At 34.8% G+C, this 72,089-nt stretch overlaps 2 protein-coding genes and 2 pseudogenes across 2 annotated transcripts; 2 read left to right on the top strand and 2 right to left on the bottom strand.

Annotated features, from left to right (window-relative positions):
• Positions 1 to 31,153: 31,153 nt before the first annotated feature.
• Positions 31,154 to 32,521, bottom strand: LOC120188952 (zinc finger protein ZAT9-like). The gene has a single exon (XM_039192319.1). The coding sequence runs from the start codon at positions 32,519 to 32,521 to the stop codon at positions 31,154 to 31,156; it is 1,368 nt and encodes a 455-aa protein (XP_039048250.1).
• Positions 32,522 to 36,195: 3,674 nt separating this feature from the next.
• Positions 36,196 to 43,717, bottom strand: LOC120188951 (annotated as a pseudogene).
• A 4,705-nt stretch (positions 43,718 to 48,422) lies between these two features.
• LOC120188515 (RGS1-HXK1-interacting protein 1-like) lies at positions 48,423 to 51,464 on the top strand. Its single transcript, XM_039191916.1, has 9 exons — positions 48,423 to 48,725; positions 48,798 to 48,864; positions 48,956 to 49,033; positions 49,239 to 49,291; positions 49,851 to 49,934; positions 50,697 to 50,749; positions 50,842 to 50,906; positions 50,996 to 51,054; positions 51,231 to 51,464. The coding sequence occupies exons 1-9, from the start codon at positions 48,477 to 48,479 to the stop codon at positions 51,318 to 51,320; spliced, it is 798 nt and encodes a 265-aa protein (XP_039047847.1). The 5' UTR covers positions 48,423 to 48,476; the 3' UTR covers positions 51,321 to 51,464.
• Positions 51,465 to 51,934: 470 nt separating this feature from the next.
• LOC120188516 lies at positions 51,935 to 55,356 on the top strand (annotated as a pseudogene).
• The last annotated feature ends 16,733 nt before the right edge of the window (positions 55,357 to 72,089 follow it).

The following is a 72,089-nucleotide window of genomic DNA, read 5'->3' as shown; positions in this document are numbered from 1 at the left end:
TAGCAATATATTATAAAAATTTTAAAAATATTAAATTTTCATTTTATTGATTGATTATTCATTTCAATAAATTATAAAAAACATGCTAATAAACATCATAAGTTAAAATCATCGCAATTAGGGATGGTCATGGGTCGGGTCGGGTTGAGTCGGGTTTTTGGTCCACCCGACCCGACCCGAAAACAAGAGAACCTCCACCCGAGACCCGACCCGACCCAACCAAAATAAAGTTTCACCCGACTCATCCCGAATATAAGAATTAGAAACCCGACCAGACACGAAATAATAAAAAAAATATTTTTATTCAATAAAAAATAGTGACTTAAAAAACCCTAAACCCTAAACATGGGCCAAACCCTAAACCCGACCCAAATATCACACTTAAAAAAAATGAACCGAATATCAAACTTAAAAAAACTCGACCCGAACCCGAATTTTTTTTATAAAAAATCCGACCCGATCCTAAAATTTTTATAAAAAACCCGACCTGAATATCACACTTAAACAAACCTGACCTGACCTGAATATCAAACTTAAAAAAACCCGACCTGAACCCGAATTTTTTTTTAAAAAAAAATATCCGACTCGATCCCGAATTTTTTAAAAAAATCCGACCCGAATGCCAAAAGATCGATGATGGTAGTATGGTCAAATTTCACATTCCCTCCTCCAAATAATTTCAATTTCATCATGTTATGGATGAAATTTACTTTCTCTCATTTGATGGAATTGAATTCCAATTCCCCCTTTGAAAACTTGAACCAAACATGGGAAATTGGTGGAATTGGATTCCAATTCCCCATAATTCCAAGGGATTTCAACGAACCAAACGTCACCTTAGGTGACGTTTGGTTCGCTAGAATGTTTATGAGAAAATTGAAATTTGTGAAGGAATTTGAATATGTAGGAATTGGAATCCAATTCCATATTCTATTTGGTTGGCAGGAAATGGAATTGGAATCCAATTCCATATTCTGTTTGGTTCGTAGATATGTCAGATGAATTTGATTTCAGTAATGTAAAATGACAGAATTGCCCTTCTTGTTTTTTTACTTTATTTTAGTTTATTTTACAACTTACATTTAATATATTATAAAAAATTAAAAAATATTAAATTTTCATTTTATTGATTGATTATTCATTTCAATACATTATAAAAATCATGCTAATAAACATTATAAGTTAAAATCATTGCAATCAAAATATGTTAATAAGTTACCAAAAGATAGAACAATATTTCGATACATTCCAATCGGAGTATATTAATTAGTTACCAAAAAATATACCAAAAATTATTTTTATTCAATACATGAATTAGAAACTCAACCCGACACTACTCAAAATAATAATAAAATTATTTTTATTTAATAAAAACATTAACTTAATTGAAAAAAATTATATATAGAGGGGTATTATTGTAATTATTCCTAAATATATAAGGTAAAATTATATATTTTTTTCGGGTCGGTCCGGTTTTTTTCACCCTAAACCCGAACCCGACCCGACCTGAGCCGAATATCACACTTAAAAAAATCCGACCCGACTCGACCCGAATATCACACTTAAAAAACCCGACCCGAACAAAATAAAGTTTCATCCGACCCGACCCGAATATATGAATTAGAAATCCGACCCAACCTGAAATAATAAAAAAATATTTTTATTTAATAAAAACAGTGACTTAATCTTACCCGACCCGAATTATATATATTTTCGGGTCGGTCCAGTTTTTTCACCCTAAACCCGAAACCGACCCGACCCGAACAAAATAAAGTTTCATCTGACCCAACCCGAATATATGAATTAGAAATTCGACCCGACCCGACCCGAAATAATAAAAAATTATTTTTATTTAATAAAAACAGTGATTTAATCCGACCCGACCCAACCCGAATTATATATATTTTCGGGTCGGTCCGGTTTTTTTCACCCTAAACCCGAACTTGACCTGACCCAAATATCACACTTAAAAAAACCTAACCCGACTCAACCCGAATATCACACTTAAAAAACCCGACCCAACCCGAACAAAATAAAGTTTCATCCGACCTGACCCGAATATATGAATTAGAAATCCAACCCAATCCGACCCGAAATAATAAAAAAATATTTTTATTTAATAAAAATAGTGACTTAATCCGACCTGACCTGAATTATATATATTTTCGGGCCGGTCCGGTTTTTTTCACTCTAAACCCGACCCGACCCGAATAGCACACTTAAAAAAACCCGATCCAACCCGACCAAATAAAGTTTCACCTGACCCGACTAGAAACCCGATCCGAAATAATAAATAAAATATTTTTATTCAATATATGAATAAGTTACCAAAGGATTGATGAGGGTAGTATGATCAAATTTTAATTCCCTCCAACAAGTGAATTGAATTCCATCCATTTTTGTATGGAATTCACGTTCCCTCATTTGATGGAATTGAATTCAATCAGGGATTCCAATTCCCTTGAAAAGCTTGAATCAAACATGGGAAAGTGGTGGAATTAGATTCCAATTTCCACCAATTCTAAAGGATTTCATCTAACCAAACGCCACCTTAGTGTTTTTCAACAGTCTTTGCTCTATTATTTTTTCTTAGCAATGGGTAAAGAGAGTCGACTATCATCACCCAAATTTGTCCAAGCCTAATCTTAGGGCTCAAATCTTGACCCAAGGCCCAAAGTAATCAAAATGAACCAAATTTAAATCGCCTAGATCAGAACTGAACTCCAACCTTTATAGAGTCCTCCTTATCTTGCCACTCTATCGATCACTAAACCTCTTCCCTCAAACTTTTCCATTCAACCATATATCACCAACCCTTATCCTTTAATATAACAAACTTATACCAATCGTAACCCCATCTCAATATACCTCAAAACCTGACAACTATTCACTTATTTAAACCTCAACAAATGAGACTTCAAAGAAAGCTCTAGGAAGAGAAAATTTCGATGGAAAACCAAACAAGGGATTAGATCAAATAAAAGAAACAAGGCACAAAACCTAAAAAGTCATATATAAAAAAGAGAGATAAAAAATCTCAACAAAAGAAATGACAAAATAAAATTTTTACTAGTGGATTTTGTCACTTCATAACGGAGATTGATCGGTTGATCTAAATCATTAATCAATGGAAGAGGTCGAAGGGATCAATATACCTCAAATTGAGTCTGATTCAATGGCTGTAATATGATATCAATGAGGGAAAAACCGAGACAATTAGACATATATCTACATCGTTTGGATCATTTTCCGATGACACAAGTGTCATATTTGAGCTTAGGACATTGAGACAAATTGATTGAGCCATTTTTGTATTTTCTTTTTCCACCAACGATGGTGACTAGCGATAAGAGACAACCACAGTTGATTGAGCATTTAGAGAGAGTAAAGAGAAATCGGTAAAAAAGAGGGAAAAGGAAAATAAAATAAAATATATTTATAGTATCATCATATTATTTATAGTGTATGAAAAATGTATTATCAATGTATCAAATATAAATATACTTTAATTACAAATAATATATATACTATATAAATATATTAATAGTGTATAGAGATTCCTTCTTTGCTCACTACATCAAAAGTGTTTTGTAGCGGCGTTTAGATAACAAACACCATAAATTTTGGGTAATATAGCGGCGTTTACAATCCAAACGCCACAAATTGAGACTTTAACGGCATTTTTCCAACAAATGCCGCAATAGAGTGGTAATTTAGCGGCGTTTATAGAAAAAATGCCGTAATAGAGTTATTTATAGTGGTGTTTTCTCAACAAACACCGCAAAATAGTAGTACTTTAGCGGCGTTTTTGTAAAAACGTCGCAACAGTGTTGTCTATAGTGGCGTTTATCAAACAAACGCCGTAGAAGGATTATTTATAGTGGCGTTTGTGCATTAAACGCCGCTATAGAGTAGTAATATAGCGGCGTTTGTAGGACAAAAGTCGTAATATGGTTGTTTATAGTGGCGTTTTGGAAAAATGCTATAGCAGACTTAATCAATAGTGGCGTTTGTTTTAAAAACGCCGTAAAAACATGTACTATAATGGTTTTTTTTGTAAAAATGCCGCTAAAGGGTAAATATATGCTCCACCCTTTTCTCCTTCCCAATCCCTAAAATCATTTCAATGTTGCTATCTTCAAAAGGGATTTCTTTGGTACAACAACGTCGCTCACACGATTCAAAGCGAAGTCGTATTTTGTCTGTCCCGTGACCAAATCGGCCCTCTCACCGGTGAATAGTTATCTGACGACTGCATGGTTTGATCCATTCTCTCACTACTGAACTTTTTCATTTACTTTTTGTTCGTATTCTGAAAATGGGTAAAACCCAGAAAGCTAACGTAATTGAGAACAATAATAGCGTTCAAATAGGAAAACAATATCTATACATATTGTTTTACTGGTTTACTACTTGGGAGCAGTGTTTTTCTGCTTTCGAATAGAAAAGTAATAGTTTTCGAATAGGAAAATAATAGCTTTTGAAAACTTGAAAAAATGGTGCTGGTACAAACAACAGGTGTTGCCTTGAGTAAGGGAAATTATCGTCGGAATGTCCACCTGGCGTATTTGCTCTGACGATTGATCAAATTATCGTTGGGAGGCTATGGGTCCAAACTTGCCATCGAAACTCGATGATGACCCGAAAGGAACTCATATTGCTCCAAATCCTTCAATGGTCGATCTCCTAATTGAAGGTAATAATCGGTGAAAGTTTCTGCCGCTATATTTTAATTTTGTACTCTAAAATTTCATAGCTCGCACGCATGTAGGATGTTCAAAGCGTATTAAGATCGATGATAGAGGAGTGGATAAATACTCGATGCTTAGAACCGAATTTGGTAACTCTGTGGCATTGAAAGAATCTTCAACTGCAAAAGCAATATATATCCTCAATGAAGATGACGTTGCCTCAACTGTTACTCCAAGTAAACATTTCTATCATCTATTTAAAAATTTTTTAATGTTTGATTATGTTCGCAAGCCACTTTCAATAAAGTTTGATACTGTAGGTGAAAGGTCGTTATCTGTTTCAAGTGAAGCACTGAAGCGCACAATGAGTCTTCTTGGTGAACCGGAGGTAGGGGATTTATTTGATGAAATGGATGAAGAGTATCTCCACATAGACTTTACACGGAGGAAAAACTTAACGATGCGTCATGAAACAAGGAAAATAGCTTTCCTACGTCCTTTCCCCACAAAGGAGCACAACTAAATTCTAGTGAACAATATGGTGCATCTGTTTATGCATAACTTTTAGTAGAGATAAATTTTAATGTATTTTGTTGTTAAGTATTTTGATGCATAACTTATGTCTAAATTAAAATGTCTGGTTGTTGTTAATTAGATAAAGCTACATATACCAGTCATGGTTACTTGATGTAGAGCATAAATGAAATATGTAAAATCAACTAATGTTATCTAAATAAAGGTAATTAGCGACATTTTTGGATATAAACGCCGCTATAAATATAACTTTTTGCGGCGTTTGTGTCCAAAAATGTCGCAATATGGTTCATCTCTTGTGGCGTTTACAACAAACGCCGATAAAGATTTGTACTTTAGTGGCATTTTCATACAAACACCGCAATAGATATAATATATAGTGGCATTTTTCTCAACAAATGTCGCTATAGATTTGTATATTAGTGGCGTTTATATATAAACGCCGTAAAAGCTACATAATTTAGTGGCGTTTTTTACAAAAATGCCACAAAATCTGAACCTCTATAGCGGTGTTTACAACAAACGTCGCTATATAGTTGTCCAGTAGTGGCGTTTTATACAAACGCCGCAATAAATATAATATTTTGTGGCGTGTTTTGCAACAAACGCCACAATATGTTACTATTTTACGACGTTTTTATATAAATGCCGCTATAGAGTAGGTCAGTATTAGCGGTTGCTCGGTAAATGCCTCAATAGACTTGTCAATTAGCGTATTTGGTTTACAAACACCGTAAAGTATTATAAAATCCCCAAAATCAAATTTCTTGTATGAGCCCTAATTTGTTTCTCACCATCGTTCAACCAAGCGTTCTGGTTCCCCTTTCAGTATCCATTTCAGCAACTCCGCCTTGCAGTGGCCACCATTGACGCCGTCGGTCCAAACTCTGTTTTTGGTCTCAGGTAATATTCTCTTCTCCGTATGAAAAGAGGGTAATGGAGATAAAAAAAAATCTTTGCATTCGTATCTTTTTATAGTTTCTTATCTTTCAGTTCATCTGTTTCAGGCAGTAAGGCAGTGGATAGGCATCACATCATTCTCCATCCTTTAAATGATTGCATTTTCCTTTCACAACAAGTTTAAACAAACACCATTGCTTTATGTGGTAAACCATGTTTCATTTCCCCCCCTTTTTCATTTTGACTATAATTTGGTGGGAAATTTGTATGGTTTTTATTTAAAAGTTTAAACTATTTGGAGTTCCTTCTATTGTATTCTTACTTGCAAGGAAACACTTAGAGGGGCAATAAAAGGAAGTTTCTGCAATTATAGAAGCTATGCAAAGCGATGACATTGTTAGCCTCTTCACATTACAATATATATGTTTTTTGTCAATTGTCTTCCTAAATTAATATGGCTTAGCGTTTTTAATATATTCTTCGAATATTTTGCCTGAGATTGTTGTTTTGTGTCGCTAGTGCATCGGCAACCCCAGTCCATTGGTGCGGGAGTGCCGCACAGAACCGAGCGCTGGGTGCGGCAGCCTCGCACAGCGTCGGGGGGAAGGAAGTGTCCGCATTTCAGACATTTCAATGTCTACTGGTAGCATTCTGCCTAAGTTTTTTTAGCTCTTTAGGGGGGATGGTTCTTGAGGCCCCGACAGGGTCCCCTGGGGTTGTGATCGCAACATGACCCGACGCTAATTAACAGTAACCTTTGAGCCCTTTCTCTTTTAGCGCTTTACTTTAGGTCAATTGAAAAGCTTTGAAGAAGGGAGATGCCATTTAATGATTCTTAACTTCAGGTTGTGAATTGAAGAATCGATTACTCTGTATTAGGTGATCTATATTCAAAATGAATTTTAAAAATTAAAAATATGCTGAGTTTTATTCTTCTGTCGATTTATGTTCCAAACATATAGTATTTATTGATCATCTATGTGGTATTTATTGATCATCTTTTGATGAATTCGGATGAATGGTAATTAGATGTAAATGATTTTCCAGGTTTTTGTGAATGATCAATTCTTGAACTGGGATCCACAGAACAAAATTAAAGTCCTGATTGTCTCTGCTATAGCTTATCATTCACTGTTTATGCACAACATGTAAGTAAAAGCTAATCAATCTAAAAATGTCCTTTATCTGTCGGTCTTGTTTGTGTTTTCACAGGTACCTGTTCATATATAGCTTGCATTAAGGTATTTAGCTTAATGAATGTTATCGTCTTTAGCAACACCTGATATAAAGAATTTGTACTGCTTTCACATATATTATTATGTTTGTTTTGGAACCAATAAATCTTGGTTTGTAATGTAATGTATAGCTGCCTTGGCTTGGAATAAAAGTGATGACCTACCCCTACCCTTCAAAACGACCTAAACGAGTAACGTCAAGTACTCAAACCCAAATATCTGAAATATTCTAAGGACTAGAAATTAAATTCATGTATGTAATTGATATTGTTGTTCAGCTTTCTGCATGAAAATGATTGAACCATTATTCTTTGCAAAACCTTCTGCAACATAATTTACTACCTAATCTAATCTCATCAGGGAAACAGTACGTCTGAAATGCATCAGGGCCCTTCATTTCATATGACCCCACACACTCAAGCCATCTTATTATCTCCAAATTACAAGCTAATACTGAAAAGGATAGGCAACAAGTTTCAACGTATGACAAAGCTTCCATATCAGATTCTGATGGACAATGGGGTCTGTCAGATAGTTTAGAACACCACACCTAACACTTCTAACTCCCAATCTTAGTTTAGACTAAGACCGACCTTAACAACCTTCGAAATCACTCTTAAGTTTTCTTTCTGGAGAAATATATTTTTAGATAGAAAGCTTTAGAAAAATTAACGTCAAATTATGTTTTTCATTCCTCCATGATGTTCAAAATAGAGATTTAGTCCCTATATTTTAATTTAGCATATTTATTCCAACTGTTTAATTTCATCTACGTACTTCTATACATATAATTAGGGATTGATTTCAACCAAAGACTTTATATCAACGCAAGTCCTTTAACACTTCAATAATGGTTTAGTTGATTGTTTCCTTTTAAAGTTATTAATTAATCCAAATAATTAACACAATAATGGTTTAGTTGATTGTTTCCCTTTTAAAGATATTTAGCTTTCTGAATAGACATTGTATAGTTGGCTCTTCTGATTTAAAATTAACTACTAGTGTTTCTTTCAGCTATTTGAGATAAGAAAAATAAACGCAAACTTTCTTTCTTCTAATCATGTCAACCAATTATTGTTGAACTCTGAAACGGAAAAATGTAATTTGATTGCTAATAGATATACTAAATTCAGCTTAGCTTTGACATTGAAAGTATGAAATAATACATAATCAAGTTTTTTAAGGGAAATTTAAAGTTTGATAGTCCTATTATAAATCTATTAGTTTAGATTCTAGTGATGTTTAGTAGGTTCAAAATCAAAGCAACTTGATGATATATATTAATTATCGGAATCTAGGAAAACATATATTATGACATGTTCAATATATGATATCCATTCAATGTCTTGATCACATATACAATATTAATTACTTACTTTTCTCTATAGTATTAGCAATAAAATGTGAAATTAAATGTAATGCTTTTGTTTAAGTTCTAAATTTATCTATAATATTAGCAATTAACATTTGAATTTGAAACTCCAGTGACAACTGTCGTTTTGATGTCAAAATAAATTTCTTCTTCTCGGATAATAATTAAAGGAAAATTCGTAGCGTAGAGAAGTAGGGTCGAATCCACAGGGACTTAGAAAATTATAAATTTCTGTCTGAATTATTTATGCCAGGCGTGAAACAGTAAAAATGGGGGGATTTTAGTAAAAGATAATAAAGTGATTAAATAAAAGTAATTAAAGTAAAAATAAGAAGATGAAGATTGTGAATAAATACGGTAAAAGTAGCCTCAAGCTTCGCTTTGATTCAATTTCCTTTAGATCATCGAATAAGATTTTCTCTTCGGGATTCACGTCGGTTACTTTGTCTACAAGGGCTATCCTTGTGACTCTATCTTGTATACCGAATACCCAAGGCAATATTTGATTCCGGCTTCGGTAGTTGATTCTAACAACATCTATTGTCGTAGATCAAATACCGTTTAAGTTCGTGGCGACCGACTCGGATTGTTGTTTCTATAACCGTCAATTCCGATCTCAATTCCCTCTTGGCGAAGCTATCTCACCAAGTGTGTTCCCAGGAAGTCGAATTGCTTTCTATAAGCCGAATCTTCATCCCACACGTTTAATCGCAACAACTTCTTGACCAAAGTCAATCTTCGATTTTGAAAACTGTTTTGATTTTGAAAAATAAGCGCAGAGATTGAGAGAGAGATTCTGAAGATATTAAGGGACCGTTTCAATTCTCCCGTTGGAATTGAATCATCGCGATAACTCTCGGCTTATGAAAAGTTTAGCTAAGCATGACAAAAGTCATACTTAGCATAAAAATAAAACTTGAAAATAAAGAAAAATTAAAAAGAACTTGAAAAGGAAAAGAGAAAACTTTTATAAAAACTAGAGAGAAAAGAAGAATGTATTCTGAATGATGAGTTTAGGCTTACCCCAAGTGGGTATTTATAGCCTCTCAAAGCCTAAAGGATAAACAAAGAAAATAATAAAATAATACAAAAGATAATTGTTTTTAAATTTAAATTCAAACTTAAACTAGTCTCCTAATACAACTCTGCTCGTCAATCTTCCAGAAGGCGTGCAGACGAAGTCTCCTAGAAACCGCCGCTGACTGGACCTTCTAGAAACTGCCATGTCAGACCGCGTCGTGCCCAGAGTCGTGCCCATGTCTCCAGCCGTGAACAACTAATAAAAAAATACAGAATTCGCCCGTTTTATCACCAATTCTGGAAAGTAAGGACCTGCACGAAAATAGACATAACACAACCAAATCAGCAGCAATAACTTCACAAAATCGAAGAAATAACGAACATATATTAACGATTCTGAACACTCATCAAATTCCCCCTCACTTATCTCATGCTTGTCCTCAAGTATGATTAACCAAATCAGTCAAAAACTTCATTAAACGTTCTTTGTCAAGTTTCATATTCAATGAAGCAAGGTAGAGACCACAATAACTATTGAAGTCAAGAAATCAATCAACTGAACATCACCAATTGAAACAAGTCAAGTGCAATTGTAATATCCATTCATTCATAAATCTCAATGCTCATAACTCAATACCTTACCGGGATTCACTCAAATCACTCAATGTGTTTGGGGTAAAGAAACGCTCAATGTCAGAATCGACACGATATTACCATAAGCCTGCAAGTAAATCAAATCTCCACTACTAATAAGAACAAGATGCATAAATCAAAGGGTCTTTTATTGGTTGTAACGTGGCTTAGGTAAAGGTGGGGAAAAAGGCTAAATATATGGCTAAAATTCAAGGCAAGGAACTAACAAATAATAATCTCAACTCCATCAAAACATTAAGCACAACAAGATAAAAAGATGACATATCAAACAACAATTTTCTCGTCGAAATGCATTTTTTCTTTTTCACACTTTTGTTGTTTTGTTTTCCATTTTTTCTTTCATGTCTTTTTTTTTCGAACAGTTTTTTTTTCTTTTTCGAACTGCTATTTTTTTTCAACATTTTTTTTGTGATGGAGAATACAATGATAAAATTATTCACTTGCCCTGAAAAAGGTAGAAAAGAGGGATAAAATAAAAAGGCTCGGGTTTATGAATATGGTGGAAACAAAGAAATGGAAATAGGCTCAAAAGTGGTTAACTAAGGGAAAATATGCATGGGTAGGCTATTTAGTGGGGAAACGGAATGGTTAATCCTAAGGTGCCCAAATCATTTTTAAGCATCATGTTCATGTGTAATCTCGACAGTATTTAACATGCAGGTTCTAGAATGTCAAATTTGACACACTCAATCAAACAAAATGAGAGCGAAAATGATATGCTCGTAAAGGCTCAAATCTCACCAAATTGTTTTCATGCATTGAGCTAATCACATTTCAACCAAACAAATCATGGAATATCACAAAAATACCAACTTATCACAATCCATGCTATCCATTATCAAGAATATCATAACCTAAATAATCATGTGTTCCCAAACAAGCATAGCATTCCAAAATTTTTCACCAAGACAAAGACAATCAATGAAATTTCTGACCAATTCAACTAACACATACTAGATTCAAAGCATAAAAATAAACAAAGGGAAATACAACCGACACTCTACTCCCCCTCACTTAAAGCGTTTTGCCTCAAAACGAAAAAAAATTAAAGTGCAAGAGAAAGAACAGAGAACTCCCCGGATTTAATGTCGACCGCGGCCATGGTGGGAGGTACTGGAAACATCATGTTGTCGGTGGAAAACCAGCATCTACATCCCCCGATTGTGCATACCATTGTGAGTGGAGAGGTTGAAAACACGTTAGCAAGGGCGACGGTGAGGAGAGGAAGAAAGGATGATGGTCTCGTGCTTTTTGGGGAATGAGCGATCGGGTTTGAGAAGATGAAGATGGTTGGAATTTTGGTTGAATTTGGTTTAAAATTGGTTCTTGCCGTGGGTTGTAGAGTTGGGAGTAAATGAGGACTTTTGGTTTTTCTGTAATTTAAAAAAAGGTATACTTAAAAATTGAAAAGGTGATTGAAAACGATAAGGTGGGGTCCATGGTCAAAGTAAGATAAAAGAGGGAAGGGGATAAGGTGGGCGGCAGAAGATAACAAAAAGGGGGAAAGAAAAAAAATGGGGTTTGCTAACGTGCGCCGACCCCTCTATGGGTTTTGCTAACGTGCGCCGTTTAGTTAAACGGTGCGCACGACTTGAGGCTCTTTTTTTCTACTCAATTGGATCGTGTACTGCTCAATGGACTCTGAAATTAACACTGTTCGAATCATAATTCCGTAATTTCTCACCGTTTAAGTTTGAAAAAATATTTGGTTCCTGCAAAATAAAAATAAAAATTAAATTAAACATGCTTGAATGAATAAAAATAAAAAGTAAAAATATATAGCGGAATTGAAAACAATGGGTTGCCTCCCATGAAGCGCTTTTGTTTAACGTCATTAGCTCGACGACCTGATTCAGTCTACAGGTTCCGTGACAGACACTTCCACTTCATTCGCTTTTTCCAACTAAGAAATTCCTTATGAGAAATTTGAAAATTCTCACAAAGATTTCTTCGGATATTTCCCAATTTTAAAATCTTGTCCAGAAGAATGGCCGTCAAAACATCTTTTTTACCAAAAAATGATTTCTTCAAACGACTCCTTGATGATTTTGACTTAATTTTTGATGCCTGCAAAAAGGAATGTAAATCTTTAGTTTTTAAAGGAGTTGAGATCAAATTTGAATCAACAACTGAAATATTTTTCAACTCCCTTATGTCGTCTTTTTTATCATCCGATTCCTTGCATAAATCATCAACAAAGTTAGATTCATCATCAACAAGTTCAAAAATGCCAACAAAATTAATACTATGAATGTTATCCGGATATCTCATTGTTTTATAAACATCAAATTTTAAGATCTCATCGTCAAACTCCATAGTAAGAATACCGCTTCGAACATCAATTTTTGCATTTGTCGTGCTCAGAAAAGGACGACCGAGGAGGATTTTAGAACCAATGTTGCTACGATCATTTTCCATATCAAACACATAAAAATCAGCAGGGAAAATTAAATTTTCTACCTCTACTAGAACATTTTCTATGAGTCCTTCAGGATAAATAATTGATTTGTCGGCTAGCTGAAGTGTAACTCTCATCTCTTTCAAAGGCTTGGTGGAAATTAAATTAGAGACGGAGAGGGGCATTACATTGATAGAGGCACCTAGATCGCACATAGCTCGCTTGATCTTAACCTCACCAATTTTACAAGGTATTGAAAACATACCTTGGTCTTTATACTTCGGTGGAAGCGGTCGTTGGAAAACTGCTGAGACGTTCGCGCCTAAATCCACTTTCTCGACCCCGGTAAGCTTCCTTTTAGTCATACAGAGATCCTTCAGAAACTGGCAATACCTTGAAAATTTCCGGATAACTTCGAGGAGAGGTATGTTAACTTCCACCTTCCGAAGTACGTCTAATATTTCCTTTTCCTCAGCTTTTTTATCCTTTTTAACTAACCTTGATGGAAAAGGTGGTGGCACGTCGTAGGGAGATGGCTTCAGATCGTCCAATTGTTCTTCTTCATTCTTATTCTGGGATCATGCGTCATTGGTCTTCTTTTCTTTTTGGACTGCTTGGTCCGATGGGATAGGTTGCGCTACTACTGTACCACTCCGAAGGGTGATGGTGCTAACGTTTTCCCTCGGATTCACTTCAGTTTGAGACGGAAGTTTACCTTGTGACTCTAATCTCCCAACGGTTTGAGCCAGTTGGCTCAATTGCTTGTACATCTCTTGGAAGTGGGCTTCAGTTCGGGTCTGGAATTTCTCCTGGGATAGTGTTAACCTTTCGACAATCGATTCTAGTGATGTCTTCTGTGGCTGTTGTTTTGGTGGAGGTCTCGCTTGATAGCTTTGATTCGGTCTCGGGTTCTGCGCATAACTGAAGTTCGGGTGATCCCTCCATGCTGGGTTGTATGTATTACCGTAAGGATTATAAGCTTTTTGGGGAGGTCCCGGGAAGTTTCCGACTACGTTTACTTGAGCTGTTGCATCATCTTGAATCAGTGGACAACCGTCTGTTGGATGATCAGGCAATGCACATATTCCACATACTCAGTTTTGTCCTGTCTTTCCTGCAACAAGAGAGTTTACGACTTCAGTTAACTTATCTATTTTACTTTCCAAGGAAGATGAACTTATCGCATGAACCCTTCGAGAAGGTTCATTATTTGCGCGAAACTGTTGGGAATTTGCAGCCATCGTCGATATTAAGTCTCTAGCCTTGGTAGGAGTCATATTCACCAAGGCTCCACCGCTAGCATCATCGATCATCTTCATTTCCAGGGGAGATAATCCTTCATAGAAGTATTGAATGAGTGTTTGTTCAGTTAGCCCATGTTGTGGGCAACTAGAACACAACTTCTTAAACCGCTCCCAGTAGTCGTAGAGCGACTCTCCATCAAGTTGCTTGATTCCAAGTATTCTCCTTCGTAGTTCACTTGCTTTTGCTGCAGGGAAAAACCTGTCAAGAAAAAGATGAGTTATATTAGCCCATGTAGTAACAGAATTAGGAGGAAGATAAAATAACCACTCCTTAGCCGAGTTGACTAAGGAAAAAGGGAAAGCTCTAAGTTTTATTTGGTCCTCGGTTACTCCATGTGGTGTCATGCTAGAGCAGACCATGTGAAATTCTTTGAGATGTTTGTGTGGATCCTCGTTTGGCAATCCGCGGAATGTAGGGAGGAGATGAATAAGGCCAGTTGTCTACTGGTATGGAGTTTTGCCTTGGGGAAAATTAATGCACATAGGTCCTTGTTCAGTAGGTGCCGCGGCTAACTCCCGAATAGTAGGTTCGGCCATCGAATTTGTATTACCTGAATTTGATCTTTCTTCTGGATCTAATTGTTGTCTCCTTCTTTCCCGAAGTGTCTGTGTGTGGAGTCTTCTAGCTTCAGCTTCGATCTCCGGGTTGTACTCCACTAATGTGCCCGGATTAGTCCTGGTCATAAATAAAAAACAAACAAAAATTAGTAACTTTGGCGAAGTCCCCCGGCAACGGCGTCAATTTGACAACTGTCGTTTTGATGTCAAAATAAATTCCTTCTTCTCGGATAATAATTAAAGGAAAATTCGTAGTGTAGAGAAGTAGGGTCGAATCCACAGGGACTTAGAAAATTATAAATTTCTGTCTGAATTATTTATGCCAGGCGTGAAACAGTAAAAATGAGGGGATTTTAGTAAAAGATAATAAAGTGATTAAATAAAAGTAATTAAAGTAAAAATAAGAAGATGAAGATTGTGAATAAATACGGTAAAAGTAGCCTCAAGCTTCGCTTTGATTCAATTTCCTTTAGATCATCAAATAAGATTTTCTCTTCGGGATTCACGTCGGTTACTTTGTCTACAAGGGCTATCCTTGTGACTCTATCTTGCATACCGAATACCCAAGGAAATCTTTGATTCCGGCTTCGGTAGTTGATTCTAACAACATCTATTGTCGTAGATCAAATACCGTTTAAGTTCGTGGCGACCGACTCGGATTGTTGTTTCTATAACCGTCAATTCCGATCTCAATTCCCTCTTGGCGAAGCTATCTCGCCAAGTGTGTTCCCAGGAAGTCGAATTGCTTTCTATAAGCCGAATCTTCATCCCACACGTTTAATCGCAACAATTTCTTGACCAAAGTCAATCTTCGATTTTGAAAACTGTTTTGATTTTGAAAAATAAGCGCAGAGATTGAGAGAGAGATTCCGAAGATATTAAGGGACCGTTTCAATTCTCCCGTTGGAATTGAATCATCGCGATAGCTCTCGGCTTATGAAAAGTTTAGCTAAGCATGACAAAAGTCATGTTTAGCATAAAAATAAAACTTGAAAATAAAGAAAAATAAAAAAGAACTTGAAAAGGAAAAGAGAAAACTTTTATAAAAACTAGAGAGAAAAGAAGAATGTATTCTGAATGATGAGTTTAGGCTTACCCCAAGTGGGTATTTATAGCCTCTCAAAGCCTAAAGGATAAACAAAGAAAATAATAAAATAATACAAAAGATAATTGTTTTTAAATTTAAATTCAAACTTAAACTAGTCTCCTAATGCAACTCTGCTCGTCAATCTTCCAGAAGGCGTGCAGACGAAGTCTCCTAGAAACCGCCGCTGACTGGACCTTCTAGAAACTGCCATGTCAGACCGCGTCGTGCCCAGAGTCGTGCCCATGTCTCCAGCCGTGATCAAATAATAAAAAAATTCAGAATTCGCCCGTTTTATCACCAATTCTAGAAAGTAAGGACCTGCACGAAAATAGACATAACACAACCAAATCAGCAGTAATAACTTCACAAAATCGAAGAAATAACGAACATATATTAACGATTCTGAACACTCATCATCCAGAAATACGAAATGGATAAGAGTTGGATTAATTTCTCAAGGGTTAGCGTCGAATATCGAAATGGAGTCGAAAACTTTCTAAATTTATTTTTTCTGAATGCAAACCAAGAGAATATGATTCTTTTCCCTTGTAAGCAGTGTGTTAACATTAATTGACACATTGGTGAAGTTGTGTACGAGCATCTAGTTGTTTTTGGATTTGTTCGGGGTATAGAAAATGGATCTTTCATGGAGAGTTTGTTTCAGATAGATCTGCTTCCACGAGTTCTTTGACTTATCCTGCTCCTTCTCACCATCCAACTTTTAGAGAATATGACATGGAAGGGATATTACGGGATGCATTTAATATGCATAATTATCTCTTTCTATTTCGTCTTTTCCACTTAAAATGCCTGGGAGGGTCAACTGGTAACTCCTTTACGCAATTGTTGGAGTTACTAGGAGAAGTGTTTCCTTTTGTAAAAATCCCTTAATCATGCAAAGATATGAAGAAAATGATAAAAGATTTGGGTCTTGGATATGACAAAATTCATAGTTGTCCGAATGATTGTATGTTGTATTGGGGTTATCGAAAAAAAATAGGAGTCTTGTCATGTATGCGGAAAATCTTGATGGATGACTAGGGAGGCAGAAAATGTTACTGAGGATGAAGCTCAAGCACGATCAAGAAAGAAACCAGTCAAGAATCTGCGCTATTTTCCTATCATACCTAGGCTACAAAGATTGTTTATGTCCTCCAAGACTGTTGAGTCTATGAGGTGGCATCATGATGGCAGAACCGATGATGGATTATTACGGCATCCTGCGGATTCTTTAGCTTGGAAGTCATTTGACAACAAGTATCCAAGTTTTGCGAGAGATCCTCGAAATGTCAGGCTCGGTCTTGCAACTGATGGGTCTAATCCTTCAAAATCATGAGTACTTCGTAGTACTGGCCTGTTGTACTTGTTCCATATAATTTGCCTCCTTGGATTTGCATGAAACAATCATCTTTCATCTTATCCATAATAATCCCCGGCGAGAAAGGCCCCGGAAATGATATTGATATTTACATGCAACTGCTAATTGCAAAGTTGAAACAATTATGGGAAGGGGTCGAAATGTACGATGTGTTGATGAAGCAGAACTTTAATTTACTCGCGACTTTATTATGGACAGTTAATGATTTTCTTGCGTATGCAAATTTATCTAGTTGGTGTACCAAATGTCGTTATGTTTGTCCTTGTTGTGCTACACAAACATGTTCAAAGTGGTTGGTTAATGGAAAGAATTTCTCTTATATGGGACATCGTCGGTGGTTACCTGATAATCATAGATTTAGATGTCATAAGAATATGTTTGATGGCGATGAAGAGTTTCGAAATGCTCCTGACCAAACAACCGACTCTGAAATATTCAGAATGTTGAAAAATATCAATTTTACTTATGGAAAGATGAATCAACCAAGTAGTACACGATCAAGGAAAAAGGCAAAGCATGTCAATGAAGAGGTTGAAGTTGACCAACAAAGTGATGATGAGTCTGATGAAGAGGATGATCCAAATGAGGTAGACTTGTGGAAAAATATGAGTATATTCTTTGAGTTGCCTTATTGAAAACAAAACAGATTTTGAGACATAATCTTGATGTAATGCATATTGAGAAGAATGTTTGTGAGAATATTATCGGGACCATTCTGAATGATGGCAGAAAATCTAAAGATAATCGTAAGAGTCAACTTGACTTAGTGGACATGGGAATTCGGCATGATCTTCATCCGTAATTACAACCGAATGGAAGATATTTCTTGTCGCCTTCTATTTTTTCTCTTTCGATGAAAGAAAAAAAAGTGTTTTGCACGGTGTTGAATTATATAAAGGTCCCAGATGAGTATGCATCAAATATTTCTCGTTGTGTCAATGTTAAAGATCAAAGACTTTATGGTTTAAAGTCACATGATTATCACATATTAATGCAAGATTTACTGCCAGTAGCTGTTCGCGGTTGCATGTCGAGTAAGGTGACTTCTTGTATCATTGAACTTTATAATATAATGAAAGCCATCAGTGGGAAAGTTCTGATGGTTGAAGAAATTGTTAAACTACAAGATCAAGTCTTCTTGACTTTATACAACTTGGAGAAGATATTTTCGCCTTCATTCTTCACAATTATGGTGCATCTGCTAATTCATCTTCCTCACGAAGCAATAGTTGGTGGACCAATTTTCTATCGATGGATATACCCTATAGAGAGGTGTTAATTGAATTACACGTTTCAAATTACTGATGATTATACCTTTTAATAAAATATATTTACGTAGTATGTTGTTTTGTGTATAGGTTCTTAGGCAAGTTGAAGTCTTATTGTCATAATAAGCGTTATGAAGGATCAATTGCTAAAGGGTATTTGGCAGAAGAATGTATGAAATTTTGCTCTAGATATTTGGAAGATGTTGAAACAAGATGGAATAGACCAAATCGAAATGATGTGTTAAGTACTGATGACTTACCTCAATATTATTTGTTTGGAAGTTATGGTCAATCATTAGGGAAAGTTGAAATTGCACACTTAGATGACACGACTTGGGTACAAGCACACCGATATGTTCTTTTCCATCACGATTCAATAGATCCCTTTCACACGTAAGTATTTCGGACCCAATCCTAATGAAATCTCTTAATCTTTTATATTTATCAATTTTTAACAACATAATATACTTTATAGTGAGTTTAAAGGAGTCTTGAGATCTCGTGTACGCTCCCGAAGATTAAATCAGCGAGAGCTACATAAGTTATTCACAGAAACTTTTCATGAATGGTTGGGCCAAACGGTAAGCAAATAAATCTTACGGAATACTTATAAATAATATATTTCTTGCTTTTTATATCGACATCAATGCAAATTAATTCACCATTCATGTGTAATAGGTTTGGAGTGGGAGAGAAGTTAGTGAAGATGTTAAATGGCTTTCTCAAGGTCCGAATAGAATAGTTAAAAGATATAATGCCTTCTTCATTAATGGGTTCAGGTTCTACACGAAATCTCGTGAAAGATTAATGAGAACACAAAATTGTGGAGTCGTAGTTACTTCGTCAACTACAAGTTATGCTACTGTAAGGGATAATAATCCGCAGGAGTGAGAGGTCGATTATTATGGAAATCTTACGGACATTATTGAGTTAGATTATTATGAAAAACGAAAGGTTGTGTTGTTTCGGTGTGACTGGATTGATGTAAACAGATGCATAAAAAGAGATAAATTCGGGTTTACAATGGTGAATTTCTCTCGATTAATTCATACGGGTCAACATTTGATGGATGAACCATATGCATTTTCTTCTCAAGTAAAACAAGTATTTTATTGTCACGATCCAATGGATGACGGTTGGTATGTTGTGCTCCGAAATACTCCTAGAGACTTGATAGACATCGGGGATGGAAGTAGAGATGACATTGAAACAAGATCAGAATGTTTACCTCTACTACCAAAAAACTTAGATGAAACTATCACTAATACAACACAATTTCAATGGGTTCAGGAGGACGTATACGAAGATATTTATGACAACTGACATTACATAAGAATGTTGTACGATTTTATATCTTCATTTATTTATTTATAATGTTATAACTTTTAACATATTGTCTTTCAATATATTCATTAATTAATTCGTTTTCTTATTACAAATGTTTGTTTATTACAGATATTATGCCGAGGAGAAAAATAAGTGATTTGCTGATTGTTCGAGGTTCTGAAGACCACGAACAAAGAAATAACGAGAAATCGAATGCAGTTGAGTCTTCTGAAGTTCCTGAAACTGTTGAAGAAGATATAGAAATTCAATGTAATCTTCAAAACTTTATTTATTACTTTGTTCATTTTCAAAACTTACATTTAATAATTTCTTATATAGTTAAAAATGCTAGAACGTGCAAGAGCAGAGGACGTACAACGTTGAAGGAATTATACCAACTTCCTCCTGGGCACCGGGTCAAAGTTTCTTGAAACGATGTCGGTCAACCTATTGGTCGGTCAACCTATTGGCCCAGAAGCACGTCTTCTAGCGGGTTACTTAGGCATAGTTGGATGTAATGTGAATCTGTTACCGATCAATTATAAGTCATAGCGTGAAATGCCTAATAGTAACAAAAATCAGGCGTTGGATTTTGTTAAGGTAATAATGTTATTATAATAGATAATCTATTATAATTTCAATAGTAATTTATACTTACGTTGCACACTTATTTGTTGTATAGGAGAAATTTTCTTTAGAGGTCTCTAACGATTATGTGAAGCAAGCGTTAGGAAAGAGATGGAGGGACCACAATTAAAGAAGAAATACTTCAAGAATGATCTCAACCTTGAAGAGAAGCTACAAACAGTCTCACCTGGAATGCTGAGGTACCAACGGGAAGATGCAGTCAGATTTTGGAGTTCACAAAAAGGACAGGTATGATTGTTTATGTCCTAAAATAATTTTAACGAATAATAAATCATCATTAAAAGTGGTTGTTTGACATTGTAGGTCTGAGAGCATATTAGTGTTGCTAGCAGGCAACAACAAAAGTTTACGCACATAGCTGGATCGAAGAGCTTTGCTAGTATAGCTAATGAGGAGGTATTATAGATTATTCACATAGTTATTTGTATTCCATTTACATAGTAACTCAAACTAATTATATTATGGTACATTGTAGGAAAATACATCCGATTCTAAAGTTGGCCAAATCCAACTCTTCGACATGACACATACGAAGAAGGATGGCACTCCTATGACTGCTGAAGCTGCAGAAATTATCGTACGTTTATTGGGTAGATATTTTAAATTTACCTGACTTTATTTATATTTGTACCATGACATTTTTTATTTTAATTAATTATTCACTTTTATTATTAGGAAAAATTGAGGGAGAAAAGGGCGGAGTATCATGCTACTGCTTCGAGTCAAGGTCTTGTTAATGATGATGACATTGAAAACCAAGCTATTAATGATGTTTTGGGTCCTGAAAGATATGGTTGGGTTCGCTGTCAATGATCATTCGTTACTCTCACCAAATATTTTGGACCCAGTTCATCACAGTATATGTCATCACAATCTCAATCTTCCCAATTAGAAATTAGTCGTTTAAAACAAAAGTTAGCTAAGATGGATCAACAAATGACTAACATGAAAGCGGAAAATGAAGCAAGGGAAGCAGAGAGAGCAGCAGCGGAAGCAGCCAGAGCAACAGTAGAAGCAGAGAAAAAAGCAGCCAGAGCAGTAGCGGAAGCACAAAAAGAAGCAGCGACAGCACAGAGAGAAGCAACATATTAGCAGAGATGTAAAGAATTTGAAAAACAACTCAATGATATGATGCATATGATACAGAAAACACAACCTCAGAATCCACCATCATAGTATCATTTATGTTATCAGCATTCTGTTAATGTTACTGAACCGCGTTTAACTGAACTTATATTACGTTAATGAAAACTTTTATTTATTATATTGAATTTTATGTTGCTTGTTTTGGATATAGAGTTTGATGTTATTGCTGTCATGTTTGTTAGATAATAGAACAGGTTGAAAAAATAAATTTGGGGTAATCGAACATAATTTTTAAATTGGTTAAATTATGTGTTATTTAGCGGCGTTTGTAAAATAAAAATGTTGCTATATACCAGACCTTTAGCGGCGTTTGTAACCCAAAAACGTCGCTATATACCATACCTTTAGTTGCGTTTGTATAAAAAACGCCGCGAAATTTCAACATCTATTGCGACGTTTTCCAGAAAAACACTGCTAAATCTCAACACTTATTGGGCATTTATGATAAAAACGCTGCTAAATCTAAACACCTATTGTGGTGTTTATGCCAAAAACGCCGTTAAATATCAAAACATATTGCGGCGTTTGTAAGACAAACGCCTCTAAATATCGTTACCTATTGCGGCTTTTGTTGAACAAATGCCGCTATTTATAGTTACCTATTGCGGTATTTTTCGTTAACAAACGCATCGAACTTTAGCGGTGCTTTTTGCGGCGCTTAAAAACGTCGCTATAGATAATAATAAAAACTCCGCAAAAAGCCAATTTTGCTGTAGTGGCTAGTTTTAGACTGACACAAACAAGACACATTATTGTAATTTGGTCGGTCATACCATTTCTACCTAGGCAGTTCAAGTGTTCATTAAGGAGTTACTTCCATGCCTTGCTCGAACGAAACGTAAAGGGATTGCTTATATTCTTGTGTTCTCATTTGATAAAGAAGTATTAAAAAATGACAAATTAGGTCTGGATATATGTGACAATTAGAATAAGGTCCGTGAGATCTAAATGGGGTTAATTGTAAGGTGAAAAAGTGAATAATGAAAAATATGAATCACATCAGTACCAAAAATGATTTTTGACGTGGATATTTGGAAAAAGAAGTTTAAAATAAAATAAAATATTGTTTCTAACATTAGTGTAACATTTACTAGAAATGTTAAGAATAGAAAGTAATTTTACAAGGGAAGGAAAAGTGTTTGATGATGATTTATATACTATTTTTCTTTCTTTTTTGGTTGAATATGGGTGAACACGTGCACGTAGGCGTCGTTGTCGGACGTTTTGATCCGTGATAATTATGTAATTATTGATTTGATTATTAAATGAATTGAGAGAGAACACATTAATGAATTTAATGTGATACTTTTTGGTCGTTTTTAACTCCCTCTCCCAACCCATAAATAGTTGCATTTAATGCTCATTTTAGATCATCCAAATACGATTCTCTCAAAGAGTTCTCTCCTATTCTCTACCCATCTTTTTTTAAATCAACGGTATCACATACTTTCACTTCAGATTTTGAGTGTACAAAATTATGAAAGATCATGTTAATCTCGAGGACAACATTTATTTCAAGGATTACACCAATCAAGACAAACTTGTTTCTAAGACATTGGTTCTTACATGACATAATCAAATTTTATGTAGTTTCCATAATCCATGATTTTCACTATTTAAATCTTTATCTAACATAAATTAATGGTATGATGTTAAAGAATGTCTATAACGTTTTATAAAATAGTCACTTTAGAATCTATTCTTTTTTGGATCATTTTAGACTCCAACGGTTCATTTTGGAGCAAAATATCATTTGTTAGATGAAAATTGTTAGTTTACAGAGGATCAACGTTTATCTCTAATGTGACAAGTCCTAAAAATACAGACGTGACACGTACCATGTGTCTAAAATGATAACATGGTAAATTTTCTATGTCCAAATGATGATGTAAAACATGTCACATGTCCAAAATAATATCGTCATACATGTCATATCAACATTTTAAATACAAAAGACTTTTCACTTGAACGACAAACATTATTATTAATTAGATAATAATAATTTTTATTCAACTAGAGAATATGTGGCCCCAAAATAAAAGTTAGAGGACAAAATGTTAAAAAAAATCAAAGTTCAACATTAAAAGAGAAAGGGATATATGACCCCAAAAACTTGAATGCCTTGGAAATAGCCTTGTATAACGTAAGTAGCAAGGTTGCTTTTCTAAATGCAAAATATACTTGATGAAGGATCATTAGTCCAAGAATTTGTCTTATCAATTTGATGTCGGGTCTTAATCAACCTTCCGAGAATGTGTTTCGTATTCAAGCTAGATTGATAATATATATATATATATATATATATGAAATTGAGAGAATTAAATAAAAATAAATGACAATATTTTGTCATATTTAGGGATGGATATATAACTGCACTCAACAAGTTTTAGTTCAATTTCATTGATTCAAATATATAGAGTCAATTTTTGAAAAACAAATTTTAAGTTTAGGATAAATCGAAGTCAAGTTTAGAGTAAAAAATAATGATCCGAGATAATATTATAATTTTTCCTGCATGTTTAAGAATTATTACTATATTGGATCTCTTTATTTTTTTTAATTACCTTTCTATTTATAACGAATGAAAAAAAGAAAACATATATAATTATTTTAATGCTTTAAATTATTTGTTTTATCTGTTTTAGTATGGGGTGGGTTTAAGTAAAAGCTTTAAATTTTTTAATTGATCGCTAATTGATAAAGAATCAAATTCTACCCGACCAATTTTATCCGTAGACTTAAACTCAAGAAATTTCATCTCAACTGAGAGTAATGTACCAACGATATTGTAGAAAGGGATGAAAACGACCATACATGAGTCTCTTTTTTCAATAACTATTAGTATTTGATATATTGTCCGATAATCTAAATGGGTATTGTCATAATCATTTTTTATAAAAATAATTAAATATCATTTTAAAAACAGTTACAACTTTAATTTGAAAATTTTGGTGATTTGAAATTAATTTGTATGAAATTGGATCAGAGTCACCATCGACCTTTAGGTTAGGTAGGTCGAATACCTAAAAATCGTCTTTTAAAACAAATTAAAGAAAAATCATTTTTTAAGACAAAATTTGGTCTGCGCTTACCAGAAATCAATTTAAAGGGTCCGAGAGTCGATTACGCGTGAGGAATGATTAACACCCCCACAGCGCCCAAAACTTTGTACTTAGTCACTTACAATGTTTTCGTAAATGGTGGAACTTATAAAACGAATATAAAGTTAATTTATGATCCATTTATTGAAGTTTAATTAATTAGCTTCGAATTAATTATCAGAAAAAATTCTTTAACTTGAAAAGAAATCTCGAGATTAACAATCTTCCGTCGGAAAAGCTAACTCGTCTATTTCTTATCTTTAAAGAATATTCTCTCATCATTTATTAAAAAACGTGAATCGAATATAAATGTAGAATCGACATTTGCGTATAATAAAATACATTGTCATTTATAAAAAAAAACATAACTTGCATTGTTCAATGTAAAATAAAAAATGAATTAACAATTAGCAAACTAAAATGGATTTATTTAAGTTCACATTTTGTTCAAATTCCGTATCGGATCACACTACTTCGATTAAGTGATGCTTTCCACGCCCATTCTACAAATAACGTTCTTGAAAAACAACCGAGTAATAACACATTAAGGAGTAAAATTTAATAACTAAAAAAAATTACATATTTAAACATGTAAAGGAACTACAATAATAAAAATAAATTGAATACATAAATATACACATACAAATATTGTAACATTAATATCTATTATTTATAAAGATATGAACATAATTATATAAGATGCAAAACAATAGTACATAAAAATAAATAATTAATAATACCCTACACATATACATATATATATATATATATATATAACACCAATGAAAATAAACACAAATGTAACACCTCAACCCGTATCCGACCCGAATACGAGTCTGAGATGCCACATTGACTTTTCAAAACCTTTTTCTTACAAAATATCAAAACATTTGAACTTTTTTTAAGAAAATACGATAATATATTGTTAAATCATGTTTGTTATAACCAATTTTAAAAAAATATATACGTTTTATGAACAGTAAAATATGATATAAATAGTGAACAGTACCGTATGAACAATAATGAACAGTACCGTGAACGGTGCCGAATGTGAAAATTTTTCCAGATTGCTTGAGGGGAACCGATTCCCCAGCTATAGGGTACCGATTCCCTGCTACAGTACTTTCGTAAAATACATATAAATTCATACAATTTAAAACGTTCATCATTATACATTTACCATTTACATATATACGTTTAAAACATTCCAAAACTCAATCAGAGCGTTTCTAATACAAATCCTTTTTATTACATGCCAACTAAATTCTTTCTAACAAAATACATGTAATTAAATCTACATTTCTGATCTGATCTTTGGTAAGGAGAACTGATCTGTCTTGTTCCTCTTTATTTCTCTTTTCGCTTTCCAAACCTACGTGTGAAACAATCACACGCTAAGTCGATGACTTAGTGAGACATATAAAACATGTAATATAACCATATACCATTTCATATAAACAAAAGGCATAAATCTGCAAATACTATCATTAATCACTTTTACTTACCATATATTCATCATATAACACATATATCACTATACCAAGGAATAAACATATCATGTAATTTCTATAACATATTTCATATTACCAAATATACATATCACATATAGTGTATTTGTTATTATCTCTTATTAATCCATGTACACATGTCACTAATTCCTTTTATCATATAACATATCATGCATTAACCAAGCAATGCATCATTACATAAATCTTGTGATCTATTCCATATAACAAATCACATATACATATCATATTCAGTATACTTATTAAATTTCTTTGTTAGCCCATGTACACTGTTGAGAACTGAAGGTATGTGAGTACATTGAGGTTGTGCACTAATGCTATCACCACAGCTCGTATAAATCCCATTGAGTGGCATATGAAATTTGTCCCGAATGACCTATGTATTTGTCCCGAAGGACCACTGTATATGTCCCAAAGGATCGCGTAGACCCTCGACTCTTGGCATGCCAACTATACATATAGCTCTCGTATTATATACTATGGGCATTATTCTTATGTTTCATATGTTCATGTACTCATGTCATTTCTCTTGTGATCACATATACCTTTCTTCTATCACATATCACTTGTATGTGTAAACATTTGTATCATATCATTTAACATGTATCACAAGTGCATGTAATCACGTATTACATGTAATCATGTAGATCATTTCACATGGTTATATCATTTCTCATTTATTCATGTACGTATGTCATATCTTGTCCATATATGTTCATATATATATATGTCACATATACTTTGAATCATCTTTTTCACCTATGTCATAACACATAGCACATATAAGCACATATTAGTTCATATAATCAAGTATACATACATTTCATGTCATTCACATCCTTATAATCAATACTCCATACACTATAACTATTGAGAATACACTTATCACAAGTCCAATTCCTTATAATCCTATAAACTAAAATGCACTCATAAGAGTCATATCAATCATATAATATTTTAGGAGTCACTTCTTACCATAGTAACTCTATCACTGGCTCATTGCAAGCCAATGTTTTTCGATAGCATAAGTACAATTAAATTGCACTCACCTTAGCCTTGCTTTGATTCAATTATAATTCTTTGATTGTTCTAGAACTTGTTTAGGCTCAATATCTACATAAATATAACATTTCAAAACAATTATCAGAAGCCTAAACCTTAAACTTAATGTTGATAACTTAAGCCAATTTAATGAACCAAAATTCCATTTTTCATTTAAAGGGAATCGATACCCCCATGGGGGGAATCTGTTCCCTCTGCACAATCTGGAATTTTCGTTCAAGCTCAGAAATCACTGTTCATTGCACAAAAATTCTTTATTTCCACTTCAATTCTTCATATTTCATCCCCTTTCATAATCTTAACTCAAATATACATACTTAAACTAATTTATATCCATTTATTTAATCTTAAACCTCAAAAATTCTATTCTCCATATAGAAATCAATAATCATACCAAATTTTCCATGTTATCCAAATTTAATTATAACACTTCTAACTTCTTATTCTCATAGATAACAAGTCAAATTCAACTTCATATTCAACTTATCAACTCTATTTCAAGATTTCATTCAAGAACTCAAAATCTTTAATCTCTTCTATACCTTTCATCTTGTTGTTTTAGAACAAATTATGCTTTCCTTAAGCTTAATTATTATCTAATGATCAAAACCCAACCTTTATTTCAACAAATAATCAACAAAATAGAAAACTCTTACCTTTGCATAGCTTCCACAATTGGAGAAGAAAATGAAGAAGATAACTCTTCCCTCACGTGATTCATTCATATAAGGGAAAATATATTTCTTGTCAAATGACCATTTTTCCCTTTAATTCTTTGGATAATTACTAAAAACTTTCAGGAAATATCCCCAAATATATCATTGAACTATTCAACTATTTTATTTTGACCAACAAATTCTGAAATATTTCAATTTGGTCACTAACCCGATATTGAGGATGTTACACAAAACATATAATACAATCATTTCAAGCATTGAAAAACTAAAAAAATGAAACAGTGAGGACCTAATGAACAATAAACCCCTAAGATTTAAACACCAGATTAAAGAGAGTGGCCAGAATGCAAATGAAACCAAACATAAGACTTCAAAGCATAAATTACTCAATTTTAAATATTGAATAATACGAATGACAAAAATGAATACTATAGAAAATCATCAGTGAAAACTCTAAATACTTAAACATATAGGATTACAAACATATGGGACTAAAATAAATTAAATAAAAAACATGCAAGGGCAAATAACAATTAGACCAAAATACATTCACATTAAATAGTGATTAAAATAAAAGGTGCATAAATCACAGGGTCAAATTAGAATATCAGCAAACATAACATAGTATATAAACTAGTGACTGAAATGAAAATATTGAAACAAAGAGGCACACAATAAAATATCACAAATTTCATTAATGGCTAAAACAAATTGATACAAAATATAAGGAACCTGAACAGAAATTTACCCATGCTCTAAAAAACACGCTGAAGACCCCTAGAACGTTTTCGTTTCGCGTAGCGTATATATGTGTTTTAAACCAGCTTCAAACAGTCATATATCTCATTTGTTTTTTTCTCCTTTCAGCCAGAGGAGAGAGATGGAGAGAGTGAGAGAAAGAGAGATTCAACCGAAGCAAAATAAAACCAGAATTTGGCGAGCTGTCATTGCGCCGACCGTCACTGATCGGCGTCGACCGTCGTCCACCGGTGTCAGAGAAGAGGGATAAACATACGATTAGGAGCACCTCTTCACCTTGGTCGCGGATCCAAGCCTCGTTTGGCCTGAAAATGGTTTAAACGTCATAGATCTACAAAGAGATGCTTCGATGTCTTCGGCTCCAACGACCCATGGTATTCTCACTTCGAAGCTGAGGTAAGGGCTTCGATCCTTTTTCTTTGCTGCTCTTCCTTCTTTTTCTTTTGTTTCGAAATCTCTCTTTGTTTTCCTTTTTTTTTCTTTTGAACCCCTCCCCGAATCTCTTTGTATCTTTCTTCTATTTTTCCTCTTCCCCCGAAAGTTCTCATCTCCTTTTATGTTTTTCTTTTCTACATGTGATGGATCCACTTGATGGATTGCTCTTTTTCCTCTTTATGGTGATGGCTTCTGCATGTGTATATCCCGAGGTAAATCCCCTCGGGATTTCTTTTTGATCTATTTTTCATTTGTTTATTTGGGTTCTGATATCTTGCACTGTAGGTGATCATTGTTCGATGGATGGGTGTCACTGTGTGGCCAGAGTTATCAATAGCAGCAGGGACAATCGACAGCGACGCAATAGCAGCTATAGTTAGGGTTTCAAAACCCTATTTGTCTTGGGTCGGGTCACTGAGTTAGGTCGGATCCTGGGCTGCTGAATCGGATCTTGGGGTGTTGGGCTTAGTCAGTTGTTTGAAATTGGGTCTGATTCGGGTCAATGGTTGTTGGGCTTGTCTGGGTTGCTGGGGCTTTAATTGAGTTCACTTGATGTTGGGCCAGTTCGAGTTTGGGCTAAATTGGGTTTCGGGTGAGATTGTAATTGGACTCCATTTTCAAGCCTGCAAAAATATGTAAACAAAGTAAACAATAATAATAATAATAATAATAATAATAATAATAATAATAATAATAATAATAATAATAATAATAATAATAGAATAATATTTTTGTAGACTCGGACAAAAACGAGTGTCTACAGGTACTATATAGATTTATTATAAGAACAACTTTTTTAACTCAATTTACTTCATTACTTGAGAATTCAAATTTCTAATTTTATTTTAAAAATTTATAATGTATCGTCCCCCTAAACGTACTATTTCATTCACTTAAAGTTGTTTTGTTTTAAGCGTCTCCTAAATCTGCGTACCAGTAAACTTTGTCACGTGAACGTTGGAGCATTGAAATCCCTCTCTGGTTTTAAAGGAAGTAAAAAGGTGTTCTCTATCCTCACATGAAATGATTAAGAAATTTTAGAATATTGATTAGCACAAAAACTAATGATTGATTAGAAAAAGTAGTTTAACACTTTACTAGAGGAATCGTTCAGAGTGTCATGTTATCCAATAATTGCCCCGAAAGAAACAACAATGAAGAGGCATGAAATTAATTAATTAATCATTATGGTATAGTCATGTTACATTATATATCTCCAAGATTTAATTGATTTACTGCGTGTTATCTCCACGAGTTGCATGTAAATTAATAACCTATGGTTCTAAAGACTAAATTAACAACATTGGAAGCAAAACAACACATTATTGTCTAATTGCTTTTGCTTGCTAGTTGTAGTCGATGAAGTTGGCAAAATTCCGAAATCAAACAAGTAATGGCAAACCAACACACCAGGAATCGTTGACTACTCCTTCCCTCTATTCCATGAGTCTAATTTTTAGGTTAGTGGAACCCATGGAACGAGTGTCGTGATTAAAGTAAATATTATTCTTTCTAGAGGTTTTGAGATTGAGCAATTGTATTTATAGGATGTGTGTGCGTTCATTGTCAATCAACTAAGAAAATTCTGAACATATATTGTAACTTATAATCATCCCAGATTAATAAAAATATAATTTATAGGTTAGTGGAACGCTAAGAAAACTGATTCTAAGTTCTTCTACATAGACTACGAATTCCCCAGTTTTGATGCTATTTAATTTTTTTTTTCTTTATATTCATTGACATTATTGTTTAATTGTATTGTATGAACTTGTAATCTGCTTGGTTGTGGGTTGGGTACTATACTGCAGACCGAACCAAAAGCAGTTTCTGTAAATCTCCTTTTTCAAGTTAGACCAAAACATGCCAACATTGATATTTGATAAACTTGTTTAATTAAATTTATAATTGTATTCTGTTTTATAATATATAAAAATAAAAATGTGTACAAAAATTGAAAAGTAATATAACTGAGAATATTCTCAAAATTATGCAATTAAGCGTCACAAAATATTTAATTAAGAGTCAGAGCCAGCATTAGTAGTTGTACCAATCCCAACTTTTTTATTTTTGTTCAAATACCAATCCCAACTTGCAGCCATGGAGATGAGCCTCCACTCATATTGATGTCCTTTAGTTTTGTTAGCTTCAACTTTCTGTCTGTTTCGTCGTCTGCATTTTGCATAAAACTATTACAATGATCATTGTTGTTTTGATTGTCAACCTGTTGCTGTTGATTATCTCCTTTATCTTTAGCCTCACCGCCTCCTAACCAGGGCTGTAAATAGATTCCAGTCGAAACATCAAAACCCGATGGATTAACGTGCTTCCGTCGAACAACATCATGATGATCAGTTGAGGCTGGAAGATTGAGATCGAGTTTAAGATTGAGTGGCTCTGAACTGTCGATGAACTTCGGCTCCATTTGATCTTGGAACCGATGAAACTTAGCCAAAGAGGAAGTGTCTGGCGAATTCGAAGTGATCCAATGGCATCTTTTGTGTCCTCCCAATGCTTGTCCCGATGAAAAAACCCGGTGACAGATTGAACATTCGTGTACTTTTGATTTCTTTTTGGGTGCAGAAGCCAATGGAGTGCTGGTTCCTTGATCAAATTGCAAAGTTGACAGTGATTTCCTAGGGAAAAACTCTTCAAGTGTGGTAACATCATATGCTTGACTATCGTTCATACGATCCAGCCGAGCTGCGAAACATCCCTTAACTTTCTTGTGACTAGCTCTGTGTCCGCCCAATGCCTGATGAGAATTAAACACTTTCTTGCATGCTTTGCACTCAAACAACCCTTTCGCTACGCCTTTTGCCTTGTCCATGGGTAACCTACATGCAATAGGAGCAATGAAATTCATTGTATTTCTTCTTTCCTCTTCTTTGCTGGCCGAAGCACAAGACTCCTCAGGCTCGGTTATAAATGGAGCAACCGTTGCATTAGATAACAGCATTAGGCAATTAGCGAGATCTTCCTCTTCGCTCGATGGGGAAAAGGAGTTGAAATCATCCACGTTAGCTCTATACGATCTTTTCCTTTTAGACCATCCGCAACCTCGCCTCATCATGTCATTGTCGCCGTCCGAGCCAGGCGAGGACACAAGCGATTCGGCATCGTCGGAGCTGCATTTACCGTGCTCAAGAAACGATTTCCAAGACAGAAACTCCTTCCCACAATTCTCACAAACCCTACAGGTCTTTAATCGATTAGGGTTGGTTCGCAACGCGTACATGCGCTTGTTGCTAGGTGGCACATTCCTTCCTAATTTATCTTCCCAATCACTTGCATGATCGTCGTCGTCAATGTGGCCGCTTTCGTCACCTATTCCATGCGCCCTCATATGCCCACCAAGTGCTCTTCCGGACCCAAATCCTTTCTTGCAAATTCTACAAAAGTGCTTAAAGTCCGATTGTTGTTGATCCGCAATAAAAGCCATACGAAAGGGAAAATAAAATGAAGTAAAAAGCTGAAGGAAGAAGGACGAGTCGATTGTTCTTGTATAGTGAAAGATTGTTGCAGAGTTTGTATGGTGAAAACAGGCTTAGAGACTTTTTCCTCGGCTTTGTGGTGGTGCTGGTTTCGCCGCCTCCAGTCAATTCAAACGATTACTATTAACTATCACGAAAAGAACCCTACGGAATCCGTACAAACCAGTGACTGTGTTTGGTCCATTGGAGTGAGAGAAAGAAATATATATAAAGAGAGAAGAGAATGTGGGTTGAGAGGTTAAGAGAGAAAGTGGTTCAAACTGCCATACCTGTTCAATTCCAAGCCAAGAAAAACTATCCCACGCTTCCCCTTGTCTATCGGTTTCTTCATCCTGCATTTTCCACATTTTTTTATACTCTCTCACGTTTTTATTATTGTTTTTTTCTACGTACGACACGGCTTGGCTATAGGAAAATGAGTAGCACATGTTCAACTTGGAAACAATTAATTAAACTAAATTATTATGGTCTTAAAAATATATAGGTATATCTTTTCTTTTATATTATGTTGTTGCTGCATTATGTTATAATTGCTTTGGATCGATAATATTAATTAATGACCGAATAATTAGGACAAAATATCGTGAGTTTTGGTTAGTGTAGGTCATGTTGAAGTAAGGAGTCGACTCAACCAATTATCCTTGTGTGTTTGTTAGTTGATGTAATGTTAAAAAATAAACGTGATAGATGCCCAGAAGTAGTAAAACTTTTACTTATTACGAACCATGTATGCTCACGTTAAAGTATGACCAAAATGAAGTATCAAAAGCCAAGGACATTATATATATATATATATAAATTATAAAGCAACCACAAATTACATCGTTAGTTGCAAGTAAGAAAGGAGGACAACCGGATCAAATGTCGATAAATGATAAATTTTGCATATTTGAAAGCAATTTTTTATACAAAATGTTACAAATTAACAAGTAAAATGATCAAATAAATAAAATAGAATATCACGATTTTACTTAAAAATCTTTGACATAAAAAATAACACAGACAATAATGTATATAAATTTCACTAATATCAAAAATAAGAGGAATGTAAAATTATGACTTTGTACGGTTCAACTTAACTTCCAACTCTGATCTTAATATCTTTTATAAGGACAATTACTTGATCACAACGGAAACTTGCATAGGAAAAATCTACTCAAATTAAGTTTTTTACTTTTAATCAATGTTTAATAGTAGAAGCATAGTTCCGTACGAATTCAAACAAAATTCAAATAGTAAAACTCTAACAATTTTCACCTTGACACTAATTCTGAAAGTGTAAAAAATTGAAAGATAAAAAACACAAATTTAACCTAAAGTTCAAACTCAACAAAACACCAATTCTCCACCTCGACGAACAAATTCTCTTCCTTAAAACATATTCTCGACCTTTTCTACAAAAACCTTAAAGATATTAATCAACAACGAATGTTAACTGAATCAAAGTCATGGTTAAACTTAAATGTAAAAAGTAGTTTAGTTTTCACATCAGTAAGATCATTATAAATTATAATTATTTATTTTACTCACAATTGTATCACCATGAGTAATAACATGTACAACGTAATCTAGATTATAAAAGACAATTTATCTTTAACTACCAATAATGAATCAACTTTGTTAAATCTTTGTAAGGTCTAATTTTTTTTCTATATCTGTCTACTTCTCCTGAAGTAGTACATGGAAAAATAATTATATCTTTAGTGTTATTAATTTGACAAATTAAGATTTCTTGTGCTTATTAAATTCATTATTCTCAATAAATTTAAAAAAAATGTTGAAACCTTAAGATGCGTTTGGTTCACGGAATGTAAGATTACCAGTGGGAATATAAGATTACCAGAGAATAGGATTAATGGGAATGTTGTATTTTGTGTTTGGTTGGTTTAGCAGGAACGTAAGATTATCGCGTATGGTTAAAGGAATAAAAGATTATTGGAATGTATATTTGACCAAATTGTTCTAATTATATATTTATTTTTTTTAACAAGTTGGAAAATATTTATATATTTTCTTTAAAATTTTGAATTCATAAAATTTATATATATATTTTTTTACAAAATTGAAAATATAAAAAGGTTTAATGAAATGGTAAAATTTTATTTTAACCCCTGAACTTCATATAAAATTTTAATTATAGACTTTTTTTTGTAAATCTAAAATAGTTTAAGGATAAATTTGTAATTTAATCTTCGTATAATTTTTATTATTCAATGATAGAATAAGGATATTTTTGGGGGGGAAATTAAGGGCATTTTAGTCAAAAACGCTGGCAATCCAACAATACCTAAGGAAAGGGAGGTAATGACATTCCTGGTAATATACCCCAAAAAGTCTACTATTGGTAATAAATATTACCGAGAATGAGATTCCCAACCAACCAAACATGGGAATGTGGATTTCATTCCCATGAGAATCCCACATTCCTTTAACCAAACAACCCCTAAGGGTGCGTTTGGTTCACAGAATGTAAAATTACCAGTGGGAATAAAAGATTACCAGGGAATAGGATTACTGGAATGTTACATTACTGTGTTTGGTTGGCTTGGCTTGAATGTAAGATTACAGTGTTTGGTTGAAAGAATAAAAGATTACTGGAATGTATATTTTACCAAATTGTCTTTGTTCTATATTTTTTAACAAGTGAAATTCTAAATATTTAAATAAAAATTATTTATATAAAAATTCTATTTGTTGATAATATATTACTTGAGTATTTAAATATATCATGTATTAATTTTATTTTAATTAATATTAAATTTTACATAATTTATGTAAAACTATATTAAAATTTTATATAAACATTTAACTAAATGTTTACATTGTGAAAATTCTTCATAGATATTCATAATAATAAAAAGATGTAAATGAGTTTTGTTATCTAAAAATTTTCGAGTTAAGTCGAGCTCTATTTCAGAATTTTCGAGTCGAGCTCAGCAATATTCGAGCTCGACTCGGTTCGTTACACCCCTAATATTAGTTGATAATATGGAATGGGTTTTGATGAATTCGTTTAATTGGTCCATTAATTAAGTTTAACTTTTCCATGTTCGATTTTGCACCAAAAACCTTAATTTCTATAGACATTTTAACTTTGGACATCCCAAAAACTGAAATTGAGGTATATAAATAATGTATTAGTTGTTAATAGAGAATGTTTTTTTATGGATTTGTTTAATCGATTCATAAAGTAAACAAACTCAACTTTCCCCTGTTCAGTTTTGCGCTAGAGACCTTATTTTCTATAGAAAAATTAACTTTGGTAAAAATGGTATGATGCTTCAACAATCATTGCAGGAAAGCAGTGCTCATGACATCCCAATGATTGAAATTGAGGTATGTTAGGATATGTTTTGCTTTAGGTGATATGAAATGAATGTGTTTTTTTTTCCTTTTTACTCGTAAATCAGTAATGCCGTTTGTAGAAGTTGGTAAGTCAAGTGCAATGTTCAAATACTAGCATGTTTTCTATAGCTTAGAGGTTACTTTCCAGTAAGATCTGTTGGTTTTAGACAAATAAATGTGACATGTCAAGAACACTCGATCTAGTAATATTAAGATAGGGATTGTAGGTGCCATTTTAACAAAGCTAGATAGAGGTTCCTTGAAATAAAACCATAATACATACTAGAATGGCTCCAGTTGCACCTACATGTTGAAAATATTTATTTATTGTCTATGTCCTGAATGAAAGTATTTCAGCTTATGAGAATAAGTTAACCAATCGCAAGTCTACATATTTGCTTCAGGAGAGGCAAGTTCCTTGTTCCGCCGCATCAGTCTCGAAGTAGCCTCACCTCCCTCTTCAGGAATAGAGGCAATGCAAAAACAACCCTATGCATCTGTCAATAGAGAATAAATATTTTATTTATACCATAAAATGGTTAGATCATAAAAGAAATTATAGTAAAAGAGATCAGACTTTGCAGGCCAAGATGCTAAGCCATCGAGAAATAAAATGGACCATCACTCTAACTCGATGGGGTTTATTTCCTTGCACGAAACGAACTATAATAGCTTCAAGGAGTCAATTTTCATAACAAAAGTAAATACCAGGTACTCTGCAGAAGAGTGAAAGAGTGAAAACTGAACTTGATGGAATGAGTTCTCACCTCAGAGTTGTAAAATCTAAGTTATCTCTTATGATGGTAAACTCCATCTAGCTTCTTAATAGGGTTTATGGGATTCATAAAATCAACCGGTAGTCCCTCTATAGAGCATAACAGGAAACCAATCACACCACTGCATTGCAAAAGAAAAGGAAAACAGAAGTCAGAAGTTGGAAATGAGATAGGCTATGATTCGAAGACAGGTCTGCAATTGGTAAATGATACCATATAAAATTACCACTGTCAAAAGCATCATTAATATCTAAAAAAGAACCAAGGGGAAACAACAGCTTAATTAAATACCTAGGATAAGTTGGAACACTTGTCCATGTTACAGAGGACACCACCAGGCCTTAATGCTTGAGCTATAGTCAAAAAAAATGGTTTTTCTACAAGCTCTTGAGCAGGACCTAAATTGCAAACCGAATGAGTAAAAGCTTGAATGATGTTGAGTCTTAAAAGCAAAAATACCGTGTAAATCTTCTTTAAGAAACCATCAATGCTGAAAATAAAATTTTATCATATCATACATTACAACGTACCTACAGGATCTGATGAATCAACAATGACCGCTTTATACTTCGCTTTTGGAACATGACGAAGAAACTCAATAGCTATTAAGATTATATGCAAGTAAAACATCAGTTTAGGAATTAAAGCATCATGCTTGACCACTCAACCGAAAATTCACATAAAAAATAGTATAAATGAAACACATAAAATATTCAATATTGCTTTCACATTCCATCACCAACATAAAATGAACACGAGGGTCCTCAAATCCAACAGCTAATTCTGGAAAGAACTTCTTGGAAACCTATAAAAAAGTTATATATGGATACTAAATGAGTGTTTTCATACAAAAGGTAAAAGGAAAATGAAACAAGCATAGATACTAAAATACAACATACATCTAAAACCATCTTATCTATTTCACATATATCAATGTGCTCAACGGAGCTGTACCGAGAAATCTCCCTAAGAACTCCACCATCACCACCTCCAACAACCAGTGTAACATCCTCAATACCGAGTTAGTGACTAAATTATAAAGTCTTATAATTTAGTGATTAAAATAGAATGATTGAATAGTATAAAGATTTATTTGTAAATTATTGTATAGAATTAAATTGAAATGAAGAATGAATAGAAGGGCAAAGAGGTCATTTATAAGGAAATAAGAAATGAAGGGTTATATATTAATCTACGTGGGTTGAAGAGGGGAGAACACAAAGGCTTCCAGAGTTATTTTCTTCTTCTTTCTTCCTTGTACGAGTAAAGCAAAATAAAGGTGAGTTTTCTTATTATTGAGTTTCTTGTTAAATTTAAGATTGAGTTTTGATTATTAGATGATAACTAAGCTTAAGGAAAGCTTAAGTTATCTTAAAATCAAAGGATGATAAAGTTAGAAGAGATTAAAGATTAGAGGTTCTTGAATGAAATATTGGGATATAGTTCATATCTAGAATTAAAAGTTAAATTTGACTTGTCATCAATCTAGTTAAGACATATTAAGTGTTAGAAGTGGAATTAAATCATGTTGCAAAGTTGGTATAATTCTTGAATTTCATAAGGAGGATAGGATTTTTAAGTTTAAGATGAAATAAATGAGTATAGATTGGTTTAAGTATGTGTACTGGAGTTAAGAATATAAAAGGGAATGAAAGATGAAGGAATTAACTAAAATGAATAACTTTTCGGGTTCAAGAAGTGAATTCTAGGCAGAGTGCATCGATACACATCCATTGTGTACCGATGCATCAAGGATAAAATTCCAAAAATTTTTGAAGGTGCATCGATGCACATGAACTGTATCGATGCACTCCTTTAAAATAAAAACATCGAATGTCATCAGTGTATCGATGCACAAGTAGTGCATCGATGCACCCCTTAATATTCAAACATCGAATGGGATTTATGTACCGATGCACAGGTAATGCATCGATGCACCCGTTAAGGGATGCATCGATGCACTGTAGAGTGCATCGATGCATATCTTCATTAAAAGATGAAATAACTTCTTTTTTTAGCCTAAGGAGTAATAGTTTAGAATATATCAATTAGTATTCTGATATGTATCAATGTATTACTTTGTAGATATAGAACATAATATTGTTCTGGAATAATCAAAGGACTAGAATCGAATCAAAACAAGGCTAAGGTGAGTGTATTTTATAGTTAAAGTGTATAGAGACAAGACTTGTGATAAGTCTATCTCTGATAGTTGAATTCATGATTTTATACTCATGTACATGCATACATATATTATTGTTATAGTGATATCATGCATAATCTATTATGTTTTAATATGATATTATGTGAACGAACGTCATTACAAGAGAAACAATCCAGGTATGTGGAATAATGAAAATGATTATATGTGTTTATATGAAAAGTGATGAAAGAGATATGAAATGAGAAATGTATTCATGTTTAAGCCCATGTTATATGATATGAGACCTATACGTATAGTTGGTATGCCAAGAGTCGAGGGTTTATAGTGGTCCTTCGGGACATATCCAGTGGTTCTTCGAGACGTATCCAGTGGTCCTTCGGGACGTAGTGGTCCTTCGGGACATATCCAGTGGTCCTTAGGGATGTAATGGTCCTTCGGGACAAATATTCACTGCCCCTAGTGGGAATTTATCGAGCTATGGTGACAACGTTAGTGCACAACCTCAATGTACTCACGTACCTTTGTTCTCAATAATGTACATGGGCAATTGAAAGATAAATTAAAGTGAAATTGATATAAGAGGTAAGTTTCATATGTGCATAACATGATTGTATATGTTATAGTGAAATATATACATGCATATTGAAATGTCATGATCAAATGGTAAGAATGCATATTCATGAATCTATTGTTACATGTTCATTTATTGCCTCACTAAGTCTATGACTTAGCGTGTAAGTGATTTACACGTATGTACCAAGAAACAAGAAGAGCAGTATTAGAAGTGATAAGAACAACATCACTACTAAAAGATCAGATCAGAAGTAATTGACAAAGTTGGTACTTTGGGTTATCATTGAGTGTTGGCATGTAATAAGTTGTTAATTACGAATGCTCTGATCGATTTTGTATTTCGTTGTCTCTCTTATGTAAATTAATATATTTTGTTTTAATGAAAGTTTAAAATTTTCCGGTTTTTCTTTAAGTGTCAAAGTTTGAAAAGTTAATGTGACACCTCGGGCTCATATTTGGGTAAGATACGGGTTAGGGGTATTACATTTAATGGTATCAGAGCTACGGTTTAGTCGATTTTCGGCATAAAATGAAGTCTAGAGTGTCTTATAATGTATACATGCCAACATAATAGTGAAAACTTCTGATCTGATAGAATAGTAAGTATTTTGTTTTGCTAATAGAATGATATTATTGTGTGTTAATAGATGTTCGGACATGGTAGTTCTAGAAATAAAGCGGGAGATGATAGACCCGCTGAAAGTAGCAATTCACCTGCCCTGGCCAAGCAGAGTGAAGAACAGACACCCTCTGGAGTGTCTGTGAATGATCAAGATGTATTCTTTAGAACGTTAGACGCGGTACTGACGTGTTTCTAGCCTCCTACTACTGCAACTCCGAAAATGAATATTGCGAAAGAGTTGAAAGGTTTAGGATCTCCCGAGTTTAGAGGGGAAGCTGAGAAAGGTCCTATTACTGCGGACCTTTGGCTTAATGACGTGAAAGTCATGCTTGAGGGACTTCATTGTTCCGATGCTGAGAAGCTAGATGGAGTAATTTTCTTGTTGAGAGGGAAAGCAAGGATTTGGTGAACCAATGTTACATTGAGGATGTTTAGTAATCAAGTAACTTGGTCATTGTTTTTAGAAGAATTCAATCATAAGTACATCAGAGATTAATTTATTCGACAGATAAAACAAGAGTTCATGAATTTGAAGCAATGAAATCACACTATATATGAGTACGAGTGTGAATTCAATAAGTTGAGCCGCTTTGCTGTCGAGCATGTTCCTACAGAGAAAGATGCTTGTGAGTGGTTCGTAGAAGGATTACGTCCTCAATTGAAGGAAATGCTTATTGTATTAAATATATCCTCGGTTCAAGAGGTAGTCAATCGTGCTAAAGCTTTGGAAAGAGCTCAGAATGAGAGATTTAAAAATTCAAGAGCTTAGACAGTCAAAAGAACGAGTGCTTCTTCGAGTTCTGCACCATCAAAAAGGAGCAAAGATGCTGGTTCTCGATCTCAAGCTAGATCAGAGTCAGTGGCATCCTCCGCAAGAAGATCAACTCTGATGAAAGGTATACAAACTCAGTCAGTGGGATCTGGAGCTGGGAGATCTAATCAGAGTCAAGCCAAACAATGCCCACATTGTGGAAAGAATCATTCAGAGATATGTAGGATGATTTCCGGAGCTTGCTTTAGATGTGGGGAGACCGGACATTTTGTTCGGGATTGTCCGAGGGGAACCGGTGAATCTGCATTACCGGAGAGGTTTATTTCTGCAGGCTAAAGGGGTTGAGGTAGAGGAAGAATTCAGTCAGAGTCTTCTGTTCAACAAGAGATACGTTCCACTGCTCGAGTGTACAATCTCATGACCAATGAGGATCAGGATGATCCGGAGATTATAACAGGTACCTTTCTGTTGTTTGATAAATATGTTATGGTATTGATTGATACGGGGTCTACATATTCATACATTACTAGTAAGTTAGTGAGAGAATTGAATATTTAGTTAGAAACTACTAGCAATGAGGTGACAGTGATGAATCCGTTAGGGCACAGTGCTCAGGTAAATATGGTGAGTCGAGGGTGTCCATACGAATCCAGGGAATTGAATTCCCTGCTAATCTGATGGAATTACCCTTCGACGAATTTGAAGTGATACTGGGAATGGATTGGTTATATCATTATTATGCTAATGTCGATTGTAGACTGAAAAGAGTAACGTTAAGAAGTTCAGAAGGGGTAGAAGTCGTTGTATTTAGTGAAACATGGAATCCATTGGCGAATGTGATATCAGTAATGACTGCAAAGAAGTTACTGCTACAAGGATGTCAAGGATTCATTGCTAATGTGATGGATGTAAGAGCCAAAGACAAAGAGATTGAAGAAATTCCTATAGTGAGAGAATTCTTCAATGTTTTTCCTGCAGAGTTGTCAGGTTTACCTCAGGACAGAGAGGTCAAATTCCAGATTGAGATAATGCCGAATTCCAGATTGAGATAATTTCGGGAACAACACCCATTGCAATGACACCATACAGAATGGCTCCAAAATAGTTGCAAGAATTAAAGATTCAATTACAGGATCTACTGGACAAAGGATTTATTAGACCAAGTGTATCACTTTGGGGAGCTCCAGTTCTATTTGTTAAGAAGAAATATGGTTCAATGCATCTCTGCATCGACTACAGACAACTCAATAAAGTGATCATCAAGATCAAGTATCATATCCCCCGAATTGATGATTTATTTGATCAATTAAAGAGAGCTTCATTTTTCTCGAAGATTGATTTGCGTTCGGGTTACCATCAATTAAAGATTCAAGAGAAAGACATTCCTAAGACGGTGTTTAGAACGAGGTATGGTTACTATGAATTTATCGTGATGCCATTTGGAGTTACGAATGCACCAACTGCTTTCATGGATTTAATGAACAGAATATTCCAATCATATTTGGATCAGTTCGTGGTGGTGTTCATTGATGATATTTTAGTGTATTCAAAGTCAGAAGAAGATCATAGTTCACACTTAAATATTGTTTTGAAAATTTTACAAGACAAAAGGCTTTATGCTAAATTCTCTAAATGTGAATTTTGGTTGAATGAAGTGGCATTCCTTGGACATGTAATTTCTGCAGAAGGAATTCGAGTGGATCCTCAAAAGATTAAAGCTATTCTGGAGTGGGAAGTTCCAAAGAATGTGTCAGAAGTTCGAAGTTTTCTGGGGTTAGCTGGTTATTATCGAAGGTTCGTTAAAAACTTTTCGATAATAGCTTTACCTCTAACTAAGTTATTGAGAAAAGAAGTAAAATTTGCTTGGACTCAGGAATGTCAAGAGAGTTTAGAAAAATTAAAGAAGATTTTGACAGAAGCTCCAGTGTTATTCCAACCTGAGTCTGGCAAGAACTTTGTAGTGTACAGTGATGTGTCTCATAACGGTTTAGGATGTGTGTTAATGCAAGAGGGAAAAGTAGTGGCCTATGCTTCGAGACAACTAAAACCACACGAAAAGAATTATCCTACACACGATTTGAAGATAGCGGTCGTAGTGTTTACTCTTAAGATTTGGCATCCCTATTTGTATGGTGAAAAGTGTTACTTGTATACGGATCATAAGAGTTTAAAGTACTTGATGACTCAGAAAGAGTTGAATTTAAGACAGAGAAGATGGGTGGAATTTCTCAAGGATTATGATGTTGTGATTGATTTCCATATCAGAAAAGCAAATATGGTAGCGGATGCCTTAAGTAGAAAGACGTTTGCAGCCTTACGAGCTTTGGATGCCAAACTATCATTTGGCAGAGACGGTGCAATTTGTGCGGAATTGACAATCAAACCATCATGGCTGGATCGAATTAAGGAATTACAAAGAAAAGATGAAATGTGTTTGAAGAAATTGCAACAATTTAATAATTAAGAGCTAAATGATTATGAAATCAAGTTGGATGGGAACTTGTATTATCAAGGGAGATTGGTGATTCCAAATGATGATGAGTTAATAAATGATTTATTAATGGAAGCTCATTGTAGTCCATTAACGATGCACCCAGGAGGAAACAAAATGTATATGGACCTCAAGAGTCGATATTGGTGGCTTGGAATGAAGAAAGACATTACTGTATTTGTATCAAAGTGTTTGACTTGTCAACAAGTCAAAGCTGAGCATCAGGTTCCGTCGGGATTGTTACAATTAGTATCAATTCCTCAGTGGAAATGGGAGAATGTAACAATGAATTTTGTGATTAGGTTGCCTTTAACTCCAAACAAAAGGGATTCAATCTGGGTGATTATAGATAGATTGACTAAATCAGCCCATTTTACCCCGGTGCGAACTGATTTCTCCATGGATAAGTATGCCGAGCTATATGTTAGAGAAATTATACGCTTGCATTGTATACCTATTTCTATAATTTCTGATCGGGATCCTAGATTCGCATCGCGATTTTGGAAATCATTACGTGGAGCATTGGGAACTCGGTTGAACTTTAGTACAACATTTCATCTTTAGATCGATGGACAATCCGAGCGAACTATCCAAATTCTGGAGGATATGCTTAGAGCTTGTGTAATTGAATTCAAAGGATCGTGGGAAAGGTATTTGCAACTTGCTGAATTTGCATATAACAATAGTTATCAGTCAAGCATCAAAATGGCTCCCTATGAAGCTTTATACGAGAGAAGATGCCGTACGCCCTTGAATTGGTTTGAGTTTAATGATAGAGAAGTTATTGGTCCCGAGTTGATTCAGGAAATGGAAGAAAAGGTTCAAGTGATTTAGAGTAACATTAAAACAGCAGCTGATAGACAGAAATCGTATGTAGATTTAAAGAGAAAGGAAATAGAATATCAAGTTAAAGACAAAGTGTTTCTTAAAGTTTCTCCTTAGAAGAAGGTTATGAGGTTTAGACGTAAAGGAAAATTGAGTCTTCGGTTCATTGGACCCTATGAGATTATTAAGAGAGTAGAACCAGTAGCATATTAGTTAGTTTTGTCATCTGAAATGGAGAAAATTCACAATGTCTTTCATGTTTCAATGCTTCGGAAGTATCGATCTAATCCTTCCCATATTGTGACTCCAGAAGAGATAGATATTTAACTAGATCTGACTTATGAAGAGGAACCAGTTAAAATCTTAGCTCATGAGGTTAAACAACTAAGGAACAAGATGATTCCATTGGTTAAAGTCTTTTGGAGGAATCACAAAGTAGAGGAAGCAACATGGGAACGTGAAGAGGACGTGAGGTTTAAGTACCCCCACCTCTTTGCGTAATGAAAATTCGAGGACGAATTTTCTTAAGGGGGAAGATTTGTGACATCCTCAGTACCGGGTTAGTGACTAAATTGTAAAGTCTTATAATTTGGTAATTAAAATAGAATGATTGAATAGTATAAAGATTTATTTATAAATTATTGTATAGAATTGAATTGAAAGGAAGAATGAATGAAAGAGCAAAGAGGTCATTTACAAGGAAATAAGAAATGAAGGGTTATATATTAATCCACGTGGGTTGAAGAGGGGAGTACACAAAGGCTTCCAGAGTTCTTTTCTTCTTCTTTCTTCTTTGTACGAGTAAAGCAAAATAAATGTGAGTTTTTTTATTATTGAGTTTCTTGTTAAATTTAAGATTGAGTTTTGATTATTAGATGATAACTAAGCTTAAGGAAAGCTTAAGTTATCTTAAAATCAAAGGATGATAAAGTTAGAAGAGATTAAAGATTAGAGGTTCTTGAATGAAATCTTGGAATATAGTTCATATCTAGAATTAAAAGTTAAATTTGATTTGTCATCAATCTAGTTAAGACATATTAAGTGTTAGAAGTGGAATTAAATCATTTTGCAAAGTTGGTATAATTCTTGAATTTCATAAGGATGATAGGATTTTTAAGTTTAAGATGAAATAAATGAGTATAGATTGGTTTAAGTACGTGTACTAGAGTTAAGAATATAAAAGGGAATGAAAGATGAAGGAATTAAGCTAAAATGAATAAGTTTTCGAGTTCAAGAAGTGAATTCTAGGCAGAGTGCATCGACACACATCCATTGTGTACCGATGCATCAAGGATAAAATTCCAAAAAATTTTGAAGGTGCATCGATGCACATGAAGTGTATCGATGCACTCCTTTAAAATAAAAACATCGAATGTCATTAGTGTATCGATGCACAAGTAGTGCATCGATGCACCCCTTAATATTCAAACATCGAATGGGATTTATGTACCGATGCACAGGTAGTGCATCGATGCACCCATTAAGGGATGCATCGATGCACTGTAGAGTGCATCGATTCATACCTTCATTAAAAGATGAAATAACTTCTTTTTTTTAGCCTAAGGAGTAATAGTTTAGAATATATCAATTAGTATTCTGATATGTATCAATGTATTACTATGTAGATATAGAACATAATCTTGTTCCGGAACAATCAGAGGACTAGAATCGAATCAAAACAAGGCTAAGGTGAGTGTATTTTATAGTTAAAGTGTATAGAGACAAGACTTGTGATAAGTCTATCTCTGATAGTTGAATTCATGATTTTATACTCATGTACATGCATACATATATTATTGTTATAGTGATATCATGCATAATCTATTATGTTTTAATATGATATTATGTGAACGAACGCCATTACAAGAGAAACAATCCAGGTATGTGGAATAATGGAAATGATTATATGTGTTTAAATGAAAAGTGACGAAAGAGATATGAAATGAGAAATGTATTCATGTTTAAGCCCATGTTATATGATATGAGAGCTATATGTATAGTTGGCATGCCAAGAGTCGAGGGTTTATAGTGGTCCTTCGGGACATATCCAGTGGTCCTTAGGGATGTAATGGTCCTTCGGGATAAATATTCACTGCCCCTAGTGGGAATTTATCGAGCTGTGGTGACAGCGTTAGTGCACAACCTCAATGTACTCACGTACCTTTGTTTTCAATAATGTACATTGGCAATTGAAAGATAAATTAAAGTGAAAGTGATACAAGAGGTAAGTTTCATATGTTCATGACATAATTGTATATATTATAGTGAAATATATACATGCATATTGAAATGTCATGATCAAATGGTAAGAATGCATATTCATGAATCTATTGTTACATGTTCATTTATTGCCTCACTAAGTATATGACTTAGCGTGTAAGTGATTTACACGTAGGCACCAAGAAACAAGAAGAGCAGTACTAGAAGTGACAAGAACAACATCACTACTAAAAGATCATATCAGAAGTAATTGACAAAGTAGGTATTTTGGGTTATCATTGAGTGTTGGCATGTAATAAGTTGTTAATTACGAATACTCTGATCGATTTTGTATTTCGTTGTCTCTCTTATATAAATTAACATATTTTGTTTTAATGAAAGTTTAAAATTTCCCTGTTTTTCTTTAAGTGTCAAAGTTTGAAAAGTCAATGTGACACCTCAGACTCATATTCGGGTCGGATACGAGTTAGGGGTGTTACAACCAGGACTTGCATCCAATATTTAGGTAAAAATCAACACGAAATAAATGATGGGCTAAAATAAAATCTTTCCCGAACTTAGGCTAGATAGGAAAGATTTGATAAAGTAGAGAAAATTCAAGACTGATCAGTTAGCAAGAACTTTGAATCAACCAAACAGCTTATGGGATATATCTCTGAGGAAACATTGTATGACGAAAGCAGCTAACAACTACACTACCCTACCCACTGATGCAGATTTCAATCCAAGAGTTGGAAATTTCAATACTAAAACTTAAGATTTGTTTGCAACCCAAAAAAGAACATATTACTTGGAAATTTCAATTCTATAATTGTTATTTAAAGCCCAAAAATCAAAACAAAACAAAAAATTAAAAAAAACATGGATTCAACAAGAATCCAAAAAAGCACAAACACCCAAACCAAAAAGGAATAAAGATAAGCAAAGGTTGAAGGAAAAATGAGCAACCTGAAAGCAGATGAAGAGAGTAAGAAGAGCAAAGGATAAATTTTTGATCGAGAATCGGATACTCCTCCAATCTGTGTCGTGGAGGTCAAGAACAAAGAACGCTTGGGAGAAGAAATAGAGGCAAACGAGAAAAGAGGGTATTTTAGCCCTTAGCACAAGGGAATAAAATAATACCTAAGAAAAGCAAGGGATTAACATTCCCGGTAAAAAGAGAAAATTTTTTACTGTTTAGAATATATTATTACTCCCTATTAGGAATATTTCCCATCCAAACACGGGAATTTGAATCTGGAAAAAAAATTCCCACTAGGAATCTTGAATTCAATGATCCAATCACCCCCTAAGGGTTTAAGAGTTAAAATTAAGTTTCCTTTCATTTATTATTTTCTATTAAAAATTTCTTTAAAAGAAATTAATAGATTAATGTATGTTTTTAAATTATTCATTTTATTTATCAAATCCTATTCACGAGAACTCCCCGAAAGTTCAATCGACCCCATTAACTTCACAACAATAAAAAAAACACACACATATGTAACAAATATTAGTATCATAAATTTTAATTTTAAAATCGATAATTTAAAATTGAAGTTTTAAACATAAATGTTAAATTTTAAACTCTAAATTATAATTCTAATATAGGATTCTTAAATCTCAAATTAGATAAATTTATATAAATTAAAATTTTCACCATGTATGTATAAGATAATTTTCTTATATTTTAGTTAAATTAATATTATTGATCAATTAGATTTTGAATTAATTAAAAACTATTAAAATGTTTTTATTTTAAATAATAATAAATAATATTATAATGGTATTTTATTTTTTATATATATTTATATAATTTTAAAGATAATACAATTAAAATTAAAATTAATAAATTTGCATCTAATTTTTTGTCACATAAACTGCATTAATTATTAATATATTTTACGTAAAATGTTTGTTTCAGAATCTAGGAATTATAAAAATTTATGTTTTACTATATTTTGAAATGCTCATATATTTTTTACCCATCCATTTCCACACCGATAATTCGGGATGTTCGACTTCTTACGACCCGGTTTTATAGCGGACCCTTCAAATCCAAAATTGAGCATTCCGGGATTGGTCGACCCTCTATTCTAAAACCATTTTGGGCAGCAAAACAAATATCATCTCACCATGGCAACGGTTTCTGAATCACCCGGAGATACCCCAAACCCTAGTCCACCGCCTCCGCCCAGCGATACCCCTTCTAAAACCGAATCGCATTTTCCTGAACAAGTCACTCCATGGATCGATTTCGCTGTGGAGCAAGCTGTTATGTACCAGAAAATCATCGATGGGAACGTTAACGCCACAATCGAAGCTTCTAGATCTCGACTTTCAGAAATTCGCTCCACTTCGTCTGCTCATTTTAATCAAACCATCGTACGCTTCTCTTTTCTTTTTTGAGCCGAGAATTAGAACGGATAATTTATCTCTCTCTTTTTTAATCGCTAGGATTCGCTTAAGGATGTCAAGTCACTACTTGATGGTTACGAGAACTTTGCATTTAACAAAGCTAAAGGTCTGTTCCATCAACGGATTCAGTCAATGCACATTCTGTTCTTATGTGGGAGAATCAATTTTCAGTTTCAATGTTTCACATTTTGTTGCAGAGGGAATTATCAGTGCAGCTTCAAATCCATTGATCACGGGCGGTGCTGCTGTTGGCTTGGGATTTCTGGTACTTAAAAGTATGGCTCTATTATCTTTTTTAGCCAGTTTCTGTATTCCTATATTTTATATACAACAGTTGAATCAATTAAATCCGTCAATCCCATTTTTATATGATGAAAATGACATGTTAAGCAATTCATTTCAACTTCTTACTTAAGCTGTTTTAACCTGGATCTACAACTTTAACCTAATTGATTTTGTTTTGTAACTTTCAATGTGCAGGGCCAAGACGTTTACTATATTACAAGGCTTTGCGTCTTTTTCAGAGTGAAGAGGTAACATAAATATTGTTCTCTTTATAAGTTATGATTTTTGGAGCCCCCTGTCTGTCCTCGCTACCTGATTTTTGTTGGTGGATTTATTTAGATTATAAATACGTATGCAAAATTTGGAATTTAGAAGACCCACTACTTATTTTCAATTTGGAATTTAGAAGAGGACAGGAATGAGATTTCAAGGTGCATGCAAAGATTATTTAAGTTTGAAATTGTAGAAGGTAGTAGAATTTTGAAATGTCAAGGGAAAGTTGGAATAGCCTGTTGTAGTAATGTTGGAGAAGCTTTTCTAGCTTCTTATGTTTCCATTCCATATAGCATGAATGCCTCCCCCAAGAATGGAACTATTGTTCTGCTTTTCAAAACTTCTATTTCTTTTTGCACATCATGGTTCATGCAGTGATAATTTTATAAGTTTTGCTGTTTATAACACAATCATTCAGGTCAGGAAGCATCTTTATTAATTTTATTAGACTATTTTGAATAAAAGAAACCCTTATTCATTAAAATTCTTTACCAGTTTAAAACGCTATTATAATCCTAATATTTGTTCTTGCAGTCTATGATTTCCAAAGCTGATACTAGAGTGAAGGAGCTGAGACAGTCAATTGACCGCCTTAAGGCTGAAAGTGAGAAGTTGGAGGTAATATTTTCCCCATTTGATCATACAAGTATTCTATTATCATGTGATTGTTGTTTCATGATTTAATTATATTAGACATCTGTTCATGTGCAGTGTCTAGCTACTAGTGTATTGTTTAGCGTACCTACTTCCTCTTTTAGTTTTGTTTTATTTAGGCTATTCTCGGTGATGTAAAATTTTGGTTTTCTATTTCTATTTTTCCTGATATCCCCGCAAACAGGCTGTTTCAAAATATTAGGATTTTGAACTTAGAAGCAAACATAGGGTTCCTCTGGTTTGTGCTGGTTTTTAAAATAACATGATTTTCTCTGCTTATTGGATAATGAAATACAATTGTCCAAAAAACTACATGGTTTATGCATGTGTGTTCGTTATTCTAGAATTCTTCTGTGTTAAACACATAAGTAATAAATTTTTTTTCTTTATTTAATAATAATCGGAAGGTAAAAATGAAATGTTGATGAAAACAGAGAATTCACAGTCTCAAAAGGTATATACTTGAGCTGTTTTAGTTAGTGCTTTGGGTTGTGCGTTCAATTTAATTTGTAATCCCCAGGAATGTAAAAATATTTGAATTGCCGAACCAACTTTTCAAACATTTTTTATCAAAGTGTTGAATAGACATCCTGGAAGTACATCTAGTTCCTAGATGATAAAATTTTAACGTTATATTATAATATCACAAGAAACTGTGTATATTTGGAAATTATAGCTCCTTTAATCAAGCATTTGTGAAATATATTTCATAATTGATGTTCCCAGCGGAGTGCATCTGTAGCTGAAGAAGAGCTGATCCGTGGCAGGACAAAACTCAGGTTTGTTATTTCAAATGAAGTGCAGTGGAAAGTTAACTTCTGCTTCTTGAGGCTATTTTTTTCCCATCAGAATATATTCAATTTTGTTTCAGGCAAGCAGGCAAGCAGATCCGAAGTGTAATTCAGTCAGCATATAAGATTGAAAGACAAGCAGCAGGTATTCAAGTACTTTCTCTCAATTAGGTTCATTGGATTATTTTTCAGCATTTATGTGACTGAGAAAACTCCTTTTATGTATTGAATCAGGATTAAAAGATACTCTTGGGGAACTTCCAAGCAGAGAAGCGTCTCAATTTAGATCGCAGGTAAGCTTTCTCAGTATTAATAAATGGGCTCGATTAAGCTTTCTGAGTATTAATAAAATGGACTCTTTTTTTGAAGATATTTGTTGATTGTGATATAATGAAATGTATAGACCATAAACATGGACGAGTGCTGCTGTTTTCCTTGGAAGTTATTGCTTATGGTCATGAATTTGCAGGTTTCCAAGCTAGCTTCTGAGGCAAAGCGAGAACGGAATACATTGGCAAAGGAGGTTTCAAAAATTAGTAATCATGGAATTGCAGTTTGAGGGATTATTATCCCTGCTGTTTTGTTAAGTCCACATGACAACACATAAAATGTTTTGAGTGAATACGTTTTGTTATTAAAATTTTAATGGGAGCCTTATGTTTGCACATCAGGGAACCTGTATAAAATAAACAAACTTCCATTCTCCAGGTTTGGTTTAAGAACTTTCTGGCCTAGAAGTTTTGGTCCAATATATGAAAAATGAAATTGTATTAAATCCATGGATAACATTACAGTACCTACGGATGTATCGTTTTCGTTCTTAAATTGGTACATACAGGTATTGGTATGTTTTTGTGCTTATTTGATGCATACGGGTATTGTTATGTTTTGGTTAATCGTTTCAAATTTGTCCATATTTTTTTAATATTTTCAAATACATTTTTTATGTTAACCACCGGTATTCAATCTATTGATCGATTAATTCAGATTGCGTACCATAAAGGTGAGAGTATCTTTTTTAACCTAATTCATTTATAAATATCAGAATTCGAACTTATGATCTTGTCTAAGAAATCATAGTTGTAGGTTCAAATATAATCTTTATACTTTAATTTATAATTTCCTAAAATATATATTAGATATTTTAAGATGGTCACTTGTACAGATTATCTTCCAAAGTCCGACTTGAATCACCAATTCTGTCTGTTTCTTCAGCTGGTTTTCAATCAGCCAAGAAATAAAAATATCCGGCAACACCATGACCATGACAGTCGCAGCTCTCACCGTGTCTTCTCCTCCGAGTTTCTCCACCAAATTAAAACGACGACCCCGTCATGATCCGAAGTCCATTTCTCCCAAACCCCATCATTTTCGCCTTCCTATAATAACATGCTCCTCCCTCACCGCCCAATCGCAGTCCGCCAAACGACACCTCCTCAATCTCATCTCCGACCAAGACCGAGGCCTCAAAACCCATAATGACACCACAAAACGCGATTCAATCATCAAATCCATCGATGATATGACTATCCTGGGCCGCGACACGGTCACCACTGGCGCCTCCCTCTCTGCCACGTGGCGGCTCCTATGGATTTCCGAGAAAGAGCAGCTCTTCATAATAGAGAAGGCTTACCTGTTCGGTACACAAGCCGGCGACGTTTTGCAGGACATCGACGTCCAGAACAATACTCTGAACAACGTGATTACTTTCCCACCCGACGGAGTTTTCTTTGTTCGCTCCAGCATTGAGATTGCGTCGTCTCAGAGAGTGAATTTCAAGTTATTGCTTCTTTGGCTCAAACTAATTTTTAGTTATTGCTCTTTTCATCTCGCTTAAATACTTGGTCAAATTTGATTGGACCTTTTAGGTTTACGAGCGCGGTTCTCAGGGGAGGTCCCATTGCCTCCATTTGGGCAGGGTTGGTGAGTACTCGTATCCTTCTTTTTTCCTTTTTTTTTTTTTTTGAAAGAGAGGCTTATGATTCGCGATTCAAACTTTTGGTTTTTAATCCTTGTTAGTTTTACAGGAACAAATAGTTGTAGGTCTTGATTTGCATTTGGAAATCTGGGTTCCAAGTTTAGCATTAGCTAATTATGTCCATTCCTCCTTGGTGCTTTTTCTTGAATTGCAGTTCCATAGAAACATGTTTACTACTGATGGTTTTAAGTTTCATTGTTTCATCCATCATGAACATTTTCATTTTGCTTTATGAATTATGAGCTCTTCTCTTTGTATAGGTTTGATACTGTCTACCTTGATGACGAGATTCGAGTTGTGAAGGATATCAGGGACGATTATTTAGTTGTCGAGGGAGCTCCATATAACTGGAAAGAATAAAGCGGAAGGACCTTGTCTCTCATTATAATCAAATGTGCGCTTCCTAAGGTATTATTTAATTGAAAATTAGTTATTTCTTCCTTTTGTATGACTTGATTTGAGTGTTTGAGGCCAATGAGAGCTATAAGTGAGTAAGAAATCATAAGCAAAAGGAGCGAAAACAGAAATAAAGCTATGTTTATTTCATTTCCCTTCATGCTGTGTTACATCAGCTATGTTGCACGGATACGGGGACGGGACAAAAAACGACAATTTCTAAAATTACAGGGTACGGGGACGGCAAGGGTACAGCATATAAAATAATTTTGAAATTATAAATAGATGTAAAAAATTATAAATAAAGTCAAATATCAAAGACTAAAAATCTTGTCCATGGGAATTTCAAGTCCCATGAAGTCGTGATCTTGTAATCCATCATCATCAATGTTTAACCATGAACCCAAATCTTGCCCTGGTAGCTGCAAGTCATCCAACACATCCAGGCCAAAATCATCTTTTTCTTTGGCATTATCATCGGTAGTTATCTCATTTGACTTTGATATGGGGTTGATAGTTTGGGTTGCTCCGACATCTCGCCAAGATTGTCATTCACACAAACAAATAGTTGAGTTATTGCTGGAGGATGTAGTTGGTGGTACTATTGACAACATAAATACCCTACAAACACGACTGCTCGAACTTAATATCTTTAGGAATAACAATATCCCATTTTTCCATCGAAACTACTTAATAAGTTCAAGCATGTTGTATTAAAATTGTACATACATTAGCTTCAAATGCAAAGCTTGATTCACAAGTTTTAAATATATTACATATTAAATTTTACGTAACATTTGATGTATACATTAAATTTAAATTGATTAGAGGATTTGATTAATGAAATATTTATTGATGGATTTACATATTAATTAGGATGGACCCTGACATTTGAAATATTTTATTTATTTATTTATTTTATTGATTATATTTATTTATATATAAAAATTAAATTTTAATACATGTATGTCTATTTTAAAAAATATTTATGAATCCTCTACGTTAATATTATAGATCGAAAAGAAAAAAAGAGATTAGAGTAGTATGAAGTTGATAGACCAATTCACAATCCGGCCATAGTTTGTAGACTTTTGGTGTAATTAATCCAAAATCAAAGTTATAGTTTAGTGGTTCATAGTAATTTAATCAAAACCCAAACCCACAATCATTTTTGTGGTTAAGCTTATATTGAGCACCGATAACCACTAAAACCCTGGCCTCTTCCTCTCACTCATCCAGCCAAAAACCAGTGGCAGAGTGGCTCACTCTGTAATTTAATCATATTCCAAGCCCCTCTTCCCCTCAAACTTCTCACCTTCCCCCCTACAAAAACTCACTTTCCGTTAGTTCTTCAAACCATTGAGAGAAGGAAAAACAAAACAACACAATTCAGCAAAGACAACAACTTTTTCTCATTTTCTCACTGTTTATCGTCTTCCAAACATCAAATGGCCATAACATCACACGTTTACTGGCAAAGCACTCATCTTTGTCAACATTCAACCACTACCTCACTCTCACGCACTTGGCTCAAGAGATCAACCGCCGCACGACGATCACCATCCTCGCCATTAACAACGCCATTTCCGTCCTCTCCATTCACAGAAACAGAAAGGAGGAGGAGAGGAGGAGAATTGCCCCTGGGGACGCATGTGCTAGTCACATGCCGTACCCGAAACGTCCCCAGCAAGCTCTGAAACGTCCCCCGTATCATTCTCCCGTACCCAGCCACCGTGGCACGTCCCCGGTACGTACCCCGGCCGTCCCCGTACCGTCCCCGTGTCAGGGACGTTTCGGGTACTTGAAACGCCCTTCCTCTGCCGTCCCCGTGCAACATAGTACATCAGTATGCACCGATAAAATATTTGAGGGAATTGCATACAAAGTCACCAATAAAGGATTTTCCAATTATTTCTCATCAGGTGAATGCTGCATGGATTGGCTTCTGCTTCTGAATATTTATCTGCAGAATTCATGGCCTCTTCCCTGTTCTGCTGGTGATAAACAAAGACACGCGATATATATTTAACAAATATACCATTTATGTGAATATTTTCTGGAGTTGAAGCACAAAACCGGAGCACAGCCTTATATGATCTGATTACTACATGCCTCCATGTTAATGCTTGAGAGTGCGTTTTGTATTATTTTTGCTTCATTCACATATGATTAAATTCAATTGATTGACTAGGTTCAATTCAAGAAGTTCCATTTCCATTCATCTATATTCATATTCGTTTTCCTTTAATTATAATCATGGTTTCACACTTGCTTTACATGCTATTCTACTTGTTGAACTCTCAAATGTTTGAAACCTTCACTTTGATTGCTTATTTATTTTCTTAGACCACCCTCATGATACATATTTTGCTCATTCTGTTACAAACCTGAGCATGTATTATTAATTGAAAGAGAATTATCTGAAATTGCTTCTTTACTTTGATTTCATGGGCCTTTTCTGCTTCCCATCATTTAGGATAATTTCAGGATTAGAGAAGCAATAACTTTTCTTTTACCTCTAACTATCAATCTTTTGTTCAGCCTGTGTATTTTTTGTCAGGTTTCAGAAGTTACATGACACTACTGAAAGAGAGATGTTCTTTCCTGAGTGTGTAACCATAAATGATGGATTAGATATGTGTGTGTGTGTGTGTGTGTGTGTGTGTGTGTGTGTAATTTGTTGAAGGAGCTTTGTAACTCGAAGCATTGCAGAAGATAGGTGAGAATACAGGCTGGTTTCTTGACGTCTGTTCCACATTTTGGGCATTAAGTTCTCTAGTTTCCTATTTTTGTTACAGGAATGATAGTGCTTGTAGGTTTATATGGTTCCTATTAAACTTGAATTAGGTTTAGGTTTTCTGGGTCTGTACTGCTAAAACTTAAAAAGTGCTCATGTGTAGATGTTGGTCATTGGTGATGAGAGATGGAAAATGTTTTCTTGTTGGTGGTGATTTGCATAGTGATGAAAGGGAAAATGTTATACAACAGCAATGGCTCAACCATGGTTTGGCCCAGATTGAGATTGAGGAATCTACAAACATGTCAAACCGGTGCCCAGGCAGTCTTGCGATCCCATAAACTGTTGGCAATTTCTGATTTTGCTGAATCTCGTTTGAATTACAACAAAGGTAAATGGCTAGGCCCTAAGTTGGATAGGTGATTATCTGTAATTGCTTCTTTTATACATGCATATATGGGAAGTAAATATTTACATTGGTAGCATTGATTGTGCATAGGTGGTTGCGTTTGATGCTGGCAAGTTGATAAACCTACAGCTTCCCATCTTACTGCTCAAACCAAGGCTGATATCTGTTAGCACCAATTATAGTTCTGTCCAGACCCAAAGCCAAATTCTCTGACCTAACTAGACACGGCCTAAGGCCCCTAACTTGGGCTTGAATCCAGTTCCGTGGCCATTCCTTCACAAAACCCATTCTGCCATGGGTCCAAACGTAGACTTGTCTCTCCACCCCCAGCTCCCCACTGTCTCGTTTCCCTCAACAAACCCATCCTCCCACAAAATTCAGACTGCCTAAAATGTCGATCACCCTTGACAACCCATCTGCTAAACTCTATTTAATTTCCGAAAATTCTTTCAGAAAGTGGTTGGTCATTATATGAACCCACTGCCTTAGCCATCGAAGATCCCAAACACATTGTACATCACTTACAACATCAACCGTACCTACTGTCTCAATCATACCTATACCATCATCCGATCCCTTTGTCACACCAGCACTCACATCATCATTTAAACAACCCCCTCCCCCATCCAAAAACCACCACCATCTTCATCATTATCTGAACCCACATAACACGGTCACCACTGAAACCGGCTTCAATAACTTTGGTGCCAAAGTTATTTAGACTGCAAATTAACAAAGTGAAGATTATTGTGGGGAGTTCAGTTTTGTAACCGTTGAAGAGGGTTATCATACGTAAATATTTTGCTGGAGTTTTCATGCAGAAAGCCAACAGCTGGTTTGAAAGTAGGCAGTGGATTACTTTACAATTACATAGATCGTCTTAGCCGCTATCATTTGAGAAGAACACATTCCTGGATTACATAGGCACTAACAAGCACATTAACCAAGAGTTTTTAATTTATGTAGCCTTACCCTCATTGTATGTAGGGATGGGCATGTGTCGGGTTTCGGTCAACCTGATCTGACCCGAAAATTTTACATCTTTCACCCGACCTAATCTGATCCAAAAAATATATACCCTCCATCCAACTAGAACTCGATCCGACTTTATGAGATAAAATCTGAATTTGACCCGATCTAAAATAATAAAAAATATTATTTTTATTTAATAAAATAGTTATTTAATTGAAAAAAATAATATATATATAGGGGTATTATTGTAATTATATTTAAATATATAAGGTAAAGTCATATTTTCGGGTCGAGTTATGTATTTTTTAACCTAAATATGAACTTGACCTAAAAATCACCTTTAAAAAATTTAACCTTATCTGAATTTGAATTTTTAAAAAAAAAATCAATTTGATTAGGTCGAATTAAATTAAATTTTATCGAATTTTAGTCTCATATCTATCCCTAATTGTATGTTTGAATATTTGTCATTTCTTGGCTAGTGCCCAATGCTAACATTAAATCACTTATTTTAAAGAAGAAAAAAGAAAGTAAAAACATGAAGTAGGTGGATATTCACTTATTTTTTAAACATCTTTTCTTTCTACACTTTAAGCATGTACTAGCGGTTAGGGAAATATTCACGTACGACAGTCTTAATATACGATTAAAAAAAGATGTTATCAATTTTATTATTATTTTTAATTATCGATATAAGTAAACGAAAAATTTGATAAAAAAATAATATTTTTGGTAAAGTAATTTTAAAATATTTTTGCCCAGCTTTTTCCTTGAACTGGTTGTCAGAGATGACCCAGTGTGCACTCAGACCACTAATTGGCCTTTGTGGGGGTGCTGTTTAAGCACATTATGGCACGTGTAATTATACCTTTTAAATTTTAATATAATTTATTAAATTTGTAATTTTAAATATGAAATTTTGTATTCATTCTTGTATGTATGAAGATGAGTATCTCCGTCAACTCAACATGCATCCATCAACCTGCTCTCAAATGTGCTGATGTAGTTAACTGAATTTTCCCCCATCTATTTATGTTCTGTAAATACCCCAAATGAACCGGCAAGAAGAGCCGCCGTTGCCTGTTGAGTTGTGGGCACAACCATGATGTGCCAAAAACAAAGAGAAGTGGCAAATTAGAGTGGGGATTTTGTATGGTTGCCTTGCTTTATTAGGCTTACCATGTTGGACTCTTGATCGAAGCTCTTACAACATCCTACAAATTACAATTGCATATAAACGAGATAGGAAATTAAGAACAGTAAAGATCTTTTATAGCGACAGTATTTTGTTTCTTGTGTACCGACACTTGATATTTTATATAATAAAAAAACTTGAAGTACTGTTGCTGGAGCGAGTGAGGAAGAAACAAGAAGTGGAACTGGAGAGTGAATTAAAAGCTGAAACAAGGACACGTGGACGACGATAACTCAAAAGATATCTGAGTTGCAACAGACTAGTACTGATCCCAATTTATGGAATTCTGACGCAGATTTTTGGTGGTCCCAATGACCCATCATCATCCATGGTTCAAAGCCAAGCTTTCTATTTTTTGGGCCTACTTTCGATGCGTGTGTTTTACCCTGCACCAACCAAGGAAAAAAAAAAAGAGTTGCTTTCATCCTTCCTACATGGATCAGCGTCTTCAGCCTTACGTCTCTGCTCGCTCTCTACGGCGTCGCCGACGCCATGTAAAAATGCTATCGGCACATGCATGCATGCCACATGGTGGTGATCGATGAGGGGCTTTACCAATGCCTTGCCTTGCTGCTTCAATATTGCTTCACATTACAGTTCGCTTAATATGGTAAATTAGACATTCGTTCACGAAATACTTGTTAGTAAGAAAACTGCGGTAAAATGAAAACGTTAACAATTATGAAAAAATTCAAAAAAAAACATAAGTAAAATAAAATTGATATAATTATTATATTGAGTAATTTAGTACCCTACAAATAATTTTGTTCAGATTAATATAATCCTGAAAGTAGATATTACCTTTAATGTTAGTACAATTCTTTAAACTTCGCACACTTAAAATATTAAAACCAATATCATTATATACATAAAATATTAAATAAATTTAAAGAATTTGATACAACCTATGTGAAAACTCTCTATAAGGGTAGCATATAATTGAAAAAAGAATAAGGAAAAACTATTCCAAAACTTGAGTATGCAAAAGAGTTTTATGCTTTTAATGAACTACTTTCGATCAAATATTATTTATGTTATTGATAGATAGAGTAGATATATACATATTCTAAGTAGTGAACATCGGAACGTCTCTAAGTGTTTTCTTAATTACCTCAAAGGAATGATGACATAGAAATTGAAATTTGTTGGATACCCTACGGTCTTAGAAGAATATTGTGATGTAAACTGAGTAATTATAATATTGAGGTTAGCTCTTCTAGTGGGTATGTGTTTACTTCGGGTGAAAAGTCATTTCTTATAAATATGCTAAACAAACATGTATCGCACGTCCCACTATAGAATCAAAGTGTATAATTCTTGACCAAGTAACTTAAGAATCTGTTTGCGAAGATTTCTTTATAAGGGAAACTTACACCTCGTGTATCTTTATTATGTGACTCATAAGCTACAAACCAAACTTACAACGCTAAAAAACACATACAAATAAAGCACGTATGTGTGAGACACATAATAACGAATGAATTACTCTGCATGAAGTACGTAAGGTTTGATTATATAGGAAAATGGTTATTGATTTGACGAGGGAAATATATCTCGAGCCCATTGGTTGAGAAATGGTGAATACAATACTTAGTTTTCTAGATTTCTTAAGGTCAAACAAAACCATGAAATAACTCATTATGTACATATTTCATCATATCACTATAACATACTATGTACACTTGTGAGGTACTTTGAGCTTTTCTGCTCTTAATGAGTTCATAATCAAGAATTTAAATGGTTTTATTAGATACAAGCTTGATGATTTCGCCAAATTTAAAGTATAAACTACTAAACACTCTTAATGAATATATGAGATCTTGATAGTCTTGTTAAGACATACTTAATAGATTCAATAAAATTTTAAATTGAAATGTTAAATTTATTAAATACTACTCGAAAATTTTATAATTTTATTTTGGATGGTATATGTTAAAATATAGTTATGAAATGGGGGTTCATAGAAGGATTAAACAGAGTGATGATAAGTGAGATGTGGCAAAATAAAACCAGGTTGATGAGTTAAATAAGTAGAGACAGAGTGCGGGTGACAAAGAACAGGTTTGGGCGTTACATTTTGCATTAATTCCAACAAAATATTGTGGGAATTGAAAATGGACATAATCAATTACCACATCATTTCTTCCACCAATATCTTTTTGTACTAACAATTTTGTTTTTATTTATGGCACTTGAGAAAATGTTATTTTGATTACAATGTGTTATTATACTTGTGTGCTCGAGTAATAGTTATTATATATACTTGTACAACATTTGCTTTTACCGAAGGAATGACGTTAGGGGAAAAGAATTATAATTTGCTGATAAATTAAAAAAGGATTAAATGTGTATCTTGAAGAGAGATTACTACGTATAAGTTAATTTGTAAAAAATTATTTTTTAAAATTTATAATTATTTTTTTAATAATATCATATGGATGTTGAAACTTAATATTTAAGAATTAGATAGGAAGGAATTGGGGAGGCGCGTTGAGTGGGGAAGCTCATAAGGCCAATGGTAAATTGTAAAGGGGAAAAGAGAGAGAATAAATAAAAGACAAAAGGGTAAAAAGAAGAGAAAATAACATCAGTGACCAAAAATCACATATAATATATGATTTTAACCAACTTTTTCCGGATTTGTCAAAATGACCAACAAAATCGCAATGCGATCGCTAATTCGCAACGCGATCTCCATTATCGCAAATTCGCGTTGCATTTTCGCAATGCGATAGTTGAAAATCGCGTTGCGATGGTATACAGTATCGTTGCGATTTTCCCAATTTGCAATGCGAATAAGTAAATCGTAACGCGAATTGGGAAAATCGCAATGCGAATAAGTAAATCGCAACGCGAATTGGGAAAATCGCAATGCGATACTGACTATCGCAATGCGATAATAAAAAATCGCAACGAGATACTTACTTTCGCAACGCGATAATACATAATCGCAATGCGATTTTCAAAGCGCCATTAGTATCCTGGCCAAGTATTTTATTTTTAAATTCCAAACACGAATATTAATATATTGGAACACTGAACTGTCTACAGTATATCCCGTAATCGCAACTCATAACCTAAAACCTAAAATCACAACTCAGTCCCATCTCCATCTCTCACTCTCTCACCCATCTCCGGCGAAATCCGTCCCCATCTCCGGCGAAATCCGTCTATCTCCATCTCTCAGAGCCACCCTCACAATCAGAAATGGAAAATCAACCAAATCAACCAACGAGGGTTAGTTTTTTTAATTATTTTCTTTTTGAAAATTTTGCATTATTATTAGGTTTTTCATATTGAAATTGATGATAAGTTTACTGGTAATTTCAATAATAGATTAACCATTTCACTTAGATTGCTTATTAAATCAACCGAGAATCGCAACGCGAAATGCAAATCGCAACGCGATTTTAGTTTCGCGTTGCGATAGTCGAATTCGCGTTGCGATTTTCATTTTCGTGTTGCGATTTTCATTTTCAGAAACTATTCTTCTTCTGCAAATTGAAACTTGAATGAATTGCATTACTTCAACCAAAAACAAAGACAAATACGAAATTCACAGTGTTGCATATTTAAGTTTGAAGAATAAACTACTACTATTTATGTTTATTATTGTTTTTGGTATATCTTCACAGTGTAGTTTTTGGTATATCTAATTTAGTATGTTTATTGTTTTTGTAGAACTTTTATTCGGCTCAATTGACCTTGAGAAATAAAGTCAGCCTGGCCAAAACAATTGCGTCGAAGCTTTCACCTGCACAAAGAAAAATGTTTGAGGATACATGCTTCGGGCCATGGCTGAAAGTACAACATCCCGGTGGAGATGCGATGTTGACACACCTGTTTCTTCAAACCATGACTAGCGATCTACCAGAGACTATACAACGTCCTGATGAAGAGATATGGTTTGATTTTCCACCGGCGTATACGTGTTTTGGGCGGGAGGAGTTTTGCTTAATCACCGGTCTACGCTTCGGACACGATGATGTAGGTCGGTATACTAGACACATTACCCGTCCATCATGGCTATCCCGGGTTTTTCCTGAGCTGGAGAGGCCGAGTCTACACGTAGAAGACCTGACAAGATTTTTGAATAATAAAGATGGTTTTACTCGGATGGATGACGTCGACGTTGTCCGAGTATGCCTTCTAATTCTTTTGCATGCCGGCTTTTTAGGCAGAGAGGCCAGACAACCTATTCCAAATGATCTAATCAAATTGGTAGAAGACCTAAATGCGTGGAACCTGTTTCCGTGGGGCTCGTATTTATGGAAAGCTACATGGAATAAGTTATCGTCTGCCTTGGATGATCGAAAAAGTTTGCATGGCGATGGTTCCAAATACACTTTGACAGGCTTTATTTGGGACTTTAAGGTAAGAATTTTTATATGATGTTTCCAAAATTATAAGTAATTATTTAACAATTACTAATGTTTGTTATTATATTGTTTGTAGATTTGGATATTTGAGGCCTTTCCCGCCATGAAGACATATGCAATAAAAACTTCAAATGATATTCCCAGGGCTATTTCCTGGAAGAGGAAACGGACCTTGCAATGGGAAGATTTACTACGGTATACGACAATAAATAATGTAAGTTAACATAAATACTACCATATGTTTATAAACAAGTTATTACTAGTACACGTTTAACTTTGTTTGAGCTTTTATATTGTTAGGAGGCCAACACTCCTCTACAGAGGCTGACACCCACGGAAGCTGAGCTTGCCACTGATTGGTGGCAAGCTAGTAAACGTTTTTTTGATGGAACGGTTGATGAGCAGCCTCCACTTCGGGAGCCATCACCTCGCCCAGAGCTATCACCTCACCCAGAGCCATCATCTGATCGACCCGGCTATACACCTCCACAACGACAGCCATCACCTATTCTGTCACATCATCGAGCCTCTTCTCCACCATCACCGCAAGATAGGTGACCGGCAAAGATGCCACGACGTTTATCTCCTTTTTCTCCACCTCAACGGGATGAGTTAGGGGAGTTACGTGATGAGGTCAATGCCTTGCGTGAGGAGGTCGGTACTTTACGCAAAGACGATGGTGCATGGCGTGTTGAGGTGTCTACATTACGCGGTGAGGTAGCCTCTCTACGTGAGATGGTAGCATCGTTGCAGAATGAGGTTCATACTCTACGCAACGAGGTAAGTTTAAGATTTTTCATACTCGTAATTCATTCGGTTGCTGCCAATACTGCTAAACTATTTTTGTTAGTATTTGTTTTTGGTTTTGTTTTTGTCTTTTGGTTGAAGTAATGCAATCCATTCAAGTTTCAATTTGCAGAAGAAGAATAGTTTACTTTCGCAACACGAAAATGACTATCGCAACGCGGAAATGGCTATCGTAATGCGAAATGAAAATCGCAACGACAAAATCGCAATGCGAAATGAAATCGCAACGACAAAATCGCACCGCGAAATGAAATTCGCAATGCGATTTGTGTTTTGCGTTGCGATTTTGTCGTTGCGATTTCATTTCGCGTTGCGATTTTGTCGTTGCGATTTTCATTTCGCATTGCGATAGCCATTTCCGCGTTGCGATAGTCATTTCGCGTTGCGATTTTAAGTTTCGTGTTGCGAAAGTAAACTATTTTTCTTCTGGAATGTTTATATATGTTGTCCTTTTAAATGTTTATATAAGTGCTTACTTCTGGAATGTTATCTGAGCATTTTGTGAACTATGATAGAATAATGATTTGGGTGAATACAATGCTAGTTTGAAACATATTTGTCTTTGTTTAATATCATGTCTGTTTATTTACTGATTTTTGTATTAATTTTTTTTAGCGGCCCGATAAGGTGGATGCTTTACGTCGGGTTTTCCTTGCACAACGGAGTTCACGCATCAGACGGCGTGGACGTTCTATTACGTCTCCGTTCACCCCAATGGTGCGAAGACTCCGCAAGAAGAAGCCCGACTCACCGGTCATCCCTCAAGAGTCCCCTCCAATCGTTCAAGAGGACTCTATTCTCCCTCAAGATTCCCCCCCCACTGTTCAAGAGGCCACTGTCATCGTTGAAGAGGTCCCTCCCACCATTCCAGAGATCGATTCACATGGGGTAATATATCGAAGTATTGAGAAACCCCCACCGGTTCCGGACATGATGGATGAGAGTTGGTTCTCGTATGAGTTACCGGCAAGTACCCTTCCGGTATCTGAAGTGGAGAGGAGACAACTACCGGAAACAATTGTGGATAATACCCTTTGGGCTAAGACCGCAGTTGATTTTTATCTACATGAGCGGAGCCAAGGGTGTTACACTGACATCAGCAAACTCAACGATGAAATGTTTTTGTTGCTTGATTGGTCTTGGTGGGGTGTGCTATTAGGGGTTGAAGACAGTGGCTATTTGGATGGGGAGGTAAGTCTTATATTTGTCTTATATATGATTTTGATTAATTTGTTTAAAAATTAATGTAATTCACTAATATATGTATTTTTTTGTAAAACAGCATATCGATGCGTGGGTGTCACGTCTACTAATAATAAGGAAGCTTAGGAAAAATAAAAAAAATTCGCTATATACAATAATGCTGACGGCTTTTCACGCAGTTCACTTGAAGAATCAACGAGATGAATCATTTTTGTTGGGCAATGGACAAGCTAAACTTTATCCTGCATGGTGGGAGGTCGATAAGGTTAGTGTTTATTTTTAAAATTTTTTAAAGGTGTTCATAAATAAGTGCGCAAATAAATGAATTATTACTTATGATCGCAGGTGTTTATCCCTGTTTTGGAACGTCGTCACTGGCTTCTCGTCCAACTTCAGCTCCCATCCCTGAAGATAATAGTGTATGACAGCATGATCAATTACATATCACTGTATGATTTGAGAGATATTTTCAAGGGATGGAGCTCTCATTTGGCTAAATTCTTGGATGGGATTAAGTATTGGAGTCATTCTGGACACAAGAAGCCAAAGAAGTTCAATGTCACAGTTGTCAGAGACGAGACCGCGCCACAGCAATCGCCGGGAGCCAGAGGGGATTGTGGTCCTCTCGTATGCCTTTGCTTGGCGCGTTTGACGACGGGAAGCACAGAGTTTTTACCTCCCACCGATAGAGATAGAGCTGCAGTGGGCTTGTGGTTTCGGCATTATATGGCTAGAGCAATATATTCGAGACGCTGCCTACCTGCATCCGCGTTATGAAAGTGTCCATTGTTAATTGGTAAGTCAAATACAAGTTTTGTTAACATATATACTCCTTTTGGTTTGAAAATGTTTGGTTAAGTACCTAGAATTCAATAATTTGCTGTTTGTAGGTTTTAGATGTGTAGGAAGTCTTGTTTGAGCAAATGTTTGGTTTCTGCAGGTTAATCCTTAAGTGAGCTGCGTGAAATGGATGTACGGGGTCACAAAGTTGTTGATTCATTGATTCAATAATTGATGAAGAAATAAGAATTATTATTATTATTTGATTGTTTAATTGATTTGTAAAAGATGATTTGTAAATGTTGATTTGTTTAATTGATGTGTACATAATTTGTGTTGAAATGTAATAGTTGATTTGTTGATTTTCAATCTGCTTTATGTTGAAGGCAAAACAGACTATCGCAACGCGAAATGGCTATCGCAACGAGAAAATCGCAATGCGAAATGAAAATCGCAACGAGAAAATCGCAATGCGATTTTCATTTCGCATTGCGATTTTCTCGTTGCGATAGCCATTTTCGCGTTGCGATAGTCAAATGAATGTCTAATAATTGATAACAACTGAACAGATCATAGCAATGTTCAAACTCAAGTTACTAATACATGCCTAACTGAAAATGTTAAAAGTGCACACATAAAATACACATAATGCAAGTTTTGTTAACATATATACTCCTTTTGGTTTGAAAATGTTTGGTTAAGTACCTAGAATTCAATAATTGTTAAAAGTTTATGCATGTTAATCCTCGTTGCCTTTTTCATTTCGCATTGCGATTCTATCGTTGCGATTTGCATTTCGCATTACGATGGTCAAATGATTGCCTTTCGCAACGCGATTCTGACTTTCGCAACGAGATAATACAGAATCGCAATGCGAGTTTCAAAGTTCGCAACAGGTTTTAGTTTCGCAAGCCAAATTTTTTGTGTATATATATACGCAGCAGCAATAACTCATAACCTAAATCCCTAAATCGCAACTCATTCCATCTCCATCTATCACTCTCTCCGGCGACATCCGTTCCAATATCCAATGACATCCTTCCCCATCCGGCAATAGGTCTTAGTTTCGCATCTCGTTTGTTTAGTTACAACCATGAAATCATCTAATGTTGATCATGTTTGGATAGATTTTTGTTTTAGAGGGTCATGGGAGAATGTTCATGGTGTTTTACAATATATGCCTTTACCCATGAATCTTCAACTAAAACTGTCATTAAAGAAGTTAACTTATGAAATCCTAATGTTACGTGTTTCAAAGAAATTGAATTTAGAGCCCCTAAGTGGATTTAGGCTATCTTATCAGAGAAATTGTAAAGTTTATTTGTTAACCGACAATGAAGATGTTGAACGATTCATTGCTTACATTAATGTTTCAAGTGATGATGTTACATTGTATGTTGTTGAACCTAGAAGTAGTATTGTTGGGTCAGTAGCGGGTAGTAATCAACTAAGTGGGTCTCAAAACCCACAGCCTTTCTCTAATCCAAATCCAAATCAACTTTCAGCACCAAATTCTGGTTTTCGTATTGACCAATTAGACGATGATGAGCCAAGAGAAAAAATTGTGAGTACTAGTCAGTATTCGAAATTTGATCTTGGTCAATACCCGGACTTTGATATTGGTCAATACACGAATTTTGATGATGTTTCAGAAGAAGAAACAGACCCTGCGTGTAATGATTTTGATATTGGTCAATACCCGAATTTTGATGATGAAACACCCGTTACCGAGGAAGATGTTGTTGATGATAATGAGGAGGAAGTTACGACTGTGAATGAACATGTTGAACATCCATTCTGTAATTCATATAATCCTGAAGAAGAAAAAGAAGAAGAAAAAGTCCCCGAAGAAAAGAAAATGCCACGGGAGTATAACTGGAATATGCCAGAATTACTTCAGTTACCGGAAGAAGAGTTGGCAAAGAAAGCAGTTGATTGTTACACAAAAGTTATTCGTATCAATAAAGATGATTGTTTTGATACAAATGAAGACTAGAAGATAGCTTTGTATACGAAATGTGTGGAAGATGGCTATCAACTAAAAGTTAACAAATCAAGCAAAGATCGTTTCGAAACAAGGTGTACGATTGACAAAAACTGTACGTGGCGTATGATTGCAAAGAGGATAAAATATTGCGCAATGTTTCAAGTTAGGACTTTTATTGATAAACATACATGTTCAAGAACCCAAGTTTTTCCTCACCATAGACAGGCAAACAAAAAGGTGTTGGGTGGTTTTCTAGCTGAGTTAATGTTTTTGAATGGCAGGGTATATCGGGGACATGAAATTATGACTGACATGAATGCTCGGTTCAAGATTAGTATATCATATTCTCAAGCTTGGAGAGCCAAATGTTATGCCTTGGAATTTTTGAGGGGGTCGCCAGAAGCATCGTTTGCCCAACTGCCGGCTTATTGTCACAATTTAAAGCTGAAAAATCCTGGGTCGGTAACTCATATCAAAACAGATAGAGATGGACGCTTTGAGTTGCTGTTTATCGCCATTGGTGCTGCGGTTAGTAAATCAATATAATTCTGTTGACTCATTTCTATTAGTTACATGCATTTCACATTTAAATGATTATATTTCTTGTATATATTATTTTGTAGATTCGTTCGTTTATTACTTGCATGCGCCCAGTTATTATAGTTGACGGAGCACATTTAAAAGGTCGATACCTTGGAGTAAACTTATTAGCAGTAGCCATGGATGCTAATAATGGGATATTGCCAATAGCTTACGGGGTTGGCAAATCTGAAACCTCTGATTCATGGACATGGTTTATGGGGCATCTTAGGGATTGCATAGGTCCTATTAGCAATCTGACAATCATATCCGATAGGGCAAACTCAATTGACAACGCTGTTAGAAGGTGTTTCCCAGATGCTTTTCATGGACTTTGTGGTGTTCATTTGTATAGAAATCTAAAATCAAGGTCTGCTGGTATAAAAAAGCACAAATGGACATACTGGAAGGCTGTAAAGGCTTATCGGGAAGTGGATTTCAATAAGCATATAAACTGTTTAAGACGTGTTTTGCCTCAGTGTGCTCAAACACTAGAAGATGTCGGGTTTGAAAGATGGTCAAGAGTACATCAACTTGGAGCAAGATATGGTTTCATGACGTCTAATAGTGCAGAATCAATTAACGCTCTAAGTCGTCATTCCCGGAAATTACCCATTACTATGTTAATGGAGTTTTTTCGAGCCTCTATTCAACAGTGGTACTACAAGAAAATAAACCATGCAGGTATTATTTCTTTGAATTCGTAACTTATCATATATTTTACTAAGTATTATTTATTTAAATTTACAGGAACATTGGAACATCGTGTTACACCATGGACTGAAAAAAAGATAACGAAACGTGTTGTGAAGTCAACGTCATGGAGAGTTGAACCATGTTCAAACACTTTGTTAAATGGGCTTGTCGATCTAAATGCAAGGACGTGTAGTTGTATGAAATGGAAAACATCTGGTTATCCATGTGGCCATGTTATAAAAGTTGCTCTTCATCTAAACCAAGATGATTCAAGCACATACGCTATGGATTGCTACACTACAGAAGTATATCGACAGACTTATGCCGAGATTGTCTACCCTATTTCACATCCTTCTGAGTGGGACATACCAGATGACTTACAAACAGTTTTGCTACCATCCATGGACAGAAGGCTACCTGGCCGACCAAAAAGTCACGATCGTATACCGTCTAAGGGTGAAGAGAAGAAGAGATCGACATGTAGTCGGTGCAAGAAAAGTGGTCATACAAGGTTGACATGTGGATCACCAGTGCCATCACAATCATCTTTTCCTCTACCAAAATATGGATCATCATCAAAATCCAAAGCTCATATGGTGTCAAGAAAAAGGCAATCAAAATCGCAATCATCTTTAAAATCCCAATCACAACTGGCTTCACCTTTTGGGACTGTTAACTTAGGTGATTTTTAAATGCAAATGTTGTATTATGTAGATTTTATGTGTGAACTTTTAACATTTTCAGTTAGGCATGTATTAGTAACTTGAGTTTGAAAATTGCTATGATCTGTTCCAGTTGTTATCACTTAATAGGCAATCATCTTAATGTCTATCGCAACGCGGAAATTACTATCGCAATGCAAAATGAAAATCGCAATGAGAGAATCGCAATGCAAAATGAAAATCGCAACGCTAATTTCGCAATGCGAAATGAAAATCGCAACAAGGGAATCGCAATGCGAAATGAAAATCGCAACGCGAATTTAATTTCGCGTTGCGATTCTCTCGTTGCGATTTTCATTTCGCATTGCGATAGTGCTTTTTGCCTTCAACATAATGCAGATTGAAATCAACAAAATCAACCATTACATTTCAATCAATTAAATAAGCACAAATAAGAATTATGTTAACATCAATTAAACAAATCAACTTTTACAAATCAACTTTTACAAATCAATTAAACAATCAAAAAATAAGCAATAATTATTAGAGAAAATAACACTTCTACTATTGAATCAACTTTTGCAGCCATACATCATTTTCACGCAGCTCACTTCTGAGATTAACCTGCATAAACCAAACATTTGCTCAAACAACACTTTCTACACATCTAAAACCTACAAACAGCAAATTATTGAATTCTAGGTACTTAGCCAAACATTTTCAAACCATAAGCCTATAAACATACCAATTGTTTATGGACATTTTTATAACGCGGATGCAGGTAGGCAGCGTCTCGTATATATCGATCTAGCCATATAATGTCGAAACCACAAGCCTACTGCAGCTCTATCTATATCGGTGGGAGGTAGATACTTTATACTTCCTGTGATCAAACGGTCCAACGCCAAGCATACGAGAGGACCACAATCCCCTCTGGGTCCTTTCGTTTGTTGTGGTGCGGTCTCGTCTCTGCTAACTGTAATATTGAGCTTCTTTGGCTTCTTGTTTTCAGAACGAGTCCAATAATTTATTGCATCCAAGTATTTAGCCAAATAAGAGCTCCATCCCTTAATAATATCTCTTAAATCAGCCAATGATATGTAATTTATCATGCTGTCATATACTATTACCTTAAGGGATGGGATCTGAAGCTCGACGAGAAGCCAATGGTTACGTTCCAAAACAGGGATAAACACCTGCAATCATAAGTAATAATTCATTCATTTGCGCACTTATTTATGAATACCTTTAAACTCAATCTAAAATAAACACTAACCTTATCGACCTCCCACCATGTAGGATAAAGTTTAGCTTGTCCATTGCCCAACGCAAATGATTCATCTCGTTGATTCTTCAAGTGAACGGCGTTAAAAGACGTCGGCATAATTGTATACCGTGTATTTCTTTTATTTTCCTTAAGTTTCCTAATTATTAGAAGACGTGACACCCACGCATCGATATGCTGTTTTACAAAAAAAGACATATATTAGTAACTTACATAAATTTACAAAAAAAAATAATCAAATGAAAATATAAGAAAAATATAAGACTTACCCCTCCATCGAAATAGCCATTGTCTTCGACCCCTAATAATACGCCCCACCAAGACCGATCAAGCAACAAATAGATATCATCATTGAGCTTGCATATGTCAGTGAAACACCCCTGGCTTCGCTCATGTAGATAAAAATCAACTGCGCTCTTAGCCCAAAGGGTGTTATCCACAATTGTGTCCGGTAGTTGTTTCCTCTCCTCTTCAGATACCGGTATGGTACTGGCCGATAACTCATACGAGAGCCAACTTGAATTCATCATGTCCGGCACGTCAGAGGGTTTCTCAAGAATCCTACATATGACGCCATGTGAATCGGGCTCTTGAATGGTGGGAGGGACCTCTTCAACGATGACAGTGGCCTCTTGAACGGTGGGAGGGGACTCTCGAGGAATGATAGGGGCCTCTTCAACGATAGGAGTGGACTCTTGAGGGATGATACGAAGACTTAATAGCACGTGCACGCCATCTGATGCGTGAACTCTGTCGTGCAAGAAAAACCCGACGTAAAGCATCCACCTTATCGGTCCGCTAAATAAAAATACAAATATCAGTAAATAAACAGACATGATATTTAAACAGTGAAAACAAAGATAAATATATTTCAAACTTTCAACCAAAAGACAAAACAAAGACAAATACTAACTTCACACTGTTAAAGTAAAAAGTTTAGCAGTTTTGGCAGCAACCGAATAAATTTACTAAGCAATCTAAGTGAAATGGTTAATTTAAGTGAAATTACGAGTAAATTTATCATCAAGTTAAATATGGAAAATCTTAAACTTACCTCGTTGCGTAGAGTATGAACCTCATTCTGCAACGATACTCCCTTGACTCATCCCGTGGAGGTGGAGAATAGGGAGATAGAAGTCGTGGCATCTTTGCCGGTCGCCTATCATGAGGTGATGGTGGAGAAGAGGCTCGATGATGTGACGGGATAGGTGATGGCTCTCGTTGTAGAGGTGTATAGTCGGGTCGATCAGGTGATGGCTCTAG

Source organism: Hibiscus syriacus, unplaced genomic scaffold (assembly GCF_006381635.1).
Source record: "Hibiscus syriacus cultivar Baekdansim isolate YM2019G1 unplaced genomic scaffold, ASM638163v2 tig00116951_pilon, whole genome shotgun sequence".
In the NCBI taxonomy this organism is placed as follows: domain Eukaryota; kingdom Viridiplantae; phylum Streptophyta; class Magnoliopsida; order Malvales; family Malvaceae; genus Hibiscus; species Hibiscus syriacus.
This window is presented reverse-complemented; position numbering and strand designations above follow the sequence as displayed.

Excerpts from the sequence above, each read along its gene's own strand:
- LOC120188952 (XM_039192319.1), bottom strand. The coding sequence starts at position 32,521 with ATGGCTTTTATTGCGGATCAACAACAATCGGACTTTAAGCACTTTTGT.
- LOC120188515 (XM_039191916.1), top strand. The coding sequence starts at position 48,477 with ATGGCAACGGTTTCTGAATCACCCGGAGATACCCCAAACCCTAGTCCA. Across the intron at positions 49,034-49,238 it reads GGGATTTCTGGTACTTAAAA|GGCCAAGACGTTTACTATAT; the intron begins GTATGGCTCTAT and ends TTCAATGTGCAG. Across the intron at positions 51,055-51,230 it reads CGTCTCAATTTAGATCGCAG|GTTTCCAAGCTAGCTTCTGA; the intron begins GTAAGCTTTCTC and ends ATGAATTTGCAG.